Here is a 58,823-nt window from a genome sequence, read left to right as displayed (position 1 = left end):
ATATATATATATATATTTACCTTAATTTTTGCCTAGGTCGCCCTTTCAGGTATTCAGCCTAGCAGGCGATTTTTTTTTATACCCTGATTTTTGCCTTTTACCCTAATTTTTTCCTAGGTCGCCCTTTCAGGTATTCAACCTAGCGGGGTATTTTTTTTTATACCCTGATTTTTGCCTAGCAGATATTCATTATTTAAGCATAATACTTTTTTACGGTGTCTGAGTTTACAGGGAGGGCTAAATCTTTTCCATCCATATTCGTAAGGACCAAAGCTCCACTTGAGAAAGCTTTCTTCACGACGTATGGCCCCTGATAGTTAGGAGTCCATTTCCCACGATAATCCTTTTGAATAGGTAAGGTCTTTTTTAGCACCAGGTCTTCTTCTCGGAATTCTCGAGGACATATTTTTTTCTCATATGCTTTTTTCAGTCTTTTATGATATAATTGCCCATGGCGTAAGGCCACCAATCTTTTTTCTTCAATTAAATTCAATTGATCGAAACGTGTTTGTACCCATTATGAAACCTCTAGTTTGGCTTCCATTAATACTCTTAGCGAGGGGATTTCTACTTCAATGGGTAGCACACCCTCCAACCCATATACTAGGGAAAAAGGGGTTGCCCCAGTTGAAGTGCGTATCGAAGTGCGATACCCATGTAGTGTAAACGACAACATCTTATGCCAATCTTTGTATGTTATAACCATTTTCTGAATAATTTTTTTCATGTTTTTATTAGCTGCTTCAACTGCGTCATTCATTTTTGGTCTGTACGGGGATGAGTTAATGTGTTGAATTTTAAAGGTGACACACAATTCATCCATCATTTTGTTATTCAAATTTGTGGCATTGTCAATAATGATCTTGCTTGGTAGGCCGTAATGACATATTAATTCCCATTTTATGAATTTGACTACCACATTTTTGGTTACATTGGCGTATGAAGCGGCCTCTACCCATTTGGTAAAGTAATCAATTGCCACCAAGATGAAGCGATGTCCATTTGATGCTTTCGGTTTGATAATTCCGATGACGTCTATGCTCTACATTGAGAACGACTAGGGCGTTGAAAGGGTGTTCAAGGGCATTGTTGGGGCGTGGATATTATTAGCATATATTTGACACTTGTGACATTTCTTTACATAATTAAAATAATCTTTTTCTAGGGTGAGCTTGTAATACCCGGCCCGAAGAATCTTTCTAGGCATGGTGTGTCCATTCATATGGATCCCATAAGAGCCATCATGGACTTCTTGTAGAATTTCTTTCACCTCATTGAAATCAATGCATCTGAGGAGTACCATATCATGATTCCTCTTATACAAAATACCTCCGTTCACGAAAAAGCTCGCGATTAACTGTCTCAGAGTTATTTTCTCATTCTCCAATATTCCGGGAGAATATTCTCTATTTATAAGATAATGTTTGATGTCGTGATACCACAGTTTCTCGTCGGTTTCTTCTTCCATTACGTGGCAGTAGGCAGGATGATCTCGACACTCCATTTTAATTGATAGGATTTCATCGTTTCAACTTATTTCGAACATTGAGGATAAAGTAGCCAAAGCATCAGCCAATTGATTGTTTTCTTGAGGGACATGGTGAAAAGTGATTTTATCAAATTCTAAAGACAATTCTTTTATATAGGTAAAATAAGGTATTAACTTCTTATCTCGAGTTCCCCATTCTTGGTTAAGTTGATTAATTTCTAGGGTTGAATATCCATATACTTCCAGAACTTTCACTTTTGATTCCAAAGCCGCGAAAATTTCCATGGCAAAAGCTTCATTTTCTGCCATATTATTGGTACAATCAAAACACAAGCGCCTTGTGGTAGGTATGAAGTTTTTTTCGGGAGATATTAAAACAACCCCAATCACATGCCCCATTATGTTTGAGGCCCCGTCGAACAACAAGGTCCATTTTCCATCATCACATTCTTTAGACAAAACCATGATGCTTTCGTCTATGTATTCACATTGCATTGACTTATAATCATCCACATGCTGATTAGCTAGATAACCTGCTAAGGCACTCCCTTTGATGGCTTTCTAAGTAACATAGGTAATATCATATTCTGATAACATCGCCTGCCAACGAGCAATTCGTCATGTGAGAGCGGTTTTTTCACAAATGTACTTGATTGGATCCATTTTGGATATCAAGTAAGTTGTATGGCAAAGCATGTATTGCCTCAAGCGATGGGGCGCCCATGCTAAGGCACAACAAGTACGTTCTAACATTGTATATCTTGTTTCAACATCTATAATTTTTTTACTTAGATAGTAAATGGCATGCTCCTTTTTTTCATGTTTCATCGTGTTGCCCCAGCAGGCATCCCATGGCCCAGTCGAGGACTGTAAGATACATAATCAAGGGTCAGCTCGGAACTGGTGGGCTAGAATTGGAGGCTTTTGCAAATAATGTTGGATTTTCTCAAATGCATTTTGACATTCTTCGTTCCACACAATTGTATGATTTTTTCGTAAAATTTTAAAGATCGGTTCACAAGTAATAGTTAGTTGTGATATAAATCTTGAAATATAATTTAGTCTCCCAAGAAAACTGTGAAATTCTATTTCTACACTCAGGGGAGGCATTTCTGAAATGGCTCGAATCTTATCGGGGTCAACCTCTATTCCTTTTTGACTAACCACAAATCCCAATACTTTGCCCGACCTCACACCGAAAGTGCATTTGGAAGGGTTGAGCTTTAGCTTAAACTATCTAACTCTTTCGAAGAGTTTCTTTAGATCAATAACATGTTCTTCTTCTGTTTTTCCATATCTTCAGCTGCCATCTTAGTTTGATTATATCAAGAGAAACCATCCATAAAAGAAAAGATTGAATGGCGGATCGTATTGTCAACCAAAATATCGATGTGAGGTAACGAGATACCATCTTTAGGACTGGCTTTATTAAGGTACCTATAGTCGACACACATTCGAACTTTGCCATCCTTTTTCGGCACCGGTATAATATTGGCTATCCATTGGGGGTAATTTGACACACCAAGGAACCCTGCGTCAAATTATTTTTGTACTTCTTCCTTGATTTTTATTGACATATCGGGCTTCATTCGCCTTAATTTTTGTTTGACCGGAGAAAAATCGGGTTTTAAGGGCAATTTATGCTCCACTATGCTAGTATTCAGTCCATGCATATCCTGATATGACCATGCAAAAACATCCTTGTATTCATGTAGGAGTGGGATTAGTTCGTGATATACTTCTTTCTTTAAGATGGTGTCAACCTTAATTTCTTTCTTTCTTTCTTCTGTCCCTAGATTAACAATTTCTATCAATTCCTCAAAGGGCATGATACCATTGGCTTCCCGTTCTACCGCTCTTAATAAATCTAGAAGAGGTGTATAATCTTCTTCATTATTTTTTTTCTGTCTGACTAACAAGATGGTCAAAATTATGCAGCGAGATCTTAGTACAATCATCTGTGAATGAACTATTCCCAAATCTACAGGATTCAAGGCTAGGATAAGGAAAAAAAATTTGGCAAATGACTGTTAAAATATGAGAGTGGTAAGAAAGAACAATAAGAAAACAAAATGAGAATACATTTATTGAAATTCAATGTATTGGGAAAACAACATTGTTCCATCCTAAATATAATGAATCATCTTAAGGTCTTAGTAACAATAATAATGATTTTAGAATTACATGGGGATTGCATTAAATATTATAGGTGACTTGACTATTTTCCAATTCCTGATTTCTGCTCCTACACCACACGGACGAATCCAATTAGTCTCCCTAACAAACATGTCATCTCCAGCTGTTACAATATGGATCTCACTTGTTGGTCTTGCACTTTGGAAACTCTGTCGGATGCCAGAGATGGGAATCCTTTCGATTCTTGGCTCTCGATTTTCAATCCGAGCTAATTTTTTTTCTTTTTTCTCTTTGACCAATCTCCGTTTGTCAACCCTAGTGGGTTTGTAGCCTAAACCCCACTTATCTCTATTATCAGGAAGTTCAACCAGTTCTTTAAGCCCTTCTTCATCCTTCCCCAACCCGTGCCATGGATGGTGTCCTCTACTCAACATGAACTTAGCCGCCATAATAGCAGTGTTTGACATATGTGGTTCTATAGGTGTCGTCTCGACATAAGCGGTGTCCACGATTTCTAGTGTTTGGAAGGAAATTTCTAGAGCTTTTTCTGATGTCTCAACATAAGGTGTGGTGGACAACTTACTCACTAACAAGTCTCCTTCTCCTGACAAGATTACCAATTGGTCATTTACGATATACTTCAGCTTTTGATGTAAGGTTGATGGCACTACGCCGATAGAATGGATCCATGGCCTTCCGAATAAGCAACTATAGGCAGGTACAATATCCATCACGTGAAACGTGATTTCAAATGTGATTGGGCCTATTTGTTCTAGGAGTTTGATTTCCCCCATTACTTCTTTGTGACTCCCATCGAAAGCTCTAATAACTATAGGGCTTGGTCTCATATATGTTCCATCACAAGGTAGTTTTGCTAATGTCGATTTTGATATGACATTCAGCGAGGAGCCATTGTTAATGAGGACCCTTGATATTATATTGCCGAGGCACATTACTGATATATGTAGTGCTTTATTATGCCATCTGTAACACCCCAAAATTTTCATATATATTATATATGTATCTTTTTAGTAATTGCTATTATTAAATTAATAATTATTCTATTTGTAAATAAATTAAATTAAATTTTATCACACTCTATTCTACTTAAATAATTATAATCTTCATTTTTATTTAATTGTTTTGACGTGACAATTACATGGGGACTATTTATGATGTCATTATTTCATAAATGGATATTTTTTATTTGATTAGTTTCGATAATCATGAAATTGATGTGTTAGATATGTTTGTTTTATTTTGTTATGTGTGAGTGGTATTCTTGTCTTGCTTGATTTATTTTAGTTGATAAAATATTAGTTGAATTATTTAATTAAATTAGAATTTATATAAGTTATATTGTTTGTTAGTTTTATTTGCAACCAAATAAGTATTCATTTTAGGAGATATTATAGAGTTAGTGAAACCAACCTTTATGTATAAGTGTTTTGAAAATATTTTTGGTCCATCCTAAAAAAAAAAATTAGTGACTTGACTCATTCTTTTACTCTCCTTTATGACAAGATTTTATGACAATTCATGGTGTTTTCTTGACATAATGTGCATTAATTCATTTTAAACACCCTTAATTTATTTTTTAAAGGAAGATTATAAATTTAATTATAAGTTTTTTTGTGCAATTAAGAGAGGACACAAAAGACTATTGTCCTTTTTGTATCTCATGCATTCATCTCTTTTAAACTAAAATTATAATTGTCTACAAAAATAATTTTATGAAATTTTTGGTTTCGTAACTATTAGATAAAAAAATTAAAAGGGTGATGTGACAATCTCTAATTTATTTATTTAATTAAAATTAGTGTGTGACACCCTTCAATATTTGGTGAACTCTATTAGTTAATTCAAATTAACTCATACACATAAATTTCAATTGGCTTTGTAACAACCTAATAAAATTAAAGAAATAGTAATTATTGGTAGTATAATGTTGGAATTAAGTGCACTTCAATTTTAGACAAGAAATCAATGGTAATAGTGCAACGTAAATAGCTTATATGTTCATACGTTTCCATTAGGCATCTTGTTGTCACACCTATTTGTCATTCGTACACTCTCAAAATAATTTTCTGAGTCGTAAATTCCAATATCTATCGGTGTTGAATTCATTACTGCCTCGTGAGCTATTTCTCGTGCAAATTTAGAGGTGTTAAGAAAGAAAGCGCCTAAGGTAAGGGCTTTTCCCCATGCAATGTTAGGCTAGATATTAAATTAATAGTTTGTAAGATATTGATATAAAACTTGTTGTCTTAAAAGAAAAATATTGATTTTTAATTGCCTTAAAGAATTTAACTATAATATTTTATTTTTATGAGTAATATGTTTGCTTTGATAAACTTAATTATAAATTTCGATTTTTATTATTATAACATGAGTAATATGTTTGATGTCATATATTTGATGTAAAGTTATTATTTGTGTGTTGTTTATGTGTACTTAATTATAAAGCTATGATTTTTATTATGATCTCATGAGTAATATTTTTTTAGGATGTCTTTAATTTAAAGTTTCGATTTTTGTGCTATTTCATTTCAAAGTTTTGATTTTTAAGAAATCTATATGAGTCTTGGGGGAATTGGTGTAAAGTTTTAATTTTAATTATGATAACATGATTAAGTTGATTTTTGTGATGTGTTTAGCGGCAAACCTTGATTTGTGTTTTAAATAATATTATTTTTGTGGTTGCATAAGTGGCTTGTGATTTGTGTTTTGAATATTCTATCTATGTGGTTGTCTAAGTGGTTTGGTTGGTGGTTTGTATTTTAAATATTTTTATCTTTGTGGTTGCCAAAGTGGTTGGTGATTTGCATTTTAAATATTGTTATCTTTGTGGTTGCCTAAGTGGCTAGTGATTTGTGTTCTAAATATTATCTTTGTGGTTGCCTAAGTGGCTGGTGATTTGTATTTTAAATATTGTTATCTTTGTGGTTGCCTAAGTGGCTGGTGAATTGGATTTTAAATATTGTTATCTTTGTGGTTGCCTAAGTGGCTTGTGATTTATGTGATTATCTAATTGGGTGGTGATATGTATCTTTGAGCATCATTATCATTTCATGACATATCATATGCATCTTTGTGGACGCCTGTGTGGCTGGTTTAATTTTCCCCATTGGTATGGGTGACTTCTGTGTGTTAAAGAATCAATTTTTTTAAAATCTTTTATTACGAAAAGATTTTATATTCATATTTTATGGTTGTTAATTTATTATTTGGTTTAATTTTGTTGTGGGATGAACTGACCCCTTACACCAACATTTAGGTACTAATGATTTCAAAGAGTTGCATGAATGACGTTTGATTGGTGCACGCACGTGGGAAAATTATATTTTACTTAAAAATAATATTTTGTATTACTAAATTTTTGCGGCACATTGTAAAGTTATTTACTCTTCATCATTAACTTTTAATAGAAATGCAGACGTGATATTTCATTAGCTAGAAAAAATTGAATGTCATTAGTTTCAGTCAACATTGTTTCTTTTGAATTTCACTTAAAGAGAATTTATTTTATTTTGTACCATAAATGAATATTGATCTAATAATTGGAATATTAATTTTGCAAATGAATAAATAAATAATATTTTAGTAAATTACATTACGTTCTTTTAATTAGAAAAAAAAATTAATTAGTTGTTTCTAAAAGAAAATAAATATTTTTCAGTAATATTCGTATTAAAAATTTGGGGCGTTACACCATCTCCCTTCGGTTAGCAACTCACCATCTGTGAAAGTTAGGTGGTTGTTGGCAGTGATGTTATTTATGATGCCTCCAAATTTGTGCAAGTTGATGTCGTGAGTGACATAAGCCTCAATTAGTATTTTCATCAATAGCTTCTGGTGGGACTCAGAATTCATCAGTAGGGACAACAAAGAAATCCTTGTGGGAGTATGGTTGAGTTGGTCGACTATTTTGTATTCACTCTATTGGATGATTTTGAGAAACTCCCGAGCTTCTTCATTAGAAACCTCTTTCTCATTTTCTACTTTCTCCTTTTCGACTTCTTCAATTACTTTCTTTTTCCCTTTATCTGTATATGGCTTTTTAGATGCCACTATTATTTCTCTTTGTGATTTTCCTAGGGAGTATATCCGACCACTTCTAGTTAATCTTCCTATCTCTGAAACGTTCGTGACAACAATGGTTTTAGAGCTAGAAACATATTTGTTCTTCTATTCAACTAGATGTACCTCTACATTATAATTCCAAGGTACCACTTTGTTGTCTTTATATGGAAAAGGGCTTGGTATCTGAACTATTAAGGTCCTCAGATCACCGGGGGCATTCTTACTTTCCTCCTTAGTGAAATGAATGACCAATGGCTTTGGGATGGTTATGCCAAGTTTTTCTTTTGATTGGGTTGCAATCATACCGTCATCCTTTTCCCAACGACCTATTTGAACGGTGCCTTTATTTATCAATTTTTGTAGTTTTTTTTTTGAACTCATTGCATTCTTCCATGGAGTGATCTTCACTGAGGTGGAAATTGCATCTTGCTTTCCCATCGACATTTCTTTGGATAAACCCAAATTTACACAACTCTAAGAAAATCAGTCCCATCGGGGTCTTAATTTTCTAAACCTCCTTTATTAATTGGTGATTTTCTTCGATTGCATTCACTATTGGCCCGCCATGGACTAGTAGGGATTGTTTTTCACGCTAGGCTCGTTTTTTTTGAAATTCAACCATCTAGCTTTAAGCAAACCGTGCACCTTAAATTTTAAAGCTAGGAAATTTCCAATAGATTGTCCTACAGCCCTAGAGTGGCAATCACACCTAGAGTGGCGTTCGAGTCATATCCTTTAGGGTAGGGTGGTTCTATAGGTTTCCCTAGACATAATGCAACCATATAATTGCTAACCAGATGCGGTAATAATCCTGCATAAGTCATAGGGATTGGGTCGAAATGTATGAACTTCCTCCCACGATAGTTTCTTCCCCGACTCTCATATGAATATTGACTCCCTTGTAATTGTTGACTTAGGGTACTTGAGTTTTGTGAAGTTGCAGCAGCATAAGTGCGATGCACAAAAGAAGGATTAGTTGTGTTTGACGCCACACAATGGCTTTCTTCCTCCTTTTTCTTATTTGCACATGCGGGCAACTTTTTTGTGTTATTTAATCTAGTATAGCCAGAAGCAATCATTCCTCTTTTCAATCCCATTTCTACTATTTCTCCTATGATGACGAGATCTGAAAAATTTGACGAGACGCTTCCTGTCATTTTGTCATAAAACAGAGGTTGAAGAGTGTTTATGAACATGGTCACCATTTCTTTTTCAAATAGGGGGTTCAACCTGGGAAGCTAGCTCCCTCCATCGTTGGGCATAATCCTTGAATGTTTCATTGTCTCGTTTTGTCATATTTTGCAACTGCATTCTATCAGGAGCCATGTCAAGATTATATTTGTATTGTTTCCAAAAGGCATCCACTAATTCTTTCCAAGAGCCCATATGAGCTCGCTCAAGGAGCATATACCAACTCAGGGAGGCTCTTGTCAAACTGTCTTGAAAGAAGTGGATTAGCAGTTTTTTGTCATGGGCACAAAAACCCATTTTTTGAAAATACATAATAAGATGGTTCTTGGGGAATGTAGTTCCCTTGTATTTTTCGAATCAGGCAGTTTGAATTTCAGAGGTATTATAACATTAGAAACGAGGCATAGGTCTGAAGCATCAAATCCATAATTGTTTCCCCCTTGGATGATTGTCAAGCGTTCTTCCAAGGCTTTCCATTTTTCTTGGGATTCATTGATCTCGAGCGGTCAAGGTTCATGATGTATGTTTAACATCGGCGTAGCTTTGGTAGTTTTTCCTTGCGATGAAAATCCAGGAAATCTCGAAGTAAGGGGTGAAGGTTGCACTTGAGTGAACTCACCAATACTAGGTTGTGGATATGTAGCCATGACCAACTGATTGTTGTTGGGGACATGAGTGTCTATGGGTGGGGTATAACCTGGCGGTAAACCATAAGGTGGAAATTGTTGTGCCTTCCCTTCTTGATAATTAGTGTGAAGGTGTGGAGCGACACCCGTTGGGTGAACAAGAGTGTTTTGGGGCACCCTCTCGTCTACCAGAGGATTCCTATCATTTCTATTTCCAAGTGGTTGTAGAATCTCAAGGATCTTGGTCATTTGCCCCTTGAGCTGGTTCACATCTTCTCTTATTTCTGTTTGCTCTAGCTCATCTATGATTTATGACTGAGACCGTGTCCGATAATGGTGTGGTAGCACCAATTTTTGTGTGCATGAGTATGCAACATGATGTATAAAAATGTAATTGTATGAAAATCCATGAGTATGCAACATGATGTATGAAAATGTAATTGTGCATGAATGTTAAAGACCAATTTATTGCTTGTTTGTGAATATCTTAAACAATAAACAAAGGGTCATGGGACCAAAAGTAAGGCCAAATTTAATTCATTGATAATTAGAAAAATACAAGTTTTACCATAAAACTAAAAAACCAAATTAGAAACCTAAACACGAAATTTTAAAATTTAATGAGCAATCAATTTTTTCATTTGTTCGATTAAACTTTTATAATGTTCAATAAAAGTGGAGATCTCTTGAGGGGTAGAGAGAGGATTAGCCATCCCATCAGCGGCCCTTAATAATGGTGTAATATCTCTGATAATAGAGTTGGTTAAATAAACTAGTTTGGAGAAACGGTCCATCCAAAACATTTCTTCTTGAACAAGTCTCTCGATAGTGTCTTTTTGTATATGCATCTCGTCTTCTTTTCTTGCAAGTTCAACGCGGTATGCTTCAGCGATCTCTTCTTGACATTTCCTTTCTACCATGATCTTGTTTTCACATTCCGCTTTTACCCTCTCTATTTGTTGCTTTAGATTTGCTTATTGCCGACAAATGACTTCACGTTTTTCCCCATATTTCTTTAGCAACTCTTTAAGCCTAAGACCACCAATCACTGCATCATCCCTTTCTTGATGTATGAGTCTCAACTCTTCATTCGCTGCCCGCAAACAATTTCGAGTTCTCTCCTTGCTTTCTTCTTCATCTCTTGCCCTTTTTTGTAGTTTCTCAAGGATAATGGATTGTTGGGTATTCTTATACTCCATATCTCTATAAGTTTGGTGAGCCATCTCCAATTCTTTTTGAAATTTTTCAATTTCTTGTCCTTTGAGAGATAAGTCGGCCTCAAAATTATCAGTACTGAAAAAGGATTAATGTTGTTACTACTTCAAGAGTAATGGTGGTGCTGTGAAAAGGAAACTTGACCTCTAATGCCTTCTTTTTCACCCAATTATGATATTTCTATCCTATACCACAACTGCTAGGCCCTAATTCTTGACCTCTTCTAACGACATCTCTCCAAGACTTACGTATTCTTCTCAGCAAGCTAGCATCATAAACGTCTCATCCACGAATGACAAATGATTTTGTTACATCCATCATCAAAGATTTTGTCATAGGATAACCCAGTTGTCTCAATGCCACATATGGACTATAATTTATACACCCTTTGGTTCCCATGAGGGGAACATCGACAAAGACACCGCATCTACAAATCACTTCACTTATATCTTGACTCCGAGAGTACCACTGAACTGTTCTTCCGTTGAGATTTGCTAGAACGTTGGCCCATTCCTTTTTGCTCTTAGTTCTTTATTGATGTATGTCTTGGAAAATATGTTTGACAAACCAAACATAGAGTATTGGCGAGCAACAATAGATTAGGCCCCCCTCTTTATCACGACGGAAGTCGAGTGTGCAGTAAATGTCAGTCAAAATTGTCGGTACTAGGTTATCCCCTCTATACATGTAAGCCAAAAAGACGTCTGTCACCGTAAAATCCACAAAGTCCTTAATACTTGGAAATAAAGGCGAGCACATCCATGAAAGTGTCCCATTTTCCATCTCTTGCTAAGTTTACTACTTTCTCTTCAAGTTATTTTATTGGGAATCCAATCAAATTATCCTGGTTTGTTCTATTATCTTCTATTTCTTTTATAGGGATATCAAATGTTTCAACAATTGTTTTCAGTGAGGGGTAGTGTTCCATGTATTGGTAAGGTTTGGTCTCCTTTATCGGATATCCCATTATTCTTTCGAGCTCCTCCAACGTTGAGGCCAACTAAAAGTCCTTAAAGGTGAAACACCTCAAAGGAGGATCATAGAATTGGGCCAACGATGGGCATCCACTTGCACATTAACTTCAAGTAAATCAAAAAATTTGCCGGATTTCCCCATAAAGATTACATGTTGTACTTCTTTCAACTTCCGAGCAAGATTCTTAAGGTTGTTTACATCTGGTTTGAGAACTCTCAATGGCAAGGTATTTCTTAATGGAGTAATGTTTGAGCCACCATTTGATCCCATATTTCCTGCGGTTAATGTTATTCACAACAAGCCTTAATTTTTATGTTTTTGAAAATGATGTGATAATGATTTTTCAAATGTGACCATGATAAAGAATATGAGGCAAAAAAAAAAAAATGATGATTAGGATGAGGATGAGGAGGAAAAAAATATTGGGTATACTAGAAGGTAAAATGAATATGACATAGAGTAAGTTTTTCGCATGTACGTGTGATTTACACAATTGTTTTCATGTGAACTTTTAATGTGAATAGCTCTATAGTTCTAAATTGGTTCCTAGAGCACACAACTCAATTCTAAAAGATTAAACCAATTAATAGGTAAACTATTAAAATGAAAATATTATAAAAAATGTCAACTCTAGGTGAGACTTTCATGACAACGAAACAGGATGTACATCCAGAAGATTATCATTACACAGTCTCGAACTTATCTTATGTAGCACTCAACCCGGGTATAGAGTCCACTCATAAGTGTGTGAATCGTGTTAGGGTGTATATAAAAGTAAATAAAATAAATCATCACAATGAAAATAAATTGACAAAACACTTATAATTATATTCATAAGATAAGAAAATAAATAAAACAATAGGGGTAATATAAATAAAATAAATAAATAATTATATACAATTAATTAAATTTGGTTTGACTCTAAAAAATCCCCAGTGAAATCGCTAGCTATCGCATTCGGTTTGTCTGCGAAAAAAGAGAAGTCACCAGCTAAAGTTCTTGAACAAAATAATGGATTCGGGAGTCGATTGCGAATAGGGAAAATAATATTACCCTACATCGTTCATTAAAACGGTTGCCCTGTAATTAATTGTACACAAATTATTTATTTTTATCCCCTAAAAGAATAATAAAAAAAGAAAATAAATTATTTACATTATTAAAAGATTTATTTATTTTTTATTAATTTGGTTTCACAAGGGAAAGCCTTGCTCCTACGTATCCCAATGTGAAATAGAGAAATCAAAACACATGTAGTTTTTGGATAGAAAATATTATGTGTTGTCCGATTTTTATTATTAATTTTAATTTTTAATTTATATTTATATATGTATCAAAAAATAAAAAAATAAATATAATAATAATAATAATAATAATAATAATAATAATAATAATAATAATAATAATAATAATAATAATAATAATAATAAAAACAACAACAACAACAACAAAAGTGAGATATTTGTTCATGGATTATATCTTCTATTATTATTTTAAAGTAAAGAAAAATTGGTTTTTTTTAGAAAACAACGTAATGTGGCGATATGTGAACGAGACAGATGGATGCGACGGTTAAACAACCTGTTAAAAGATTTGCTCGTATGTTGTCGGATCTGTCGCGACACAAAGGCCACCAACGATTGAGGGTGAATAATATGGCACAACGAAAGAGGATGAATTTCATCCAGCGGCAGTGACCATTAATTCTAATCCTAAGGGAAAAACCATTTATCCGTTGTTATGATTTTTTTTTTTTAGTTATTTGATAAAGACATAATATGAGTTTTCTATTATATTACAATATGGTGAAATTTGTTTTCTTGGTTTATATACATCAATTAGTTATATATTTATTTATTTATTTTGTGTTGCAAAGTAAACAATTTTAGGAATAAACAACTTTAAAAAAAAAAATGAAAGATTAACATATGAGTTTATTTTTTTATAAACAGAAAAAATAGAAAGATAAACAAAAGAATATATTTAAAAGGATGCAATACAAAAACTAATAAGCAGAAAATTAAAGAAAACAATAAGAAAGTGATACCTTACTGCTGAATTGGTTTTTTGTCAGACTGATTTTCTCAAAATCAGATTATCTTCTCCTCTATTGCCTATTAATCTCTCCTTTCTTTTTTCTTTCTATTCTCTCAAATTGTGTTCCGAATTATGCTCCATTTTCTACTCTTGTTGTCGACTATTTATAGACTTTTTGGGTGTAGATTACAAAAGACAAAAGAATAACTACTAATTGATTACCATTAATCTATTTCTTTTCGGTTTCTCTTCAGTAAATTGACCAGAATTATACTCATTCTTATTACAACTGATTTGTTTTTTCCGCTTTCTTTTCTATTCAATTGATCACCATTATACAATTTTTTATTACCATTGGTTCATTTCTTTTCGGTTTCTTTTCATTCAAATTATGATCATTATAATGATTTTTATTATCATCAATCCATTTATCCAATTAAATACGTTTATTTTTTTATTTTATTTTATTTTAGAAAATAATGTAAATTTCTGAAAAGGCATCAGAGGCAAACAGAAACCAAATACATCCATGATTTTCTAAAATTTAAAGGTGTAACTATTTATTTTTATTTTTATTATTATTTTTATCTTTATTATTTTTTATTAATTTTTTTTATATATTTATTAAAAATCTTAAAGTAACATACAAAATTAGGTGTCAACAAACACAATAAATGACATCACACATAACCTCAAATGGCTTCTCCCAATCTGGAGCAGCAACAACAACAACAACAACAATCCAGAAGAAAATTGAATACATAGTTGCAGGGAGATGAAAAGATGTAGGGAAGAGGAAATGTTTTCAAACCCTAAGTAAAGTTAGTGTAGTGGAATCAATGATAAGGCAAAAAAAAAAAATCTATTTTCCTTAATGTATTTTGGGACGGGACAGGTAACTCGGTGGGTGACTCAAACTGAATCCTTTTTTTACGTTGTCCCTGTCTTGTCTTTCTTTTTTGTCCATGTTTTTTTTTTGACTGGGTCAGACTCAACCTATTGCTTATGGGTCACGTCGGATTCCTATGACGAACTCAATTTTGTACACCCCTAGTAACCATCTAAAAAGCAATAATATTCTTGTCCTACCAATCTATGCAGCATCTGATCAATGAAAGGCAGCAGGAAACAATCTTTCCTGGTGGTTTTGTTGAGTTTTCTATAATCCATGCAAACCCTCAACACACGACAAATAGCTGATCCACACATTGTTTGATATGGGATAAACAATTCCTCCATCCAACTGTTTGATGATTTCCTTATTAACAAATTTTTTCATGATTAAACTCAATCCCTATGGCTTTCAATGATGTTTTTAGAATTACCTTCCTACAAAATTCTATCCATACAAATAGTGGGGATTATTCCTTTGATGTATGCCATTTGCCAACTCATCACTTTTTTATCTTTCTTCAACACACACATCAATAACTCCTACTGTGTGTAATCTAGAAAGGATGGAATAATGGCTAGAAGTGTGTCATTCCTCAAGACACACATACTTTAAGTAAGATAGGAGTTGTTTCAATTCATGTTATGGAAGAAATTCAATAGATGACACATTATTTTTGAAAATTTCACTAGTTTTCTCTAATGATCCATATCTGCTAGCCCATATTTTAGGTAGAGGCAACTCTAGTTCTTTCAACTTTGAAACATCGCTCTACAACTGTCCCATCTCATCAAAATCTAACAACTCCTGTTTTTTTCAAAACTGCTTGTGTACTAAATAATCCTCATATCTGATGTGTAAACATTCTTTTAAATCTTCATTAGGGTATTTCATGGCAATTTGAATGTTGAAAGTGATGTACTGGTCATTCACTCTCGTGGTTAATTCACCCTTTTGGACATCAACTATGGTATTTCCTATATCTAGAAAATATGTCCTAGAATTATAAGAATTTATTCATTATCTTCAAATTCAAGGATGATAAATTATGTATGAAAGATAAACATATCTACCATAACAAGTACATCATCAATTCTTCCTTCAAGATGACAAATGGATATGTCTTCCAACTATAGGTTGATAGCTCTAGGCCTTACTTAGGCATCATATTGATGCTTGCTCATAAGTCACATAGTGCTTTTCTACAATATATTCCATCTATGGAACACAGAAAAGTAAAACTTCCAAGGTCTTGCATTTTAGATGTGAGCTTTTGCGACAACATCAAGTTGCACTCTTTGGTCAATGCTATTATGTCAAACTCCCATATTTTTCTTCTCTTAGTAATGATATCCTTAAGAAACTTTGCATAACTTGGCATTTGTTGCAAAGCTTCAATTAAGGGAATGTTAATGTTGAGATGCTTCAATACATCAAGAAATTTATCTTACTGTTTCTCCATTGCAGCTTTCCTAATCCTTTCAGGAAATAGAGGTGGTGGAACTCCAGAAATAAGTATAGGAATGCAATCAAGTGTTGCAACATCTTTTTTACTCTACATAACAAGTTCTGCATTTTCTAGTTCAATATTACCTCCATTGCTATGGATCCTCTCGCCATGCTTCAGAGTAGCTTCCTTTTTCTTACCGGCATAATCAATTTGTTTTCCACCCTTAGGCCAGTAGCCTTGACCTACTCTTTTCCTTCACATTGGCCCGTGCCTTTGAAGATTCAATGTGTTTGTGGAGTTTCCATGCCTTTAATGAACAATAACTTTTCCATGCCTCTAATGAATAGTATTTTTGTATGCCTTTGATGAACATTAATTTTAGCATGCCTCTGAGGAACAATATTTGTAGCATTCCTTTAAAGTCTACTTTTAGCATGCCTATGATGAAAACTGTTTCTGAATGCCTCGGAGGAACAGTAACTTCAGCATGCTTCTGATGAATAATATTTTTTTTAGCAAGCCTTTGAAGTCTAATGTTCAAGCCTATCTTTAAAGTCTAATGTTCAAGCCTATCTTTGAAGCTCATGTTCCGCCAGCTCAAATAATTGCAACATGTTCCAGAACGCTGCCTCTAATAAGCAGCCTCTGAAGTTGCATTGACTCTAATAATGGAACCAAGGTGAAGTAACCCATGCCACAAATTCTAAGTCACACAATTTTGTCTCACATAAAATTATTCAAGTAACACAACATCTAACTCCAACAATCAAATCAATGATTCTGATGGAGAAAAGTTAACGACTATAATGGAAAGTCAAAGGCTCTGGTAGATTGAGAAATACACTAAATTGGATTTAGTCGTATCCTTACTTCTGAAGGTCGAAGAACAAACCAAAAACTGTTTCCACCCAAACCAAATCAAGCGTATGAAGGAAGACTCAAGTGAATCAATTTGTTAACGTAATATGAAAAAGTATGCACAATATCTTTCTGGAAGAATGGATCAAATCATATTGGGAAATAAAAAATTGGCTACCAGTCATATTATCAAAACATATCATTCAGAATTATATTTGGAAGAAATATTTGTTGACCAAGTTGGAATGAAGATATGATTCAGAATTCACGACAGACTAAACAAAAGCCCTAATTTGAACTATAAATAGATACTCAAGGCTGAATAAGAATTCTACGAACAAACAAACTTAGAAATCCTAAATACCAAAGTTATTCAAAAAACCTCAAGAGCTCATTTTTTCTAAGTATTCAGAGTTTAATGTTTCAAGTTTTAGAAAAGCTCTCTATAAGTAAAATATTCTAAGTGGTGTAGTGCGAGAAAATCATTGTATCAAATATGCTATGTAGATGCAAAACCAAACCAATTTTCAACTCTTTGTAACCCAATAGAATCTTATGTTGTGTTGAGAAGACTTGACTTGTAGGGTCAAATGGGTAGTTTGCCTCTAACAATCAGCAGGTTTCAGGTTGTGTAGCGAAGACTTGACTTGTAGGATCATGGTGTGGTTTTCCTTAAAAAGTTTGTAGGTTCAGGCTGGTTTGAGAAGACTTACTTGTAGGGTTAGGTGTTGTGTAATTCAATGTTTTTTGAATTAGTGGATAAATCCTTATGTGTGAGGGGACTTGACGTAGCTACCAAGTTGGTGGTGAACTAAGATAAAATTTTGTGTGGTTGTCTTTACATCAGCATTATCTATTTTACTACTACCTCTAATTAGTAAAACTATTTAAGTCATCAAATCCGAATTAGAATTAAGAAAAATAGTTTTAATTTAGAAAAACACACTTCAACCCCCTATTGTGTTTGCGCACCTTCAATCATAACTCTAAAATCACTTTCCTTAAGTTAGATATCATTTACTCTAACTCAAGAATACCACCCATGAGCTACAAGTCCTCTAGGACCTAGACCTATAGCATATTATCACCAACTTTCTTTTAGTTTAGTCATTCTATTGAGGAACAAGATTTTCTAACAAGTTCTCCTCAATATGCTTGTAGCATAACCATCCTCAACACTTTATAATGTGCTTCTAATTATTTTCTCTCATTTTTAGATCCTATACTCCAACAAAATTCAACTTTAATTATTCCCTAAAGATTTATAAATCATCATTTGTCTTATGACTCAAACCATGAATCCATATGATTAACTACGTAAACCTTTTCTTCTGTACGAGTTATTTATCCCCAACTATAATTCATGCTCATGAGTTATTTCTCAATCCAAAATATCCATCCATAACATCAACGAGAGGAAAGACTCTTACAGTATGCCCCAATCCCAACTCCCAACTCCCACATCTATTGACCAAACATTGTCATCCTACTCTCTCTTTTGAACAAACCCACACTTGCACATTTTCTTTACTATTTTAGCAACACTTACCTATTCTTGGGGTTCAATTCATCGTGACAACAATTTTCGAACAAAAAAAATCACTTATACATTGCAAAGAAAGGTCCAATAATTACAAGCAATATATATAGTTACTCCTTACCCATTCCCAAAATTCCAATTACTTTCGTTGCATAATCTACTTTAAGAATACCATTCCAATCTCATGTTCCCCTTACCTAATTTAAATTTCATCGAATGATGCATTCTTTTACCTTAAAGATTCCTCATACTTCTAAAAATATATTCTCTTCTTATAGAAATTCAATTCTCCTCTATTGGAACCAAATTGGTTTTATACTTAAAGTTTTGATGCTAACAAAAGTATTTTATGCGAACAATATATTTTAATTTACAGAGTATGAAAGAAGATTCGTGTTTTTCAGATACTCTAAAATTAGATTAGATTCAGATTGATAATTGAAGAAAATCTTTGACCAAGTTGAAAAGAAGATATGGTCAAAATTTGAAGAAGATACAATCAACATCTTATCAACAATAAGATATGAATTATTTACAAGAATATTTGATCAAGATTTATTACAAGAAGATAAAAATTATTTACAAGATGATCAATAATTGTTTACAGAAAGATACACTCACAAGAAGATACATTTTTTATTTGCAAAGAAATGATTTTGATTTTGACAAAGGACAAAATACTAAATTGGACTAAGTCATATCCCTACTTGTGAAAATTCAAGAACCGGTCCAACACTATGTTTTTGCCAACATCAAAGGAAGCAATAGGAAGGAAGTTTCATCTGAAGAATTCGCGAAAGCAAGCTTAACCAACTAAGAACAATATCAATATGTAGAATTTACAAACCCAATCTTAATAAAATATAGACATAATGAATCTAGAAGAATTGGTCAGATTGGATTCAAAAATAAAGAATTGGCTAAAGAGCATATTATCAAAACACATCTCGTTAGAAGCAACTACTCAAGTGTCAAACCTTTGTATTCAAACCCGATAGTGATGTTAGTGTGCCTTCAACAATCTAAGATTATCAGGTTTTGTGGAGAATACTTGCCTGGTAAAGTCAAGGTGTGTGTGTTCCTCAAAAATTTTGGGTGGTCATGTTGTTTGAGAAAACTGGCTTGGAACATTAAGTGCTTTGTAATTCAAGGTGTTGAATTAGTGGATTAAATCTTTATGAGTGAAGGGACTGGATGAAACCGAGTTAGTGTTTAACCAAGATAAATTACTTTTGTCATTTTATTCCTGCACTCCTTAGTTTTGTTATTCCTTTTACTCCAAGTAAATCATCAAGTTTGAACCAGTTTAATCAAATAATGAAAAAGTTATCAACTTAGTCAAATGCAATTCAACCACCCATTTTCGTGTTTGCACCTTCACTCTCAACCTAAATTAGAATATTTTCGTTGAAACAATATAGGTCGCATCATCCTCAAAGATTATTCTCGAGCGTTCACTCTAATTAGATCATATCTATCGCCCAAACTTAACTTTATATCCTTATGCACTACGTGTTTCACGAAATCTCACATACCCCCTGATTGCTATCCTCCCACTCGAAATATTTTCATCAATTCTTCATGTTAAACATTACTTGCTTCTTTCGAAACTTGTAAAATCATGAACTACTGACTTGAAATTTCTTATATCTGATCGTGGGATAAATTTATTACCCATGTCATCCTAAATTTCTAATACTTCATAAATTATTCCCAAAATCTTACTGTAAGGTTTTGTCAAAATATCTTTGATTAAATTTATTGATATCAAAATACCCATCTCCATTCTAAGGAACTATTTTAAGTGTTATAAGATCCATACATACTCAATTACCTAACTACCTATTACCTTACTTCAATCAAAATAGTCATAACCGACTATGTTCTAAACCATATTAAGGATAACAAATAAACATATAACAATTTAGTCTTATTGTCATACCTATATTTAGATTCATACATAATGTTCTAAGTCTTTAATTCAACTAAACCCAATCATTTCTCTTATTCCCACAACAATTCCTTCACCTAGATTTGTAACCAAAAGCTAAATTGCAATTCTGCCCTCAAACAACTTATGACATCTTAATTAGAGATCCTTAATTCAAAGGTCACCTTTGTTGGAGCCAAGTTGGTGTTCCACTAATAGTTTTGATGTTAACAAAATTATTTTATGAGAGCAATAAATTTAGATTAATGACTTCATTAAGTATACAAAAATTGGAAGAAGAAAATCAGAGGAATGTACTAGAGGAAGCGATAGAGGAAACCATAGGAAGTGTCCACATAATGAGATCAGAGGAACACAAAGTATACGCGTTTGCATTTGAACATAAGCCTCTAAAAGTGATGTGCCTCTAAAGGTTACAAAAATTGCCTCTGATGTATAGGTCTGATGTTTGGGTCTGAAGACTCGGTCTGATAGTGGGTCTCAAGACTGCTTATGAAGAATGCTTCTCAAATTGAGTTTGAAGACTGCCCTTGAAGACTGAATTTGAAGCATGCCTTTGAAGCCCTTGTATGTCTCTGATGTTCACAAACTCAACATTTCTTATATCTTAAGAATTCATATCAATGTATAATTAACTCTAAAGATGTTGTCTAAATCATAAATTCAAAGCTCACAATATGCTGATCAAAATGCTACAACACACTCCACATGTTGCCCCAGATATACAACCTCTAATGTTGTACTAACTCTTAAGTTTTAGTAAAGGTGATTTGTCCAATGCCATTAATTCTACATCATGCAATTTTTCGTCTGACTATCATTATTCAAGAAACACATTATCTCACTCTAACAAGAGAGTTAACGCCTCTGATTGAAAGTTGAAGACTGAAATTGAAGGAATTAAGTATGAAAAAAAGACTTAGCCGAATCAAAAAATTGTGAAGATCCAAGAACAACCCAAATCCATTCCAGTTCAAATCTAGCAAGAGTATGACAAAAGATTCATGTTTATGAAGACAAACTAAAATAAGATTTGATTCAAATTTATAATTGAAGAAAACCTCTGACCAAGTTGAAAATAACACATGGTCAAGTTTTAGAGAAGATACGGTCAAGATCTTATATACAAAAAGATATGAATTACTTACATGAAGATTTGATCATGATTTATCACAAGAAGGCATGAATTATTTATAAGAAGATTTGATCAAGATATGAATTATTTACAAGAAGATATGATCAAGAATTGTTTACAAAAAGAAACACTCATAAGAAGATACATTTATTATTTGCAAAGATATGATTCATATTTTGCAAGGACAACGGAGAAACCCTAACCGTGTCTATAAATAGATACTCAAGAGAAACATTTGCTCAAAAGAAATACCTTCTAAGTGTTTTCTAGTGTGAGAGTCATTGTTACAATCAACTTGTTAGAACCAAACCAATATGTTCCAAACTCGTGTAATCCAACTCGAAAGTGGCTTTCGTGTTCCTAAAGAAATCTATAGTTTTTCAGGTTATGTTGAAAAGAGTTGGCTTGTAGAGTTAATGTGTTTTTATTCCTCAAAAAGTCTATAGATGTCAAGTTGTTTTGAGAAGACTAGCTTTTAAGGTCAATTGCTGTGTAATTCAAGTTTTGAATTAGTGGATTAAATCCTTCAAATTGATGGGATTGGATGTAGCTACCAAGTTAGTGGTGAACTACGATAAATTCTTGTGTCACTTTAATTCTATAATTGTTGTTTTACTTCTACCTCTAATCACTTAAACCGATTGTTACAACTTTTATTCTTAGTATGTCACCAAACCATGAGATATTTTAAAAAAATTAGCATAAACTATCCAAATTAGTCAACACAATTCCACCCATTTCTTGTGTATGCACCTTCAATTAGTATTAGAGCTCAGTTTATAATATTTTATAATGTTTGAACAAAGATCCAAGGATTCAACAATATCTGGATTTGGTGAAGAAGATGTTGGATGAAACATCAATAGGCCACCTATGTTTGATGGTGAACAATTTGAGTATTGGAAGGACAGAAGCAAAGGCCAACCACCTAGTTAGAAAGTATGAGTTGTTAAAGCAAAGAAGATGAAGACATTGAAACAACATTTTCCATATTCCAGACTCTAATCTAAGGATTAAAGGTTCTTGGGAAGAGTTATACTACTATTGATCATGTGAAGAAAATTATTAGGAGTCTGCCAAGAAAGTGGAGATCTAAGATTACAACTATTCGAGAAGCTAGGGGTCTCAATACTCTTATGTTGGAAAAATTGATTAGCTCCTTGAGATCACATGAAATTGCTCTTTTAGAGGATGAGCCCAAGAATAAGCAGCCAAATTTGGCCTTCAAATCCAATCAGAAGAAGCTTTTGAAGGCAACAATAGAATTAGAGGATAATGATTCGAATGATCAAAATGTGAACGCAGAGGTTGAGGAGCTTGCTCTCATATCCAAAAAAAGCGCAGAAGATATGGCACAATAGAAAGAAGCAGTTTCCTCGAAGATATTCCAGGAAGTCCAACTGAGGAAATGATGTAAAATATGACAAGAAAAACATAATATGCTAGTGATGCAATAAACCTAGATATGTCAAGTCTAAATGTCCAAATCTGGAAGAGAAAAAAAAGGAACGTTAGAGGAATGATTCCTGACCCAAGAAGAAGGTTTTGATGGCTACATGGGATGATTATGATGAATCCTCTAATTATGAAGAGAAAGAAAAGTTGGCACTGATGGCTCATACCAACTCTACCTCTGAATCCAACACAGTCATTGAATTTGACTATAGAAGTAAATCAATTGATGAAGAAATTGAGATATTTTCGACTTAACCCAATCTGATTTAATTAATGTCATAAATGATTTCATAAACAAAACCGAAAGTTGTCTCTAAAACTTAAATCACTTAGGATAGTAAATGCAAACTTAACTAATGAAATCAATGCCTTAAAAACTTAAAGTGTTGAGGTTAAATATGAAAATAAAACTTTGAAAGATGCTATTGTTTCAAAACCTTTTAGAAAATGTCACATGTAATTCTGATAAATATGAAGAAGCATTCCAAGACATTCTAGCTAACAGTATGGAAATAAACAAGTATGCTTCTATGATTTATGGAGTTAGTAGAAATGGTAAAAGTAATTGAACCTAAACTTATTCCCTCTAATATTTTATGTATTGTTTGCTCTAAGAAAGGTCACTCTAAATTATCTTGTCCTATGTTAAATACAAGGAAATACAATAAACGTTCAAGACTAACAAACCAAGACCCAACCAAATTTGAGTATCTAAGAACAAAATTATCTATGTGGCAGATGTCCTTAGTAATCAAATGAAAACACAAATCATGCTACTTGGACAATGGTTGCTCACGACATATGACGGGAGAAAAGTCTATGTTCCAAGACTTAACATTGATCAAAGGAGGCACAATAACTTTTGGAGGAAAGCAGAAAGACCAAATCATGGGGCAAGGCACAACTTGTAATGGAACCATTCCTTCTTTTAAAGATATTTTGTTTGGTAAAGGTCTTAAACATAATTTATTAAATATTATTCAGCTAAGTGATAATAATTATGATATTATATTTAATCAAAAAACATACAAGGAAATTAGTCAAAAGGATGGATCTGTACTCTTTACAAGTCATAGGAAAAATAATACATATATAAGATAAATTTTTTTGGTCTAGAGAAACAAGATGTTAAGTGTCTAATGTCAGTAAATGAAGAAAAATTAATTTGGCACAATATGTTAGGTCAGAAAAACCTTAGATTAATCTTAAAATTAAATAAACTTTAACTAGTTAGAGGTCTACCAAAGCTTAGCTACATAATTGAAATTATGTTTGGAGTTGTCATTAGGGAAAACAAGCAAATATCTCATTTACCCCCAAGAACAAGGTGGTGATCCAAATGCCACTAATTCAAAGGCATGCAATTACGCATCTGACTATCATTATTGAAGAAACACAACATCTCAATCCAACAAAAAAGTCAATTCCTTTAATTGAAAGTCAACAACTGAAATTGAAAGTATTAAGTAAGAAACGAAGACTTAATCGAATAAAAAACTTGTGAAGATCCAAGAACAGCCTGAATCCTTTCCAAAAACTTTTTATCATTATCAAAACTCTTAGTACAAAATCAATTTGGTTCTTATAGAAAACAATGAGTTCTTTTACATTAAATTATTTTAGCAATAGGGTTATGGGAGTTTATTCACTTAAATCATTTACTTCTTGTTAGAAACTATTTTGGGGATTTTACGAGTTAGAAGAACTTAAATGTGTGAGAGAAATTGAATTTTTAGCATATAGGTGTTTTGAATTAGAACTCAAATGATCTTAAATTGTCATGCATGTTATTTGTTTTCTTGTTGTTTGATTGTTGTGTTAGTAATTTAGGAAATCTCTAAAAAGACATATAAATTGAAGTGCAAATCCCACTACTTTTGGTAAATGCATACACCTTGGACGTTTTTCCTTGTCCCTACATCTTTGTCTCTAGGTGTCATTTTATAACTTGGACTCTTGCCTTTCCTAAATTTCCCTGATTTTTACCCTTGGTAAATTTACCTTACTTTGCCGCTATTAATACTCCTTTATCCTTCTATCTTTGATCTATTAACCCTTGGTAATTTCCCTTATTCTAAGTGTTTTGCTTCTGATGGTTGTATCTCTTTTAGCCTCTGATTCCTCCACAGAACGTGTATCCTCTTATTCTTCAACATGATGCGTATACTCTTATTCTTCCTCTAGACACGTATCCTCTGATTCCTCCATTGGACGTATATCCTTTGTTTCTTCCACTAGACATGTATCCTCTACTTCTACCAATAAACGTGTATCCTCTAATTCTTCCATTGGACGTGTATCCTTTGATTCTTTCACGAGGACCCTTATCCTTTAATTCTTCCACGGAACGCGTATCCTCTAATCCTTCCACGAGACATTTATCTGCTGATTTTTCCACAGGACAAGTATCCTCTTATTCTTCCACCCGACGTGTATTCTCTTATTTTTCCACGAGGACATTTATCCTTCGATTCTTCCATGGAACGTGTATCATCTGATTCTTCCATGGGACACATATTCTTTGATTCTTCCTCTAAACGCGTATCCTCTGATCACACTGCCTCTGGTCCTTGTATCCTCTGACCATCTTGCCTCTAATTCGTATATCCTCTAATCATGTTGCCTATGGTTAGAGGTTGTCTATGGTCATGTTGTCTCTGATATGTTTACTCCAAAATGTGTTGCCTTTGGTTTAGAGGTCTGCCACTAGCTAAGTTGTCTTTCGTTGAAACAATATTTTTGGAAAAATATTACCAGAATGTTGTAGTCAATACTGACAGCAATCTTTGTTTCCTTCTTCTTCACATCTTTCTTCTTTCTTTGTTAGTTTATCTTTTTATTCAATTTTTTTTATAAAAACAAAAATTAATTTAACAAAGGGGAGAAACAATGTAATGGCTCCTTTCATTCTCCAAAATACGGGTACTCTAGCCCCATCATAAACTATTTTCCTCCTTCCCAATATCACTAGTCACTTCTCAACCACCTTCTCCTATAACTGCTCACACGTATCACTTTTCCCTATTCTCTCCTTAAAAATTGCTTCTTCTATTTCAAAATTCCCTTAATCAAAACCTTCATTTTCAAAACGTTCAATGTGTTTGTCTTCTTTCTCAAACTCCATGGCTCGTACTAAATCCTCTAGAAAGAAAAACCTGAATCCAAAAACTCCAACACCTTCACCACCTCGATCAGAAGCTTTTCCATCTAATAAAACCTTTTTTCATTACCTTTCATCCTATCCTATGCCCAATCCACCTCTCATTTCCCTAGCTCCACTCAATATTGTATCCCTCCCCTCTTTAAAACCTTTTCCTCCAAACACCAATCAAGCACCACCACATTTTCAGTGACAATCTAAACGAACTCCATCAAACAATACTCCAACCAAAAGACGATCCATGAGAATCATGGCTAGTGTTGGCACCTCCAAAAAAACCAAAAAGTGTGGACACAACTATACACACCATTGTAGGTGATGAAGCTGGTTCCTCGTCTCCACTCAAATGCTTTGCCCCTTTTTCTAAATAACCACCAAAATCGTCTAAACCCTCCACTTCACCCTCAAAATCAGTAAAACGATTTTCTAACTCACTCTGAAAAGAAAGCAAAATGTGTTCCTTAACATACACCATTGACTTCACCCTCTAAATCTGTTGCTAAGTCATCACCCACTCTATCACATTTGTTTTGCAAAACAAAAAATTAAAATCCACGACTCTCTAAACAATCTACTCAAAAAACCAAAACTGGAGAAAATTCTCCATCCAAACCCATCTTACCGAAACCTTATACGGGTAAAACAAAAACCCCACAAAACCTACCTCATAAAACTATTTCCAAAATTCTCATACCATCACTTCTCTCATCTAAATATAAAAAAAAATTTGTCAAGGCAAATGGGTTGAAAGAACGATTAGGATTGAAGGGTTTTTGTGTTTGATAATCTTCACTTTGTGTTTGATAATCTTCTCGCGTCTTACTATCCATATGTCATTTGTGCCTTATATTGCAAAGCCCAAAAATTTCCTAACAAAGCCTTGCTTGTCACAAGTTTACAAGGGATTGAAATATGTCTAACTCCTACCATTTTGGTTGATATTCTACATCTCCCCACTTAAGGAAAAACCATCTTTAGAAAAGATTGGTATGATACTCTCGATATCCAAAAAGATGTAGTCTTCAATTGACTTTTCACTCCAGGCTCAACCAATTTTGTCTTTTTATATTTAAAACCTCTCCCAAAAATCTTCAACAATATTATTCAGCACTCCATTCTCCCACATAAAGGCAGTCATGAATAAGTTTTTGACAATGATGCATTGATCATCTATCACTTTCTTCGTTGCAAAAGACTATACATGCCCAACATCATCAATTAGAACATGATAGCATCCACCGCCGTGACTACAAAAGAAATACAGTCCCCTTGGTATGGTTTTTACAAATATCTTCAAATACCTCAATGTTCCTCTGAAAAATGGACAAACCTTTTTAAAAATCTCCAAGTTCACTTTCAACATTATTTATTATATGAAAAAAGATCCATCTCTTCGACACACTTTACATGTCCCTCTTCCAGAAGATCAATCTCCAAATACTCTCGGTCGCAACGAAAGCAAACGCATTGAAAGGAAATTTCTTTTGAACCCTAATACTTAAAATTTTATGTGAACCTTTCTAAAGAACATTCCTTTTTACATAACAACGTTCTTTTTACAAATTCATGATGAAAACAACCTCCAAATCGATGACCATATTAATCTCCATATTGTGAGTTGTGACCAAGGACAACAATGACATGAGTACAATGTTGCTGTATCCTTTATGCAGAAAGCACTCCAGGCTCTTGGTTATGTCTTTTATAAAACCTTGAAGTTGTTGGCTACTTGGATTCGCACTTTGCGGGATGTGTGGACTCAAACAAATCTACATTTGGTTATATTTCTTTTCTATTTGGAAAAGCAATATCATGTAAGAGTGAAAAAAAAATTTGTGATTATAACTTCTACTATGGAGGTAGAATTTATGGCATGCTTTTAGGCCACAATTCAAGCATTGTGGTTGCGGAACTTTACCTTAGGGATTGGAATTGTTGACAGTATAGCTAGGACGATAAGTATTTATTGTGATGATTTTGCAGTTGTCTTCTTCTCTAAAAATGATGAGTACTCAAAGCGTGTTAAGCACATGTACTTGAAATACCTTTCAGTTAAAGAACAAGTACAGAAACAAAAAGTGTCATTTAAGCATATTGGTACATTTTACTAGCCAAGACATTATTGGCCATGTTAAAAGGATGGGCATTACGAATAAGTCCTTGTTTACCTCTGGTTTTTAGCTTTTCAACGCTTGCTCGCATGCGTCAATCCGATATCCAAAGCTCAAGTTATGGCCTACAGAACGAGCAGAGGTCAAAACAATAAACGCGATTACAAATATTCTCATGAATGCAAAGTGGTGAGAGAGAAAATAAAATTCTAGCTTAAGGCAATCATGAATAGCTTTTTATCACAACCAAGGCAAACTAGAAGACACGTTAACTAAAGAATGCATCATAAGTGGTAGAGTCCTCCCAAGATATAAAATTCTCTCAACCACTCAAAGTGTTTGAGCTACTGTTTACGCTCAAAGCACATCATGAAAGCTAGCACTACCATATGTTTGACAAACATCTAACATCTATATTTGAAACACATCCACATAATGATCAAAATGTCTTTATTCAGGTTGTAACGTGGTCAAGGTAAGAGTGAGATAATCATAAAGAGATTAGAGTTAAAAATCAAAGAGGATAAAAGAGTAATGATCAAGAGAGAAAAACAACATTAAGAAGTAATTGAAAAAATCATTGACTTTTATTCTCACACTCTCTTTGCTCACAACACAACCATTTTCCTCATTTTATTCCTCATTTTTTTGGATATATATATATACACACACACACACACACATGTATGGTTTAATGTTCGTATTGTATCACACATGTGAGTTCAATTCAAGTTATGTTTCTGCTTATTTTCTTATTATCCACATCAAAGACACAAATTATAGTATCCCTTACAATGTTTTGGATATTGAATTGATTTGTGATATATGGAAGAAATCAAGTTAATATATGACATATGACCACCATGATCCAATCATTTTGGTTCATTTAAAGACGATGACTTGATAATTTTAGCGTATAGTACACACTCATGATTTAATGTTAAATCTTCAAGTCGTCACATGGACCAAGTGGGAGATTGATAAATTATTTTAATAATCTATTAGTGTGGTCCATATAACTAATAGGTTGACTTTAAATAAATAAATAAATTCAATGCAATGCAATGATTATTTGACATAATGGTAATTAAAGTCAATTGGAGTTTTATTTTAAAATTCAAAATAACTAGTATCCCTCTAATATCCTTTTTGAATGCTAGATACAAAGTGTGGTTGTAACTATAAAAATATATAAAATAGAAGAAAAGACATTCTATTCTATTTTTCTGATAAAATAGAAAGAAACGAGGGAACAATTTCAATCAAGAGCTAAGTTTATATTTGATATTTTAAAAAAATTGAAAGAACATAGTATATGAGTTTATAATATCATGTTATTCTTTTAATTTTTTTTTAACTATCAAATATATATCAAAATATATACTTGACCTTCGCAAAACCACTCCTCCAAAATCCTCTAAAAACTAATTTGCAAACACAAAATAAAAAGAGAAAATTTACATCAAAGATCTAGCTATATTTTGTTATAATATCAAGATGATTAAATATATTTTTTAATGATATTTTTAATCATTTTCGCATATAACAATGTGTATGCATGTTAATGTTAACCAAATAACTAAATTTCTTACTAATAAGTGTCAATATCTCGTGTAACAAAAAGTAGGTCATGAAACTAATCACATGATGATATGAGAAAGAATTACTAAGTCTATTGGAATGTTTCTCAATGTATTGAGTCAAGAACTTTTCTTCTTTTTATTTTTTTTCTAAATATTCAACAACTTTTCTTAAGAACAATTGAACTTGATTTATTTTTGATAATTTGTAATAAGAGAATTTGAGAATAAGAAAGGATCAAAAGAGCGTGATTGAATTTTGTGAGCGTACAACTAAATAAATAGTTTGGAATCATTTTGATAAAATATAAGTATTTACCAAATTAAATGATAATGAACTCTAAGAAACAAACTAATTCGTATCTAACTAATTGGATAAACGCATTCTACTAATAGTGATTTTTTTAATAGTAGACAAATATTTGTTCACACATCCAGATTTATATCATTAACTATTTAAAATACTTTATTAATTATTAAAGTGTAGTGATTAGTTATTTATTTAATATATTTTTTATTAATCACTAAAACACAATGCAATAACCACTAAAATACAATGTATTAACCACTTTAGAGTAATTTATTTTAGTAGTTAAGGAATTACTCTAAAATGGTTAATGATTTGCACTTTAAATTCAATGGAGTACTCTAAATAGTTAATAACATATATGTTAAATGAGTGATTAATAGTAGTTGATAAAAAATCTAATTAATTTATGGTTACAAAAACATCCTCCTTTTTTTTTGAAAGAAAAGTTCTATTTTATTTTTAAATTTTTTTTTTTGAATATACACATAATATTTGTATCATTTTGTTTGTTTAAACAACACAACTGTAGCGCAAAATATATGAGCCAATTTCAAAGCACAATTACCATATATAGTAAAAGAATGGAGACAACTATATATATATATTTTGACTTCACAAATTTAAATCATAAGAAAAATTAGGATTTTTCGTTCTAAATCACGGCCAGAATAAAAATTTGATTCTTTTAAGAGGTTCAAAATCATTATACTTCTTTTGACTCATTTTATATTATATCTTTTCACGCGCAACACTATAGAACTTCAATAGTAAATCTTCGTATCGTCTTAGATTTTAATATTAGGTCTAAATTTTTATAAATCGAATTTGTAAGATAAATGGTGCTACTTTTTATAAACTTATTAGCATTGTTTCTATTATTAACGTGAGAATAAAACTTTTTACTCCAATAGCAGCAGACTGTAACCGAACCACTTTACTATTTAACATGAGATTGTTGACTAAATGATGTGATTTGATTAGACATATCTAACCTACATGAAACTAATAGTACATACATATTCAATTTTATTAAAATATTAATTAATATATGTTTATAAAGAAGGGGTTGGAGTCCATTCTTTAACATCTGACATTCATCTTTTCAAATATCTAAACAATCTATTATAGATATCTAATGCAGACGATAAAGATTGGACATTCAAAGAATAAGTATTGAGCCTATTTATCTTTACCACAACCATCTAAACATAAGTGAGACTCCACAAGGAGGAATTTACGAGGCTCCAAGTTATCTTTTGTAGTCAGCCTATTGTTGTTGAGAATTCTCCATACAAACACTGAAATTTTTAATTGGTAGTGGAGAGAAGAGTGGTACTTATCCCCTCACTAATTTTCAATGGGAGTAAAAGGAGGTAAAAATTATTTTATCTTCCACCATACTAAAGCGTTTAGAAAACCTCTCACACAATGTTTCCTACCTAAGGATCCAACCAAAATTGCTTATCTTTCTTATTATGCACCTCCTTTTTTTTATTTCTTATAAATCCAATTGTGAACATTTCAAACTTCGTCACTCCAATCATCTAAATATCCCACTACCATGACGAGTCTCTAAAGTAACCATGTCTTACATCACCATTTACCAATCTATATTTAGATTCTAAAACTTTAAATATATAAACCATATACTCCATTATTCCATCCGAAATGAAATATAAATCAGTATATTTTAGAATAAAATATAAACAATGACCCAATTTATTAGTTATTGAGGACAATATAAGTAATATACTTACTTTTCATTGAAATTATATTAATGAAAACTGTTATTTCTAATATCGGTGATTTTATTAGAATTCAGTCGAGAGCAATTGGTAACAAAAATCATTAAATTGATAGTCACGTACTCAAGCAAGCATATTAATTTGTTAACCGTATTCACTTTCACGAACCAAACTTGTAACTTTCAAACAAAACAAAGGAAACTAAAACTTGTAATAATTTGGTATGTCATTTACTATATATAGTCAAGCTTCGATCATTCTCTCCAAATAAAATTCCCATTAAAACACCGACTCCGATTTGTATGTTTTGTTATCATTAATTCAATATCTAGCTCAATGGTGATGAGGAAGTTTACTTACTTGACGATGATGATCTTCATGATTTTGGGTATACAACAAACAATTGTTGCGCTCACTTGTAGTCAAGTGGAAAGAAAGTTAACACCATGTGTTGCTTACGTGACGGGAAGTGGTGGTGCCGTCCCTCAACCATGTTGTGAGGGTGTTAGAGCTTTAAACAACCAAGCTGTGACCACATCTGATCGTCAAGCCACATGTAGGTGTATCAAGACCCTTGCTAAGGAGTTGCGTGGACTGAATTTAGACACCCTTGCTGAGCTCCCTAGTAAATGTGGGGTTAACTTGCCTTATACTCTTGGCCCCTCCACTGACTGCAACAAGTACGTATGTACACCATTGATCATGACAAAGTTATATTTATACACAACAATTAAAACTATAATCAATATCAATATAATATATTCAAACAAATCTCCAAAATATTACGTTGACACTTCAAATCTTTATTCTGATGTAACTCTAGTTTATAATAGTATGATGTGACATCTCTAAAATTTATTTATTTATTATTTTACATTCTACTAATTCTTTGTCTATATTTTGTTGTAAAAAATAATACTTTGAGTTTATTCACTATATACAATCTCTAAAAAGAATAATTAAATCAAAATATTTTTAAAAGAAATATGTGACATAACACCTCTAATTAAGAATTAGTTATCGAAAGTTTAAGTGGAAATGAGACTTGAGACATGAAACATAAAATATAAGAAATGATACTTCATTCAGTTAGTCAAAAAAAAATATAAAGAAATAATAATACTCGAGAAAAAAAGTAATTGCAAAATATATGTTCTATTTTTTATAGGAAGAAAGTATTTTATAATGATTAAATGTTTAAAACAAAATAAAATATATACAAACAATCACTCATTTAAATATAAACTTTAAATATTTAAATATTTTTAATTGTGCATACAAACACTAATTCCTCTTTTTTTAATCATATTTTTTAGAGTGAAAATCACTCATTTTACTATAAACTTTTAATTGTTTCTATTCTATTTACTCTTTTGTTATACAATCATTTTTCTTATAAATTAAGAAACTCATAAATTTAAAATCTTTTTTTCAATCAGATTGATATATTTATACACCATAAATATCATCTTCAAACTTTTTAATAAATTTAAACAGAAAGAATATTTTACAAATTGCATTCGCGCAACATGCGAGTTATATTCTAGTTGATATTTAAATATATGCTAATTGGCTAAACAAGAAATATATGCATTATGTTACTATTTAAATTTTTATCATTAATTCAAAAAAATTATCACGTGCTGCAAATGATTTATAATGTAGGGGGTGAGATGTGCTAAATATTATAGTCATATAGTAATGCATTTTCATGTCCTTTGTTGTTAAAAAAATTATATTTTTGGTAATCATGCATAACTTTTCAAAAACAGTTAGTGATGCATAATTGTTATATGCATGTTTTGATATGCAGGATTAAGTGAGCACTATAGCTCGTTAATTAAAAGGGGTAATGCTGTTGTTTTCCATATGAAGCTTGAGGTGACAACAGATAGTAAAGAAGTCGTCAACACCTATATGTGCGGATCCCCGAGCCCGATTTAGATATATAATTATTATTATGATTATTATTATTATTATTGTTTGATGCAAATATATGGTGTGTGTGTTTGTAAATATATATGTGTATAAGTATACACTTATATGAATTTTATGTTAAGATATGTGTGAATGGAATAAATGATTATTCATATGTTTATCTTTAGATTATTATTATTATTATTATTATTATTATTATTATTATTATTATTATTATTATTATTAAGATTTCCCCAGCAGTACATATGTTAGGAATATAAATGTGAATTTTTTTTAAAGAAAATAACATTTGAATTTTAAAATATTGAAAACACAATTTTTAAAATATCAATTTGCTATTGGAGTACAAGATTGCCTTTCCCTATAAAAAAATTACAACAAGAACAATATCTTAATTATGTATACCTTTCGTTTTATTTTACTTTTTTAAAATTTGACAAAGGAAGATATTGTTTTATTAATCTAATGACACTTGATTTATTACACTAATGAGTTTAACAGAAAATGGATTTTCCCAATGTTGAAAAGATTTGGCATTTATTTGGCTATGTATATTAAAAACATTAAAAAAAAAAAGTAAACACACTATTTAAGTGCTAATTAAATAAAGAAAACATTATTGATTATGGCCTCGGCTTTATTTATTAATTTATTATTTTTTTTTTAATTTGTAAATTGTTAGTATTTTATTTATAAGCAAAATCTTATTAAAGATAATATAAGGGTTATTTCAATCCATAAAATAAATAAGATATGTGCTCCAATATAGAGAAAAATATAATAAATACTATAGCATTTTTTACTTTCGGCAACAACAAAAAATTACGACAAAAAACAATAAAGTTATGGACTAAATTTCAAGCAATAGTTTTGTCTACGATTTTTCATGCGTGGAATATAGAGCTGTTGTCAATAGGGGTGAGAATAGGTCAGGTCAGACCAGATTTTGAAAGGGTAGAGTCTGGCATATGATTTATTTTTTAGGCCTAAGTCCGACTTACGGCCTATCATAGGTTTTTTTCGGTCTGGTCTGACCTTTTTAAAAGTCTGGTCTAGCCTAGAAGCTTATTTAAAAGCCTATTTAAAATAATTTTTAAAAAATATGAAACAAACATTCTTTAAACCCTAAAAAATAATCTTTTTGTGTCAAATAATAGTTTTTTTTTTTTTTCTGAAACAACAAACACACTCATTATTACCTCTTAAATAAATATGAAACGACGACTGAGTGATTGACTAATTGAACGCCTACCAAATATGGAATGACTACCAAATATGAAATCGCTACCGAATATGGAATAGTTACTGAATATGGAATGTTCACTAAGTGATTGCCTAATTGATAGAATTTAAAATAAGAAATAATATTATTAATATAATAATAATAAATAATATTAATCAATAATAAAATATATATAGGTCGGCCTATCAGGTCTAATAGGCTTTTTTATAAGTCTCACCTATTTAAATAAATAGGCTTTAAAAACAACCTGAACTTAACCTTTTTATTAAATAGACCAGGTCAGACCAAGCTATAAGTAGGTCAAGCCATAGGCCACTACAAAAAAAATACCTATTGTGACACTCAATTTTTTGTGACATATTTTTATCTGTCACTAAAACTATGTTTTAGCTACAATTAACGTGTCACTGTTTCTAAAAAATATTATATTATTTTGTAAAAAAAAATTAAATGAACAAAAACCTTCAAAAGTAGAAAATGTGTTCCCTTACTTCCTTAGAAATTTTCTACATTCATTTTCTACTTGGGATTCTATATTCATTTTCTACTTGGAATTCACCCTAAGAAGGAAGTAAGGCAACTAGTTGGGATTCATTTTCTACTTTCTACATTCCAATTCATTTTCTTTTGCCCGGTTAGGGTGAATTCATTTTTTCATTTTTCCTCTCAGAAATCGATCTCTTCTCTAGTAACAATTTGATTTCCTTCGACTTTCCTTTTCGATTCGTATTATTCTTCAATCTTTTTGTTCGAATCTTTCCTTTTTGATTTTCTGCGATTCGTATTATTCTTCAATTTTTCCTTTTCGATTCGTATTATTCTTCAATCTTTTTGTTCGAATCTTTCCTTTTTGATTTTCTGCGATTCGTATTATTCTTCAATTTTTCCTTTTCGATTCGTATTATTCTTCAATCTTTTTGTTCGAATCTTTCCTTTTTGATTTTCTGCGATTCGTATTATTCTTCAATTTTTCCTTTTCGATTCGTATTATTCTTCAATCTTTTTGTTCGAATCTTTCCTTTTTGATTTTCTGCGATTCGTATTATTCTTCAATTTTTCCTTTTCGATTCGTATTATTCTTCAATCTTTTTGTTCGAATCTTTCCTTTTTGATTTTCTGCGATTCGTATTATTCTTCAATTTTTCCTTTTCGATTCGTATTATTCTTCAATCTTTTTGTTCGAATCTTTCCTTTTTGATTTTCTGCGATTCGTATTATTCTTCAATTTTTCCTTTTCGATTCGTATTATTCTTCAATCTTTTTGTTCGAATCTTTCCTTTTTGATTTTCTGCGATTCGTATTATTCTTCAATTTTTCCTTTTCGATTCGTATTATTCTTCAATCTTTTTGTTCGAATCTTTCCTTTTTGATTTTCTGCGATTCGTATTATTCTTCAATTTTTCCTTTTCGATTCGTATTATTCTTCAATCTTTTTGTTCGAATCTTTCCTTTTTGATTTTCTGCGATTCGTATTATTCTTCAATTTTTCCTTTTCGATTCGTATTATTCTTCAATCTTTTTGTTCGAATCTTTCCTTTTTGATTTTCTGCGATTCGTATTATTCTTCAATTTTTCCTTTTCGATTCCCACTACAAAAAAAATACCTATTGTGACACTCAATTTTTTGTGACATATTTTTATCTGTCACTAAAACTATGTTTTAGCTACAATTAACGTGTCACTGTTTCTAAAAAATATTATATTATTTTGTAAAAAAAAATTAAATGAACAAAAACCTTCAAAAGTAGAAAATGTGTTCCCTTACTTCCTTAGAAATTTTCTACATTCATTTTCTACTTGGGATTCTATATTCATTTTCTACTTGGAATTCACCCTAAGAAGGAAGTAAGGCAACTAGTTGGGATTCATTTTCTACTTTCTACATTCCAATTCATTTTCTTTTGCCCGGTTAGGGTGAATTCATTTTTTCATTTTTCCTCTCAGAAATCGATGTCTTCTCTGGTAACAATTTGATTTCCTTCGACTTTCCTTTTCGATTCGTATTATTCTTCAATCTTTTTGTTCGAATCTTTCCTTTTTGATTTTCTGCGATTCGTATTATTCTTCAATTTTTCCTTTTCGATTCGTATTATTCTTCAATCTTTCCTTTTTGATTTTCTGCCATTGGATTTAGCACTTCTTCTCTCAAATCGAAAAATCGTTCCTCTTCTCTCAAATCGTTCTTCTTCTCCTTTGGAATCGATTTTATTCATCCAATTTTGTTCAATTTCGTTTGTCGTCTCACAAAATCGTAAAAATTAAGTTTCAAATCGTTCTTCCATCCCAATCTCAAGTAAATTTCGTTCTTCCATCACAATTTCTTCGAAATCCATTTCACTGGATTATCAGGCTCTATAAATGAAACCTTTTATTCCATTGAATGATACCTTTTATTCTTCCAGATTAATATTGCTCTATAAATTGTTCTATACATGTCTCCTATATATTTGAAAGAGAACACACTTGTATTATGTTGAGCCTCAAGGAGTAGAGTAGTAGCCTCAAGGAGTTGTGTCTTCTGAAGGTGAAAAACGTTCTTTTACACCAACGAAGAACTTCATATTATGTTATTTGAACTGACTTTCGCTTGTAGCCTAGCTCTGATTTTTGAAGACAGATTACTGGCGGTCAAAAATCTACTTCTTTTTATCGTCTTAAATGAATAGAAATGAATTTTTGAGACATATAGTTTGTTGGATTAGATTTTTTTGACTTATATTGCAGCAATATCAACTGCTATATTGATTTTTATCAGGTTTATCTTTACTCAAAGTTGGTGGAAGAATGGTTTATTCAACATGCTCAATGAATCCTATTGAGAATGAAGCTGTGGTTGCAGAGGTAATCTACTTTGAGTGCTATATAGTCTATACTTTTATGTAGTCTTGCTAGTCGCTGGGTTGACATAGAAAAGTGCTTTAGCATAGTAATTTGAAAACAATTAAGCAAGTATAGGCTTGCAAATTTCGGCCACAAAAAAACTGCAACACGTTTTTCTTGCATAATTTATTTTATTGTCGTCGTGTCTCAGCTTAGCCCCAAAATCAGTTCATTCCTATTTCACTGGCATAGCGTATGCCTAGCTCATGGTTACTAAGGTGAGGTGGTTGTTTGAATTGCAGCTATTTTGGGTTTATTCTCCTATTACCCCTGACTAGCCTTCTACCCTCACTCCCAACATTTTATTAATAGTATGAGTGCTAAGTGATAACTGTTCTGGTAGTAAATCAGTAGGAAATTGTGAGAACTTATGGTGGGGGAGAATACACCTGAAAAGAGTTTGAAAAGTTTTGTTGACCAAGGCATCCGATACGAGGTAACTGTTCCTTACACCGCTCAACATAATGGATTAGTAGACAAAAGAAATAAAATAGTCCTAGATATGGTTAGAAGCATATGATGAAACAAAGAAATGTGCCTCATTGGTTTTGGGGTAAGGCAGTAACCATTGCAGCCTATGTCCTAAATAGAAGTCCTACAAGAAGAATTAAGAAGGAAGTGTGGTCCAGAAGAAAGTCAAGTTATCAGGAAAATGGTATTCTAGTAATTCAGAATTGTTCTAGTTGGGATTCTATCAAAGCCAAAGATATTATGAAATATGATATGATCATATGACCCTCTTCCAATATTTTTATTTATTTATTTAAAAAATTTGAATCAAATTAAAATTTGTAAAATTAAGTAGAGATTAAGACAAGACTGACATCACATAGAATCAATTTGGTTTCATGTCCATGAAAGCTAAACATTTCTTACAATGATTGATGGAAAATTCTTCGAAGAACTGAAAATATTTAAACATGGTTTTGAGGTTTTCATTTGTATGGATAAAACACATACTAGTAAGGTATAGTCCATAGAAAGGTTTCGTGGAAGGATCTCAAGACTAAAGGAGTTTGTAGTGTGTACATTCTAGTGATCAAAGATTCGGGGTCATGAACTAGCATATCACATGCAACTTAATAATTTTAGCATTTGTCAAATGAATTAATTTTTTTTTTTTTTGAGAAGGAGGAATAAATAAGGAAGGATTGTATAATTATTTTGGATTACTTAGTTAATAAAAATAATAGAAATTTTTAACCTAGGCTCACTCAACTCAACCACCCCCATTGAAGCCCACAAACATCAAAGCCTGCAAGAACGCGGAATGTCTTTCTTCAGTGCCTTCCCGCCGATTCTGTTTAATCATTCAGTTGCCAAACGAAGGAATACGTAAGAAAAGAAGGGACTTGAAAAGGAAAAAAATCAATAAGTAAAAGAGATCCGAAACTATCATCATCGCCGTCGCTTGAGTCAAGGTAACCTGCCCTTACTCTTACTGCTACCTTTTTTCTTCTCCTAACTTTCCTATTTGTTAGACATTGCATCTTAATCAGTATGAATATTTGGTTTGTTTCTTAATGTTTTCGTGTAGACCATATGTTTGATAAAATTACGTATCTAGGTTTTAACTCTATATATTTTACTTTTGATTTTCTATCTTAAAACTCGTTTTTTGTTATGCTATAGGAAGAGTTAGTTGTTGTAGCTTCATGATAATTTACTTTTCTTAGGGTTTGAACTTCATATGTTATTATTATTGTTGTTGTTGTTACTTTTGCTTTGATTTTCCTTTCAAATAGTTGATTTATTATTCTGTGTGATTCAGTTCATGATGGTTGATTGTCCAATATAGTAAATCAGTTGGTGGTATACTGTGTGCAGCCCGGCAGTTATGCCTCTTGTAATTCCAACTTTTGACTATTTTACTGATTTGTGATTGTTTGGAATGTTCTGATAGTAAATAATTCTAATCAAATTCTGATATTCAATCAGTTGGATGCCTACTAATGTGCCCACACTTACACGTTGATGGTTTAAATAGCAAATGTTGTTTTAAACTTTATGAACATAAAGTTATTATATTTGTCCAACTTTAGCATGTATCCTTGCACCTGTTGCTTTTTTTACTTGATTCAGCTTATAGCTTCAAATGTAGAAAGGTCAAATTTGTTTTGTAGCAGTTTTGCAATTGAATTTCTTTTAAGTTGTTGATTTTGGAGATGCAGGTATATGACAAGGGCAGTTGGTTCGTTTCTTGCAAGGATGTTCCCAAGTTTCGTAGAAGTATAATTCTTTCCAGCATGTTTCCTTCTCGAATACGCTATCAGGATATGGGTGAAAGTAACTTTGCTGTTGACACAGGAGCCTGAAGTTTCAACACCAAATGAGTTTTTGATAGCTTTGATGAAGTTCATGGATTGTATCAGGGTGGAATTAAGCTGCCAACAAACATACTTAGCAAGATTAGTTCATGGATATGTGTCACTGCTTAATTTTGTGTGTTTTTGCAAGCTTCATGTTCTGTTCTACTCTTTTGCAGCCAAGAAAGATCATACCTTGTGCTCATTGTAGAATGGGAACCATTGGAAAATTGTTACATCAAAAGCAACATGGGAATGCAAACGTGAATGTTAAGAAGAAAGATTGGGCGCGTGTTGAAAATGCGCGTGTGCAGTAAGAAATATCTTACTGTGTTGAAATGGCAGAGTTAACAAGTGTTGATGTGTTGCTTCTACTGTTAAATCTGCAGTGGATATTCAAACATCGAGTGATCTAATGACTCTTACTGCTGCTGCTACAATAGGTACTTGCTTTATCTTTCTACGCTTGCATGTTATAAGATTAGTAATTGAATAGTATTAAACTATATACTACCAACACTTTAGATTGAAGATGTATTCGATGTTTGACATGTTTTAGTGTCCAACACATATTGTTAACATGTCTGTTTCAGAGTCGTGTCGGAGTCCATGTCTGTGTCTGTGCTTCGCAGGTAAGGAATGATGGTTTGGTCCAATGAATGCATCAATAAGTCCCTATGATAAAGGAATAGCATAAACACATTGGCCTCCTGCTTATGAGGATCAAATTTGTGAAAATCATTCTCCACGTGTGGGAGATTTGTTGCAGCTTACATAAAAAGGTAATAAGGAAATCGCAACATTGTATTTGATTTGATTTGGTTATATGGTTGATGTACTTGATTTCAGGTGCATTGAGATGGAAACATGTGTTTGTTTACATCAACAAGAAACATCAGGTACTCCATAATTCATACCTAAAATTAAATTATATTTTATTGTATCTTTCAATGGAATTAGTTAATAAAAATAAATTAGAAATTTAAATTTAATTCACTGATATTAATAATTTAGAATTACAATTAGTAGGGAGATAAAATAAATTTAATTTAATAAAAAATAATAGGTTTTAGTGATAGACAATATCGTAGGAGTAGATTAATTCTTTATTTATATTTTTCTAGGTTTTAGTGACAGACAATACCGTTGGAATAGACCAATATTTTTTTAAATTTAGGTTTTAGTGACAGTCATTATTGTAGGTAGAAATAAAAAACATGTAGTGACAATCCGCAGAACATGTAGTGACAGTTCTCAAAGTGTAGCAGGACGCCCCCTTAAAGTTGACACTAAATTTGAGTGTCACTCAAAGTATTATTGACGTTTACCTACGGTTTTTAACTTTTAGTGACACATTTTGTGTGTCACGGTACGTCAATTTTTTTGTAGTGGGCCGACTTTAAACAAAACAAAAAACAAATCATAATTAAGTCAACTTCAGTGTTCATCGTCTTAAGGATTGTCTAGATCATCATCAAGTTGAAGATAATTTTCATCACTTGAAGATCATCTTCTTTGTTTGTAACCTATAAATATTAAAATAATATATATGATTAATAGAAATTGAGAAATATATATTGCATTCCTATAAGAAACAAAAACCATTCATACTCCTATATCCTATTCCTATATATATTAGATTGAAAATTCCCATCAACCTCATCCATATGGTATATACATCAATGCAAGGCTATAAACAATACACTAATTTTAAGTAACGAACATCCTTAAGTAACACAGAAAAAAATATAGTAAAATATACTATGAACAAACTGTAGTAGGTCTTAAAACAAACTACTATGGACAACACATAATTTCATGAGACATCATATAGTTTAGCACATAATTTTGTATCCAGTTTAGTATAATGGTGGTCACAATTTTAGCAGAAAACTCACTACAGCTCAATAGAACAACTTAGCAAATCATTTCATGAGACAACATATAATTCTGTAAACAATTCTGCAATACATTACTAAAACATAATTCTACAATAAAGTTTTACTTTCTAATTATTAGGAGTATGGGTTGATGTCGACGTGGGGTTGAACTATTATCATTGTGCAAAGCACTTCTCATTGTATAACCAATATCCTCTTCTCTAAATGTGGATTTTGTTGCATAAATATGCATTTTAAAAGTGCTTCAATTGTTGCAATCTTCTGCGCCATGTTGGGAATTTTGCTATTATATTGCATTTTTATTGTAGAAATTCTTCATTTTTTCCAATAATGATGGTGTAGGAGTTCTTCCATAACCGCAAACTCTAATGTGATTCTTGAAGTTTATCCTAAAACAATACGATCAATATCAAAAATAAAATAAATAAAACACTACATGTTTTTCTAGATAAATATTAGTATTTAGCTTACCATTGCAAATTTTGTTTCTTTGCATCCTTCTTATTTGCATGCAACAATAATTTTTAACTATAGATTGAAGAAACATATACCAATAACATAGAGATTGAAGAAACAAATACCAATAACATAGAGATTGAAGAAACAAACAGAGTAAATTACAATCGCATAGAACATTACATTCAAGAACCACCCTCTAAAGCACCTACTTACTAAAAATAACACAATAAGAACACTCAAACTCAAAACAAAATTATGAAGTAAACATAATTAAACAATAATTAAGCTACACCACTCAACCTCATTGACAGAATTACGACCACTACCACATTCACCAGACTAAAACCCCACTTCTAATCTTTCTATTATCATATCAATATCAAAACATATGACCACTACTACAAATTAAAACATAACTAATAAATGAATCTATTAGTTATTTTAAAAAAAAAACATGAACATGTGAATGAGTATTACAACCGAAAAAAAATTATGAATAATAATCTTTATGGCCTCATTTTCGAAATTTGAAAAAAATAATAATAATATGGAAATTAGAACACAGATAAATATCATACCTTTTCTGTACGAATTCTAGCAAAATTTGTTGATCTCATTTGATGCATATACTTTCACATAGTCTTATTAGCTGTATTTTTTGTTTTTTTGTTAATGCTTGTTAGTGCAAAAATGGTTTTAGCTACAATCATCAAGTTGATATTTTTGTGATAACAAAACCAAACAAATAAAGAACAATTATCCCCTAACTATATTTGTTAACTGTGCAAATGAAATTAGAAGACAAAGATTTATATTAATGACTATCTATATTAAGGTAACATAAATTATGAGTAAGTTATAGATAATAATCTAAGTGTTTTTAACACAGAATATTATCATCAAATAAACAAATAATTATGTTTAATAATAGAATAAGTTATAATATAGCGATAAAGTTAACGCTCTTGTAAGAAGTCCACGATACAATGGCATATGCTCATCATAATGGACTTATCATTTGATGATATGCATGACATCCTTTGATAGTGACATCATCTAAGACTTGTCTTCTTAATTGAAGGTACACAGAATCAATTATGAAGATTGATAAATCTATTTTTATAGGATTTTAAGAGGGTATTTACCCTCTATTTTATCTTTTATAGTTTTGATGTCAACTTCTTATTTTTATTCATTTATTTATGATATTTGTAGAATTGATCATGAGATGATAAAATAAGTCAAATTGGTCAAACCTATTAAGTTTTTAGTGCAATAAACTTATCAAGTTTAATATTTCAATTAATGATCGTACAAGAAGGAGGTTTGATGCAGATTTCAATGGTTGAATTTTATTGTAACAACATATTGTCAAGGGGGAAGGTTATTGCCTAAAAAGGGGGAAGAGAAGGGGGATGATTGTTGCAAAAAATTAGGATCTTCTTGCTATTATGAGGAGGATAAATGAGAAATAGAAAAGGGGAGCCACACACTAAAAAAACACAGAATTGGAAGCATAATAATTAGAGAAAGAGAAAATAAGGAGAAACAATTTGGAAACTTAGAAGTGCTTGGAGCTTGAGTAAAGTGTCTCAAATTATGGAGCAAAAAAATCATACTATTTGAGGGTTTTATTTCTTTTTCTTTTAATTGATGAACACTTCTACTATTTACTTTATTTTCTATATGTCAATGAGTAACTAAGCTATCTTCTAGGGTCTTTGGTGAATCTTGTGATTAAGATACCTTTTTTACTATGTCTTAGATTTAAATTCTAGTTTTATCTTAGATTTTTGTTTTTTATCTCGATTAAATTATTTTATTGTTTTATTTACATGTTTGGGATGAATGGCCTTTGTATGCCTTAATCCATCAATTGACTATGACCAACTACAATTAATTGGTAGATCTATAGGGTAATTGAGATTAAGATTTTTGTGTGATGAAACATAGATACTAATCTTTCAATCACTCAACCTCTGGGTTCCTTATGTTTTCTCTTAATTATATTTTTTGTATGATCAATCAAAAAATTAATTCATGAAAAAGAATATTATATTAGATGACGAATCTTTTTTAATAGTTTTATAGAGGGATTGATAATTGAGAAAATAAATAACAATTCATATACAACTAGGACTTGAGGTATTAATATTACAAGTGAAACCATGACCCTAAGTGTACTTTCCATTAATTCAAAGTTGTGTTATTATATACTCTCGTTATAACTTTTACGATATCGTTATGTTTATGTTATTGCGAACCAATAATAATTTTCATTAGTCTAAATAATATAAAATCTTGATTAACTTGGTAGCTGTTAAATTAATCTATGTGGATACGATAATCTTATATACTACAACTTGGCAAATCCGTACACTTGCAAAATTTTGTGCAACAAATTTTTTGCGGCGCAACAATTTTTTTTTACTTATGCATGCTCATCCGCTCCTCGAAACCTGTTTGCAGATTATTTTTGTTTTTGTAGAATAAAAAAACATGGCATGAGAAAAACTATGGGAGATTATATCTTGGATAACCAAGAACAAATCAAACCTAAGAGGAAAACAATGAGTGAATATATATTAGAGGCTAAATTGGAAGATCTTGAAAGACAATTAAAGACATTTCTTCCTCGTCTTTGTCAATATTGTGACTTGGTGGGGCATGATAGTCAAGTCTGACCAATAAGAAATAATTGGGATTACTATGAGATCTGCCCTGACGGGGATCAATATGATCCCTACTCCTACAACTGGAAATTGCTTACATACCACCTTGTATGCAACCTCAAAGTCCAAAGTAGAAAATGAGCTAGATACTGATGAGAGACTTGCAACCTTGATGCAAAATACCATACCTATGTTATCTCAAAGGCTTTGAGCTCAATTCAGATGAAGCTGAGATTATCACTATCACAATTGATGAAGAGTTGACTGAAGAACTTGGACATAAGAGATAAATGTCTATTGAAAGAGAAAAAAGCCTTTACGGAAGACATCAATTTTGAGGAGAATCACTGAGACCATATGGTTATAGTCATAAACAAAAGGCAAGAGACCCCAATCATTTTGGGAAAGACTATATTAACCATTAGTGATACTATAGTTGAGGTAGAAAAGGGAAAAATGACTTTAAGATGTGGTAAGAAAGAAGATATTTTTAAAGCTTTAAATTTCTCTCAAAATTTCTCTCATATTATTTCTTCATATTTTGATAATGTGGTTGTTACTGAGGATGAAATTAGAATTTCACCATCTTGTGAAACTCATTCACCACATAAAAAAAGGAAAAATAATATGAACCACGTGATTAGAAAGTTAAGAAGGAGCAATTCTTTAAAGGTGAAATATGTCCTTGGAGTCACTTTGTTATTTGTTATTGATAATTCTTTTATTTTATTCTAGTTTGAATTTGTTATTTTTTTTTTAGAAAATAAAGGCTTCAAGTACAAGCTCTTTCAGGGAAGTCACTTTTATTTTCTCTTATTTAGTCTACTCTAATATTCTTCCTTGAGGACCATGCTTATTGCTATTGTGGGGGAGAAAATATATTTTGATGTTTGATCTCTTGTAGTGTTTGTGATGGCATCTTTGTTAGCTTATTTTACTTAGTTGGCATAATGTATAAGGTGTTTGATTTAGTCTAAATAATTTAGAAGGATTCTTGCTCAAATTAAAAAGTTCAATGATGATGGTTTTTATTCTTTAATATTTGTCTTAGCATGAGACTTTACTTGAGGACAAGTAAAGGTTGAGTGATGGGAAGTTGATAAATCTATTTTTATAGGATTTTAAGATGGTATTTACCCTCTTCTTTTTAATCTTATTTTATAATTTTGATGTCAACTTCTTCTTATTTATTCATTTATTTATGATATTTGCAGAATTTATCATCAGATGATAAAATAAGTCAAATTGATCAAATCTACTAAGTTTTTAGTGCAAAAAACTTATCAAGTTTAATATTCTAATTAATGAGTACAAGAAGGAGGTTTGTTGCACACTTTAAAAGTTGAATTTTATTGTAACATTATAATACTAGTGCAAAGTAATAGAAACATTATAATGCATTTCAACAAAAGAAATTAACCAAAACAGGGAGAAGTTGTCTAAAACTTCAACGATCTATGATGTATGTTCAAATGTGCAGATAACTCTTTAGAAGAAATTATAACTAATGCAACGTCTCATTGAACACCATACTTTTCGACAGGTTAAATAGCAACAAGTTGAAGTTATGCAACATAATATAGGTTGGAGAATACACTCAAGCATCCTTGGTTAAAATCAACTCAAAACCAACAATTCTTAATAATGCTAGATCAAACAAAATCAATAATATGATCATTATCCTATAGGAAGAAGCAAGCATGACTTTAATGTTGGGGTAAGTTGAAAGTTCATTATTTTGATGGAACAAATATCTTCATTTGATGTGATCCATATCTGATGTATTTGAAATAATTATGAAATAAGATTATTCTCAAAGAGAACTACAAATAAAAGACCAAAACTTTTTTATGGAAGATCATTATCTGATCTCACCACTAGAGACGTTTGTGTAACAAATGACTTTAAATATCATATCATTTTGTCAAACTCATGGACATATCGGAACCTAAAATGAACCGCTTTGGCAATCCTCTCACTACAAGGTTTAAAGCCATTCATCTATCTTCTCAAGGAGAAGGTCTTTGCCTCTGGTTATAGCGTGCTTGAAACATCATCTAAGACTCACATATATACGAAGTCAAAACACTAGAACATAGGATTGCATATGTTGATTTAGAAGAAAGAATGATCAAAACCAAGCTAACTTTGCATCTGATTAAAAGATCATCTGAAAGAAAAGTCTGACAAACGCTGCTCAGACGTAAGGATAAATTTACTAAATCATTCTATTTTGGCATCAGTTAGGTACTTTGTAATTTATTTCATTATTCTATGTGTACTTGTGTTGTTTATTTTATGTCCTTTCCTATGTCTGTGTAGTATTTTCGCATGTATTCTTTTTGAATATTGTTCTTTGGTTGCTTTTGTTAAAACCTACGTTTTGATTTCTTTTATATGCTTATTTAAACATCTCTCATTTTTATTGTGTTTTTGAAAAATAATATTTTTCGTTAATAACCTTTCTCTCCTAATCCAAATCCGTTTTCATCCAAAATATTTTAAACCTAAAACCATCTTGAAAAACTATTTCTATATCTCGTCCTCTATTGAGTCTTCATATTCCTAAATGGCCATTTTCTTACACGATACTCTCAAAAAGACATTGTGATTTTCTTAAAACATGACCTGCTAACTTCAGTGGTGAAAAGTTCAGAAATATTGAAATTGTTATGTTTGTGAACAATGTCAACAAGGTGGAGTAACTTAAGTACAAGGAGGAAGTAAGAAACATAGCATTGAAAGGCTTGTTCCTAATTTTGTCTGAATATTTTATATTGGATGAAACCTGAATGTAATAATGAAGAAGGGTTGGAGAACCTACAATCCTATTAAAGATTTATCTTTGGTAGATTGTATCTCAAATTCAACAATCAGAGAAAGTTAATTAGAGAAAAGGGAAGACTAAATCATCTCATTTTCCTTAGTCACATTTGATAAGTCATAAGGTAGGCTCCTAAATATGAAAACTTCTTCACCACTTTATCAAACGAAAGTTCAATGAAGAAAAACACGTACTAAAGAAGATGTAAATAAAGAGTCTTAGTTTATTTATGTATATAAATTAATGGATCTAGTTTAGAAAGCTTTAGAAAGACCTTAGGATTTTATTTTCCCTTTTTTTGTTACAAATGTAATATGAATTAAGAATTGAATAAATGTTTTTTTTGATATATCCGTTATTTTTGTCTTTCTTGATTTCCTTTGTTTTCTCTTTGTGACCTCATTTTCCCTCTGCATCTTTGTCTTTTCTTTAGGTTTTAACTTTATTTTTAATTTTTATTGTTGTTTTCTTCTTTCTTTAATTGTTTTCCTCTTCTTCATCCACAACTCTACATCTCCTTCCAATGACTCATCTCAAGCCTTTAAGCTTTCTCATGTGTCTTAAAGTGTTTGTCAAACTCTAGGTTAGTTATCTGTCTCACTCTTCGTTTTCCTCCATGCTCTTACATTACATCTCTTTTTTCCAAAACGTTTTCATTTCCTTTCTTAAGAAATGTTCCTATTTATACTTAAAATGTTTTGAATTCCCCTATAAGTGTTTCTTTAGTCATCTCTCAATTCTTAGTGTTTTCTTTTTGTTCATCTTTTACCTTTCTCAAACTCTCATGCTATGAATCTCAATTCATCTTCTACCAGGAAAATGAAGTAACAGTCTTTTCCCGAAAAGAAAGAAATCTCTCAATTTGAAGTTGCCTCGATGGTGAATGACATTCTTCTTGAAAAATTGAAAGCCCGAATAGCTCTACAAGAAGTTCACCAAAAGCTAGACCTTTTCACCTCTCAAATAGAGGAAGTAGCTAAACTCTTGAAAGTGTATCCTTAGATGTCTTTAGGTCTTATGTCTAGGATTAGGTTCCTCTTATGTTGTCTTTTCATTTCCCTCATGTGTCTGCTTTGTAATCATGTTTCATATTTTAATAAAATGTTACTCCTTTATTTTGCTCCTTCATGTTTCTTTTAAAGGAACTTATTCATGTTTTTTTTATATATATGTTGTGTGATGGTCATAAATTTATTTTTTATGTGCTGCATGACTGCTTGTTGTAATTTCTATATTTTCACTCTTTTTGATAATGACAAAAGAGGAGAAAAGTAGAAGATATATAAATACAATTGATTATGTGCTTGCATCATTTGCATCTTGTTGTTGCATTTGCATCTGTTTATTGCATTTACATCTAGGTGTCATTTTGTATAGCACTTGCACTTATGAAAAAGTCTTGAAATTTACCTTTGTTTTGAAAGGTTTAACACCCTAAAAAAATTGGTGTTCCATTAGGCTTAACATCCAGATGTGAACTATTATTCAATAGACTTCGTAAGAATCCAATGGCTTAACATCCTAGGAATATGTCAATTCTTTTTGGAGAGTTGTGTCAAATTTATGTCAATGTATCTATGTGTTGGTCTCTGTGCTTATTTTTAGGTCTCTATGCATTTCCTTTTTTTTAACCTTCATGTGTATCAAAATAAAGTAACTTAATAAGTTTGAAATTCTTAAAGAAAAGTGTTTATCATATCTTGGGGGAGTCCCATAATATTACTTTATAAGTTTTCTTTTAAAAGATCAAAAGATTTTTAAGTCAAACAATTTTTGAGTACTACATTGAGAGGGAGCATTCTTTTAATTATTATTAATTTTTTTTTTTGTGAAGGAAGATTGTTCATTAATTGGATAGTTATTTGTCATCATCATCAAAAAGTGGAAGATTTTTCGTAAAAAGTGATTTTAGCTACAATTCTCTTGTTGAGGTTTTGATGACAACAAAAACAAACAAATAAAGAACATTTATCCCCCAATTGTATTTGCTAAGTGCGCAGATTAAATTAAAAGACAAAGATTTATATTAATGACTATCTATTTAAAGGTAACTTATATTATAAGTAATATATAGATAATAATATGAGTGTTTCTAACACAAAAATATATTATCACATAACAAACAACTAATTATAATTACTAATAGAGCAAGTCATAATATAGCAATAAGAAGTATTGCAACATGCATCTAATGATCAACAGTTCGAGTCAAAACGGTAAAGACAAAAGAAATACAAGTCAACGATTGTTCCTCTGAAGACAAAAGAAAATAGCACTACAATGACAATCTGCTTTTGACTAAAACCATTTTAAGCCTTTGACTCAAAGATCAAAAGAAAAAAGCTATAGGTAAAGTCTTTGAAAAAGTTAATGTTCTGGTACCAACTGTATCCTCTAATGAACAAAGAAAAAATAATCTATTAAACAAGTTCACAGTGACTTTGAAGAAGCTGTTAAAGTTGTATTTGACCTTATGAACACGCTCTCAATCACGCCTCTTGTGATTCTGTTTTTACACACAACGCATGATAATTCTGGATCTGATTAGTGTGACAAGCATTTGCCAGTCTGACTCTGATATATATGACTAGCACTTAATCGTCTCGTTATGATAAAAAGACAACGCTATAATAAAAAGTCGACGTTATGACAAAAATGCAACACTCTAATAGAAAGTCATTGCTTAGATAGAAAGTTTACACTATAATAAAGTAAACTCTTTGATAAGAAGTCTATGCTCCAATGTCTTCTGCTCATCATGATGGACTTATCCTTTGACTGAAGAAGTGCATGACATCCTCTGATATTGACATCCTCTAAGATTTGTCTTGTTAATTAAAGACACACATAATCAATTATGAAGATATACATGGATATGCATTAAAGACTGATTTTCCTTCACTGTTGTTTTAAGATCTCGAACGGTAGCATTCTCAACACAAAATTATTCTCAATAGTTAAGAAGAAACATATCAATCAATCAATAAGTAGAGAAAAATTAAAAAGGCAATGTCTTAAGAAGAAATTATGTAAAAGCCTATAGTACATCAAAAGAAAATGAATGAAAAATCCTCTCAAAAGAGAGCTATTAGAATTGATGTAAATCAATCAAGTTGTTTGATACACTTGAATTGATATAGTATTTCAAATTTAATATTCTCTTAATGAGAGTTAGAACCGTAGAAACAAACTTTGTGTCAATTTCGACACAAACATGAATTGATGTAAATCATTCCGATAGTGACAACAACTCTTTTATTCATAAGTGGTACCTGAAGAGGTATAACAATACTTATGAACTTCAACGACAAGTTGCCATTTAGTAAAAGAAAGTTTCTAATTGTGATAGGCTGATGAAGAATACTCAAAGCCTAAACAGACAGAGTAACCAATACTTGTATGCTATTGTTGAAATAGTGGATTAAGTCTTCGATTGTGCTAGGGCAAAATCTCTCTGTAAAGGGAGGACTAGATATAGCAACAATATATTGTGATCTAATATAAAAATCCTTATGTTCCTTCTCTCTCATTGTTACTCTAATTTAAATTTTTTATTATTCTACTTTATTTTATTAAACCTTTTTTTATAATAGTAAGTTGAATGATTTGATAAAGAACATATTCTTTGTTAAGCAATCCAAGTATTTTTATGAAATCTCAAAACACAATTTCAAACTCCATTTTCTTTTGTTTTCAAAGCACCTTGACTACTCTACATTATAGGGAAACAAATGAAAAGCTATAACTACAATATAAATATATATTATCGACCAAAAACAAAGATCTTACTTGGATATTACTCTCTACCCAATATATCAATAGCTTCTTGAAATGAAGTACAATATGTCTTTGGTACAGTTTTTTAATTTTTCCTTCATGTGATTGTACTTCAGAAAAATAGTGTTTGTTGGTAAAGCATTTGTAGTGTCTCTAAGCATTTTTTATGCGGAAAAATACAATTTTCTTTCCCTTATTAAAAATATTGAACATATACTACAAATTAAATGAAATTATTGTCATAAATTGTTGATAAATATTTGACAATAAAACCAATATGAACTTTACTTCTCAGAAATGCATCTGAATTTTGTTTGAATTTTGTGTAGATAAAGAGACAAAATTTTACATTATTTGCTATAGTTCCCAGAAAATAACTCAAGTCAGATGCATTTTTGTCATCAAGTCCAATTGGCTCTCCATCATCATCTAAAGTAACTTGATGCCGATTTCTAACAGGTCTTCTATATTTTTTTTTTTACACCGTCTTGGTCCCGTATTATTTTCTTATTTGTCTCAGTTTTGATATTAAACTATAATATATAAATTAAAGCATCACAAATGACATACATGTATAAATACCAAAATAAATTCACAAATAATCATTTATTTGCTTTCTCTTCATTATCATTATCTCCTCCATCTTCACTTAATTTTTTCAAATCTTCTACAATATCTTTTCCATTTGCTTTTAGAAAATCATCAATTAACATTGATAGACACAAGAGAGTTCTTTTTGTCCTCTTGCTGTCACTTTCATGTCTTGTCCTTGACTCATTTTCTTCTTTCTCTATCCACTTCGTAAGCTGCTCTTTTCTCCAAGTAACATCTTTTCGACATTACTCAACTCAAAAAGTGAATTTTATCGAATTTAATTCTTGTAAAAATATTTGTCAATAACAATTTTCATCGTCTTGCAAAATAATTTATTACCTGTCGAATTTTTCTAATGTCAACTAAGAAATATTATTCCACCAATATTCTAATAACAACGGGTATAATTCTGGATTATTCCATTTAATTTTTTAAGAGATTCAGAGTTTATCAAAAATTTAATAACAAGTGTATTTTACCTGATTCACCGATACAACTCCAAAATTTTATGCCACTAAAATTTTAATTATTTTACATATGAGCCGAAAATGACAATATGCTCTTGAATATTCTCCCGTTTAACTTTTTAAGTTTTTAAGTCAAAAATGTATAAAAGCAATCAATAAAAATTAGAAATCATCTAAAGAAGTCCAACCTTAAATGTTATTGAAATCTAAGTTCATGTCAAGGTTTAACGGACGATAAAATTTACCTGATTGTCCAAAATATTAAAATTTTCGTTTTAAATTATCACATAAAAGATATTATTGTTATGAAAATAATTCAACCTTTAATAAAATCAAATCTCCAAAAATTAAAACATGCGTAAATATCACGCCCGCAAACGAAAATGACGCTTTAAAAGGTTTGTCATATTAGGTTATTACACAGTGCAACAATCACTAACATATATATAACTTCATTACTTATATATCCTATTTAGTTATCTATACGGAAAATAATATGTTTCTAACCGTGCATTTTTACTAAGGCTAATGTAAGTTTTCTCATTTTTACATGGGATATGTACTATAGATATTGCAACTGGGCGGTTCTTTGGGTCTGTGTTAGAACAAGCATGTATTTTGGTTCCTAACCAGATCATTTAACTAGAAATTTTGGGATAATGAGTGCTATAGGTGTTGAGTTTTACATTGTCATAAAATCAGAACCGTCACAATTAAGACAAAGATCTTTGGACAATAAAATTTAATTTTGGTTTGGAACAACTTAGTTCAGTTGGGTTCTAAGTTTATATGAAATAATTTAGTTAATAAAATGGTTTTGTAAAAAACTGTTTAATTTTTAATTTTTATGAACCAGTTCAGTTCAACGTGATAGTTCGGTTATTCAATTTAGCTTTTTTAACACCATCAATTTTAATAAAATTAAAAGGATTGTGACATATACATAAATATTTAGCATTTCTTTTATACATGACTTACACCAACTTTAGTATGATTGTGTCTATCATTAATAAGAAGCACATAACTAAAATATTTAGAAGCAAAAAAAACAATTAATTTGACCTTTACTTGTCAAAATGCTAAGAAGCGGAAGACGATAGCTTATCGTCCTCAAAAGTTGAGTATTCAGCGCTGGCAGCAGCCACATGTGAATTGTTGTGGTTGACATAATTGATTAGAGATCTTCATATATGTTCTTCCATAACATCGGTCCTTTATGGTGACAACAATGGTGCTTTTCATATTGCTGCAAATCTCTATTTCACAAACGTACAATACAATTAGACATAGATTGGCACATTATATGTGAAAAATTCCATGCTGGTATGATGAAGCTTTTTCCAATTCCCAAGTCATTGTGAGCTGGGAGCTTTCAAGTTCTCTTAAGGTGAAACAACACAAGAAAGGGGATGAGAGTTTGAATTGTGTTATTTATTTAAAAAATCTTTTTGTTAAGATAAGTTTTGAAAATGACTTGATGTTTATAACTGACTATCTATTTTAATGACTTTATTATATTATACTATAAATAACATAATAAATTATGTTTTTTTATATATAATTAAAATTAGATATATGATTTAAATTGATGATACAAATAATAATCTATATAAAATGGATTGACGCAAGCGAATACACCACATTCTCCCACCGGCACTAGAGTCAATCAGGTATCAACATATTATTCATCAATCTAGTGTGGGTATCATGCTACTACCTAGCAATAGACTTTTTAAGCATATTGTTTAGTGTAGTCTTTCTAAACACGTTCACTTCTCTCTTTTGATCATGTATCAAAGGAGATATAAGAAATTAAGTATATGTTTAGATTATTGGTGAGATCAAGGTTCTTTACCTTATACAATTACTTCATCATCATCACAATGAGATAAATAAAGTTTGTAAACACCCATCTAATTACATTAGAAGTAGATATACTCAACTTTATAAGAAAAAATTATCCTTGATTTGGAACTCTTCCATCTCAAAGACCCACAATATATGCTATGTATAATCCCAACCGTACATCTTAAATTACTTTTATCAATTTGGAGGTAGTGTCAATGTAATACCTTACAATGACCTTTTGCTTACCATCCATCAGGAATGTGCCTTTAGTCAATCAAATACTAAATGATATTTTTTATTACAATTTAGTGACTTTAACTAAAATTAAATCAATATCTTTTTTTATGCTCATAGAATATCATATATATGGTCTAATAACTATAATGACGTACATGATGATTCTAATTTCCACAACAAATAAAATCATTATCATGTATTCTTTCTCAAGTAATGAGATAGCACATTGTCTCCTAGACAAATCATTATGATGTTATCATATGTATAATGACTAAAATCAAGCAACTCTCTAGAACTATATCTATAGATCATGCATCCTAACGCTTAGAAAATGTTGCCTAATTCCTTCATCAAAAATAATTTTTCAATTATGATTTTTCACAAATAAGACCAAAACCAATAACGCTCCCACTACATATAGATCTTTTGGTGCATGGATCTCTCCAAGTTCTACAATTCTTCCACTAGTTCTTATAAAGATTTAACCCATTTAAGGAATACATCAATTTCAATGACAAACTCTTTATCATTATAGACTTTGTAGAAATAGTATCTTTAATTTACTAAGTATATTCCATAATATACGTTTATTTAGTTTGATTTCTAGCTTATCTAAAAGAAAAAAAAACATGACAAGTCAAATCTTTATAAATGTCACTTTGGCCTTTCAACTCATACCATATCTCATATGGAATCATTTATAGCCTTAGATGAAATATGATTACTAATTTAGAAATAGTTGCATAAAACACATATTTAAGAAAAAGTTATTATAATTAACCGACTAATACTAAATTAGACCATGTTTAACAAGATTTAATTTAGATAGTCATCAATCTTTCTAGTTTAAGTATTTACCATCATGATCAAATCATGTAATCTCAATACTCTTGCCAATATGATTTTCTACTCCATTCTTCAACTCGTTGAACACTTCAAATTTCTCTTAATTTGTGTTTCATAAAATGCACAAACCCTAATTTATTATAATCAATAGTAACTGCAACAAAGTTAAGAAATCCACCTTTTACAAAGTTGTTTAATAACTCATATGCATCTCATGTATCATGCCAAAATATCACTAAATATTTTCATCATGATTGGTGATCAGAGCTTAGTCATCATTTCCAATAAGTAATTACCATAAATCTAAAAAAATAAATAAATCCAATTGATTGAGTCCAAATGTCCATTTAAATGGAACTTGAAATATGTTCTTACTTATATGGCCTAAACAATAATGTCAAGGTATATAAGAATCAAATAACTAGATTTGACTTTATTTACATGCATGTCATAGAACAACTTGAGATCAATGACACATGGTCCGCGTCTTTCAAGATCCCCTTTAATTAAAACATAAAGTTAATAAATGGAACAATAATTATCCTTTAATTACAACAAAGCATCATTTATAATCATCTCAAGAAATGGAAGTAATGTTTCTAAAATGTTTTTAAAAACAATAAAACTTATTACCGTCCAAAACAAACCCAAAAGTAAAAGCCAAAGCTCCTATTGTTTATGTAGCAACAATTACAACATATCATATATGTAGGTTGACTTTTGACTTTAATCAACATTGTACTTATTTACACATTGTATCTTATACACATGTTGTAGAAGAAGTTGACTTTCATGACATTTTTTTTTGAGATAGTCTAACTTTCTTTCTTTAACTTATACTCTTTCTAGTATATGAGACACTTCTTCTTTCATTATTTGGTCCAACCTAATTGGACGTAATAATTTCTTTTGTAACCCTTATTGCCAACTTAAATGCAAGAGTACATGGCTTGAATTTATTCTTGCACATGTGTTACTCGCTTATAGTAGACTTCAAGTCCTTTGCTTATATAGACCATTAATATTCTTTTTATTTTGTGACTATAACCATCCCACAACTTTTGTCAAACCAAATCAATGGCAAACTCTTGCTTACCATGCCAAAATTCTTTTCCTTCTTAATGGCATTTCATAGTTACTATTGTGTCCAATTTCATGATAAGTTAAATTATGTAATCATGTAGAACTTAAGTATTACAGTCAAAATATATTTAATAGCAATTTATTAAATATACTCTAACTATTTTATTCAATCAATAACCCTCGTCATTGACTCAAAAAATCCTATTGGAAGATTTTCTAGTGAGATCAAGATCCATATTTCACCTTATTTTGAACCAGTTAAGCTGATTCACCAAAAACATGGCTATTTAGGTAAGAAATTATTTTTCAATTACATCACATGTAACTCTAGGATCAGTTAGATGTTAGTAAAGTTTCTTGTTTTTAGTGATATGGTAATTGGATTTTCTGAGTTTAAGAACAAGGCTTAATAAAAATTGCAGTAAGTAAATGAACACTTTAAGATTTATCCTGGTTCCCCTTATAACCAAGGGTACGTCCAGTCCTCTTGCACACCACAAGAGATTAATCCAATACTTGTCAAAAAATGTACAACTCCCACCCTGGGATTCTTGCTACAAACTTCTAACAATACTTCTAAGATAGCACACCACTATCTTAGATTAAGCTATCTTGTACAAATGATACAATAAGGTTTGAATGAGTCTAAGATGTGGTATATTGATAAACAACTCAATAGCAATTCAAGTACTTGATAACTTTTAGAATGATATGAAAATCTAATGCAAGTACTTAGAAAAATCAGAATTTTGTTCAAAGTTGTTTAATGAATTTATTCAAGGATTGTTGATTTTTGATCTGAAGTTATGGGGTATTTATACTCCATAAAACATCCTTTCAGATTCGTGGCCATTGATCCAAGAGGTTTGATGAAAAATTACAATATTCTAGAGGCATCCCAGATCTGAAAAATTGTAATGTTTACAGGTGTATTCGAATACAGTATATGTGTATTCGAATACACGTCTTTGTAACGTTTAAAAAATTCAAATTTTACATCTTGTATTCGAATACACATTAGTGTAGTCGAATACAGATTAGTGTATTTTAGCCTCTAACTTAACTTGTATTCGACTACATATGGGTGTAGTCGAATACACAAAAAGGATTTTTGGCCACCGACTTAGCTTGTATTCGACTACAGATGGATGTAGTCGAATACAACATTTAAAGTTTTGCCTCTGACTTAAGTTGTATTCGAATACAACATGGTGTATTCGAATACACTTATGCAAATTGTCAAAAATATGATTTTAAATGATTTGTTAATGTTGTTTTTGATTTTCGAAAATATGTTAAATGCATATGTAAATATGAATTGTTCTCATGTATTTGAACTATTGATTTGTATCATATACCTTTACATTTAATCATTTATTATTTGGATTTTGAAGCTTATTGAAGATAGTTTAATCTTCTTTTTGATCTTGCTGCAGCGTCCATAGTTGGTGGTCTTGTCGTCATCAAAAACATGTATTTTACATTCTCCCCCTTTTTGATTATGACAAAATGTTGTTGTGAAGAGAGTGTATATTTGAAATCATTGCTCCCCCGTAATAGGTGCATACTCCCCCGTTGTATGTGATGATTTGAAAAAAATTGTGTTTGAGTACCTACAAGGTTTGAAATGCAACAACAGTACCAAATTTTCTCCCCCTTTTGACATGATCAAAAAGAAGAAAAAAAGAAAAAGAGACATACAAGTTTCAAGTATAATCATACACAAACGGCATATAAGGTAACAAGGAGAATAGCATAAATGGAAATTAAGTCATAATATCATAAAAGTTAATACATAACATGTCGCGA

The 58,823-nt window shown here is 31.3% G+C and overlaps 2 protein-coding genes and 1 long non-coding RNA gene across 3 annotated transcripts; 2 read left to right on the top strand and 1 right to left on the bottom strand.

Moving 5' to 3' along the window:
• Positions 1-1,528: 1,528 nt before the first annotated feature.
• On the bottom strand, positions 1,529-2,213 carry LOC101501839 (uncharacterized). The gene is made up of 2 exons (XM_027335302.1): positions 2,139-2,213; positions 1,529-2,050 (listed from the first exon to the last, which is right to left on the bottom strand). The coding sequence occupies exons 1-2, from the start codon at positions 2,211-2,213 to the stop codon at positions 1,529-1,531; spliced, it is 597 nt and encodes a 198-aa protein (XP_027191103.1).
• Positions 2,214-32,275: 30,062 nt separating this feature from the next.
• LOC101489329 (non-specific lipid-transfer protein 1-like) lies at positions 32,276-33,762 on the top strand. The gene is made up of 2 exons (XM_012717448.3): positions 32,276-32,619; positions 33,753-33,762. The coding sequence occupies exons 1-2, from the start codon at positions 32,276-32,278 to the stop codon at positions 33,760-33,762; spliced, it is 354 nt and encodes a 117-aa protein (XP_012572902.1).
• A 5,040-nt stretch (positions 33,763-38,802) lies between these two features.
• LOC113787118 (uncharacterized) lies at positions 38,803-44,454 on the top strand. The gene is made up of 2 exons (XR_012163530.1): positions 38,803-39,421; positions 40,172-44,454. It is a non-coding gene; the product is annotated as an uncharacterized lncRNA (long non-coding RNA).
• Positions 44,455-58,823: the final 14,369 nt, after the last annotated feature.

The sequence above is a fragment of the Cicer arietinum genome, chromosome 6 (assembly GCF_000331145.2).
Source record: "Cicer arietinum cultivar CDC Frontier isolate Library 1 chromosome 6, Cicar.CDCFrontier_v2.0, whole genome shotgun sequence".
NCBI classification, from domain to species: domain Eukaryota; kingdom Viridiplantae; phylum Streptophyta; class Magnoliopsida; order Fabales; family Fabaceae; genus Cicer; species Cicer arietinum.
The sequence above is the reverse complement of the archived record's forward strand: the minus strand, read 5'-3'. Positions and strand labels throughout refer to the sequence as shown.

Bases quoted from the DNA above. Each gene is read 5' to 3' on its own strand.
- LOC101501839 (XM_027335302.1), bottom strand. From the start codon at position 2,213: ATGGGCGCCCCATCGCTTGAGGCAATACATGCTTTGCCATACAACTTA. The intron at 2,051-2,138 runs GTACATTTGTGA...TATGTTACTTAG, and splicing joins TCCAAAATGGATCCAATCAA to AAAGCCATCAAAGGGAGTGC.
- LOC101489329 (XM_012717448.3), top strand. From the start codon at position 32,276: ATGGTGATGAGGAAGTTTACTTACTTGACGATGATGATCTTCATGATT.